Below are 69,618 nucleotides of genomic sequence, written 5' to 3' on the forward strand. Positions count from 1 at the left end.
AGGCCAGGCTTTGGGGAGGCTGGGTTTGGTGTCTGGGAGCAGAGACGATTCCAGTGGGAACACCAGGATGGTGCCAGAAATCCCAGGACAGAGCTGGGGAGGGCTCAGGGAATGGGACGGGGGGGACCTGCCACCCCCGAGGCCACCAACCCCCCAAACCAACAGAGGGGGGGCAAGGGGAACATTAAACCTTCTGGGGACAGGACCCCCGTGGGATGTGAGGGGTGATGGGGACAAGGGCAGATGAGGACCCCCCTCCCAGCTCGGGGTGGGGACACAGACAGAGCCTGGGCACACTCAGGGCAGAGATATCACCAAATATATATAATTTATATACAGCTCACCCCACTGGCCCCCCAGAGCCCCCCAGGAGGGGCTGGGCAGGGTCAGCCTCTCGCCCCACACAAGGGACCCCCTCCCACACTGACCCCCCTGTTTGGGCTGCAGAGGGCACCGGGAGGGAGGTGGCCCTGAAAGCAACCTCAGGGGTGGGCACAGCCCCAGGGGGGGTCAATCTGCCCGGGGGGGGCACATCCCTGCCCAGGGATGGGCAGATCCCGGGGGGGTACTGCCTTTGGGGTGGGGGGATCTACCCCGGGGTGGGCACAGACCCCCTCACCCGACGGGAACCCCCCAGGGCACCAGAGCCCCCCACCCTCAGCTGTGGGACGAGCCTGGAAGGGGGCAGAGGGGCAGGATGGCACCTCACCAAGGACCCCCCAGCCCCACCCTCTTCCCCACCCCCCCAGGTCTCCAGGCACCCCCCAGGCCCCCCAGAGCCGCTCCCTGCCCCCGCCCCGTGTCCATGTCCCCGTCACTGCAGCAGCTCCTCCCAGGAGATGGGCCTGGAGAAGACCTCCCTCTCCAGCCACAGGTCGTAGTTGACCTGGAAGTCCTCGGGCAGCTCCACTCGCTGGCCCAGCACGCTCTGCAGGCAGTTGTCCACGGGCACGAACTCGGGGTTGCCGTGGGCGCGGTCGTAGCGCCGCGCGTTGAAGCGCTCGATGCTGGCACGGAGGGCACACTCCTCCGCCTGGAAGTCCCAGGGACGGGCATCCAGGTCTGGCAGGAGAGAGAAAACAGCTCAGGGAGGAGCCCAAAGCCCCTGGGAAAAGGAAGGGGGGTTGCAGGTCCCCACCAGGGCAGACACGGCAGCTCCATCACATCAGCAACAGGAGACGCCGTGGGTTTGGACCCCTCGGGCCAAAAACAGTCCCAAAAAAATGGGATGTCACCTCAGCCCAGCTCCTAAACCCTGATAGGGGGGGCACCTGCTGTTCCAGCCTGATTTAGGGCAAAACCCAAGCTTTTCAGCCAAAGGGAGCCCCAAAACCTGGCACAGCCCTGAGCCCTGCAAAGCCTCCACCTGGAATCCCTCCTGCATCCCAGACCTCTGGACTGGGTTTGGCTCAGCTGGACTGGGCCTGGCTGAGCTGGGAAGGGCTAGGAAGGGCTGGGAAAGAGCTGGGAAGGGCTGGGAAAATGCTGGGAAAGAGCTGGGAAAGGCTGGCAAAGAGCCAGGAATGGCTGGCAAGAGCTGGGAAAGAGCTGGGAAGAACTGGGAAAGGCTGGGAAGAGCAGCTTTGTGGGCACCCGGTCAAGGTCAAGCAGCCAAGGTCGCCCCACCTCATGTGCACAAGCCCCGGGGCAGCCCCTGCAGTGGGAAGGCATCGGGAATGCCGCGGGAATGCCATGGGAATGCTGTGGGAATGCATTGGGAATGCCGTGGGAATGCATTGGGAATGCCGTGGGAACGCCTTGGGAATGCTGTGGGAACACCGTGGGAACGCCATGGGAATGCCGTGGGAATGCATTGGGAATGCCGTGGGAATGCCGTGGGAATGCATTGGGAATGCCGTGGGAATGCATTGGGAATGCATTGGGAATGCCGTGGGAATGCATTGGGAATGCATTGGGAACACCGTGGGAACGCCATGGGAATGCATTGGGAATGCATTGGGAATGCCATGGGAACACCGTGGGAACGCCATGGGAATGCATTGGGAATGCCATGGGAACACCGTGGGAACGCCATGGGAATGCCGTGGGAATGCATTGGGAATGCCGTGGGAATGCATTGGGAATGCCATGGGAACACCGTGGGAACGCCATGGGAATGCCGTGGGAATGCATTGGGAATGCCGTGGGAATGCATTGGGAATGCATTGGGAACACCGTGGGAACGCCGCGGGCGGGCGGGAGGTACCGTTGCCGTAGGCCCAGTCGTCGTTGAGGCGGTGCCGAACCTTCTGGTAGATGGCTGACATGGTTTTCATGTTGCTCTTCCTCCACTGGCGCCCCAGGTACTTGGTCTGCACCTTGAGCAGCTTGAGCACGTAGAGCTGCAGCATGGCCTGCTTCACCTTCAGAGCCCGCTTCAGGATCGGCGCCGACTTGAACACCACCAGCATCTGCGGGGACAGGGACGGGGGGACAGGGACAGGGGGGATAGGGATGGGGGGGACAGGGGGGATAGGGATGGGGGGGACAGGGTGGGACAGGGACGGGGGGGAAAGGGATGGGGGGGGACAGGGGTGAGGTGGGATGGGGTGGAGTGGGATGGGGTGGGACAGGGATGGGTGGGACAGGGGTGGGGTGGGATGGGGTGGGACAGGGATGGGGGGGACAGGGGTGGGGTGGGACAGGGGTGGGGTGGGGTGGGATGGGGATTTGGTGGGGTGGGATGGGGTGGGACAGGGATGGGTGGGACAGGGATGGGGTGGGACAGGGGTGGGGTGGTGGGACAGGGAGGGGTGGGGTGGGATAGGATGAGTGGGACAGGGGTGAGGTGGGACAAGGATGGGGTAGGATGGGTAGGAGAGGAATGGGGTGGGATGGGATGGGGTGGGGCAGGGAAGGATGGGATGGGGTAGGATGGGTGGTACAGGGGTGGGGTGGGATGGGGTGGGTGGTACAGGGGTGGGGCGGGATGGGGTGGGGTGGGATGGGACAGGGATGGGGTGGAACAGGGATGGGGTAGGATGGGTGGGACAGGGATGGGGTGGGGTGGGATGGGACAGGGATGGGGTGGAACAGGGATGGGGGAAGATGGGATGGCATGAGATGGGGTCCTGTGTCAACCCCCTCCCCCAGCTCCCTCTCCCCCCTTTCCATCCCCCCTCACTCGCTTCTCCCTCCCCACCAAGGGCTGGGTTGCCACAAGGTGTTCCCACAGCTCAGGCCCTCAGTGAGATGCCCAGTCCAGCCAGGCTGAGCTCCAGAACATTGCCAGCCCTCACCATGGTGCGGGAATGCTTCCACTTGGTCAGTTTGTTCAGGATGCGCAGGAGGTTGATGCAGGAGAAGAGGTTCCTCCAGCAGAACTGGTTGTTGTCTCCGGCCTCCTGCGGGGAGGACGGGCAGGGTCAGGCAAGGGAAGGGAGCAAGGATGGGGAGAGGCTGGGCTGGGCTTGTCCAAAGAGTATGCAGGCATGGAATCACCCAGTCATGGAATTGGTAAGGTTGGAAAAGCCCTCCCAGACCACCAAGTCCAACCATCCCCCAGCACTGCCAAGGCCACCACTGACCATGTCCCCAAGTGCCACATCCACAGGTTTTTTGGACACCTCCAGGAACGGGGACTCCACCACCTCCCTGGGCAGCCCCTTCCAAGGCCTGATCACCCTTGTTCCCTGGGAGCAGAGCCTGACCACCCCCTCCCTGGCTCTCCCCTCCTGTCAGGGAGTTGCAGAGCCAGAAGGTCCCCCCTGAGTCTCCTTTTCTCCAGGATGAGCCCCCCCCAGCTCCCTCAGTTCTCCTGCTGCTCCAGACCCTTCCCCAGCTCTGTTCCATTCCCTGGACATGCTCCAGCCCCTCAATATCCTTCTTGTCCTGAGGGGCCCAGAAGTGACCCCAGCAGAGATCTGCTGTACTCCCCAGAAGCCCCAGGAGCATGGAGAGGGTGCCAGGGCTGGGTGGGGGAGCCCCCATTTCCCCCAGGGACACCCCAGGACTGGCACAGCTGGACTCACCAGGCTCTCGGCCGTCAGCTCCGGCAGCTCGTGCACCACACAGTAGGGATAGTCCAGCACAGAGATGCTGCAGGAAGGAGAGGGGGGTCGTGCTGATCCCCCACAGCCCCCACTGATCCCTCCCACACCCCCCTGGCCTCAGGGGCAATGCAGACCCCACCTCCCACCCACTGGAGACTGTCCGTGGTGGGCACTTCCCACCGTGCCTGTGCCCAGGGAGGGGCTACAGAGGGGAGAGGAAGCAGGGCCCCCTCCCCACAGCCCACAGGGATGCAGGGGAGCAGCTCCCCCCCCACCTGTTCTTGGCAGTGATGTAGGACATGATGTTCTGGTTGAAGAACTTAAGGATGAGCGGGATGCAGTTGGCAAAGACCAGGTGCTGGGCCATGTACTCGAACTGGGGAGGGGAAAAGCAGGTGAATGGGGACCAGGGGGGTCCTGCCCGTGCCCAAATCTCCCCGGGGGGTGGGAGGACCCCAGACCACCTCACCTGGTAGATGTGGTTGAGCTTGAAGTGCTTGAGCAGGAGCAGCAGCACGGCAGAGATGGCCTTGACGATGATCTCCTTGTGCCGGTTGACGTCCACGCCCAGCTTCATGCTCTGCAGCACCGTGGTCCTGGGGACACAGGGGGGGCACTGCCAGGAACTGCTTCTTGGGAGGGGGGGAGGGGCTGGGAAGGAATTCCCAGAGAAGCTGTGGCTGCCCCGTCCCTGGAAGTGTCCAAGGCCAGGCTGGATGGGGCTTGGAGCAGCCTGGGATAGTGGAAGGTGGCCCTGTCTGTGGGGTGGAATGGGCTTTAAGGTCCCTTCCCACCCAAACCATTCCATGATTCCATGCTCCTGCAGCAGGGCAGGGTCACATCACCCAGGGAGTCCCAAACCAAACTCTTCCTGGTTCCTCCTGTCCCCCCCTCCCTTCCCTTCCCTTCCCACCCCATCCCAGCCCTCTGCTCCGGGGCACTCACGGCATCTCCTCCGGCAGCACGTCTGCCAGGATGTTGATGGAGTCTGTCTTGGCTTTGGAGGTGGGGGCTGCAGCCAGGAGGATCTTCAGGAGAGCAATCTGGGGAGCAGGGAGAGATGGAGAGGGGATGGGAGCAGGGGGATATAAACCTGGGAGGCACCACTGGAAAGGGATGGGGCTCTGATCCCAGAGGATCCCAGTACTCCCAGCTCACCATGTACTGGGGCAGGCTGGGCAGCAGGCCCTGGTACAGGATCTCAGCAGGGACTTGCTCCACTTCCTCTTCCCCCTGGGGCCAGAAGAGACCAGAAAACCTCCACCAGTGCCCTGGCCCTGGGATATGATCCCAAGGGCTGGAGACCCTCAGCCCAGAGAAACCACTCCCTGGCAGAGCAAACATCCCATCCCATCCCACCCCATCCCACACTCACTCCAGACAGTGGGGAGCGCAGGAATTCGTCTTCCATGTGCACCTGGACCTCAGCAATGGACGTGTACTTGTGCTGCAGGGGGACAGGGGGGTCAGCACGGCCCCCCCAGCTCCCACCATCCCATAATACCCCTCCTGGATCCCTGTCCCAAGGGTGGCCCATGATCATGGGCAGGGTGGGAGCTGCTGGACTCAGCTATGGACAATCCCAGGAGCAAAGGAAGACAAGAAGGGATAAAGCCCCTAAGAAAGGGATAAAGCCCCCAAGGAAGGGATGAAGCCCCTTAAGGAAGGGATAAAGCCCCTTAAGGAAGGGATAAAGCCCCTTAAGGAAGGGATAAAGCCCCTTAAGGAAGGGATGAAGCCCCCTAAGGAAGGGATGAAGTCCCTAAGGAAGGGATGAAGTCCCCTAAGGAAGGGATGAAGCCCCCTAAGGAAGGGATGAAGCCCCCTAAGGAAGGGATGAAGCCCCTGAGGAAGGGATGAAGCCCCTGAGGAAGGGATGAAGCCCCTATGGAAGTGAAGAAGCCCCCTAAGGAAGGGATGAAGCCCTGCTGGAAGGGAAGAAGAAAGGGATGCAGCCCCCTAAGGAAGGGGCTTGGACAGCCTGAGAGAGCAGGGATGGGATGAGAACTTCAGGCTGCTCCCACTACAGGGCTGAGGAAGGGGGAGATGGCTCAGGAAAACCCTCTCCTGAGCTGTGCTGGGAGCAGGGGCTGGGGAAGGGAATTCCTGGATGGACTCACCAGCTTCAGGGTGCGGATGCTCTCGTGGATGGGCCGGGGCAGACCCACCACCGTGTTGGTGTCACTGTGGGAGGGACAGAGTCAGGCTGGGGGCAGAGCTGGGCACCCAGGGGAGGGGAAGGGACCCCCAGGGGCAGGGACCTCCAGGGGCAGGGACCCCCAGGGGTGGGACAGGGACCCCCAAGGGGTGGGACAGGGACCCCCAAGGGGTGGGACAGGGACCCCTCAAGAGTGGGACAGGGTCCTCCCAGGAGTGGGGAAGGGACCCCCAGGAGCGGAACAGGGACCCCCCAGGGGTGGGACAGGGACCACGAGCCAGTGACCCCAGGACTTTTCTGCTGCTGCATGGAGGCAAGAACAGCCCCAGAACTGACCTCTCCCCCAGCCCCCCCAAACTGGCCTCTCCCCAAGCCCCTCAAACTGCCCCCCCCGGCTGGCCCTGGCCCCACCTGCCCAAGGTGTATCCGATGAATTTGCTCCTGCTGGACTCCAGGAACATCTCAATGTCCTTCTCCCTGCAGCCAAGGGGGATGGGAAGAGTCACATCTTCCCGTCCCCCTTGGAATGTCACAGCTCCAGCCCCAGGGAAAAGCCTGACAAAGGGATGATGCCCAGCCCACCCCCCAAAAAACAGCCACCCAAGTGACCACCCCACCCCCAACCCCTTCCTCCATCCCTGCTGAGATTCCCAACATTCAGCCTCTTTTCCCCACCCCGTTCCAGCCCTGCCCGGCTCCCCCCGGACTCACCGGACCTTGGGGGCCCAGGGCAGCCCCTTGGGGCAGGTGATGCGCTCGCTGGGGGGGTGCTGGGTGGGGGGGGGCATCACTTCATCCCGCTCCAGGGGGAAGGTCTCCCCCTCCAGGCTGTTGTCGTCGTCGTTCTCCTCCTCCTCCTCCCGGGAGTCGTCGGCTTTGTAGGGATCGCGCTCGTTGAAGGCGTCCAGGTTGTCCTGCTTGATGAGGGCCTGCGGGGGGGGCAGAGCATCCAGGGAATGTGCCTGCTCCAAGGGCAGTGCCCAGCCCCTGGAAGAGACCTCGGTCATGTCACCATCCCCTCGATGATGTCACCATCCCCTCAGTGATGTCACCATCCCCTCAGTGATGTCACCATGCCCTCGATGATGTCACCATCCCCTCGATGATGTCACCATCCCCTCGATGATGTCACCATGCCCTCAGTGATGTCACCATGCGCTTGATGATGTCACTATCCCCTCAATGTCACTGTACCCTCACTGATGTCACCATCCCCTCGATGTCAGCATGCCCTTATTGATGTCACCATCCCCTTGATGATGTCACCATGCCCTCAGTGATGTCACCATTCCCTTCATGATGTCACCATGCCCTCAGTGATGCCACCATCCCCTCAGTGATGTCACCATGCACTCACTAATGTTACCAACCCCCCGATAATGTCACCATCCCCTTGATGATGTCACCATGCCCTCAATGATGTCACCATGCCCTCAGTGATGTCACCATGCACTAATGTCACCATCCCCTTGATGATGTCACCATGCCCTCAACAATGTCACCATGCCCTCAATGATGTCACCATGCCCTCAATGATGTCACCATGCCCTCGGTGATGTCACCATGCCCTCGGTGATGTCACCATTACCTTGATGATGTCATCAAGCCTCCCTGATGTCACCACACCCTGACTGATGTTACCATACCCCCATTGCTGTCACTGTTCCCTCATTGATGTAACCATGCCCTCACTGATGTCACTGTCCCCTCGTTGCTGTCACCTTACCCTCGTTGGTGTCACCATGCCCTTGATGTCACCATCACCTCATTGCTGTCACTGTCCCCTCATTGATGTCACCATGCCCTCCCTGCTGTCACCACGCCCATGCTGCTGTCCCTGTCCCCCATTGCTGTCACCCCCCTGCTGTCCCTGTCCCCCGTTGCTGTCACCCCCCTGCTGTCCCTGTCCCCCATTGCTGTCACCCCCCGCTGTCCCTGTCCCCCATTGCTGTCACCCCCTGCTGTCCCTGTTCCCCGTTGCTGTCACCCCCTGCTGCTGTCCCTGTCACCCCCCACTGTCCCTGTCCCCACCTTGTGCTCCCTGCGGCCGCGTTTCTGCTGCTGCTCGATGAGGTCGGAGGCGGACGCCGGGGGCGATGCCGCCCTCATGTTCCGGATCACCTGGATACTGTCCTCCGGGAGCGGGGGCAGCCCCAGGATCTCCCTCTTCTCCGCCTTCAAGCTCTGCAGCTCCTCAAAGCCCCCCAGGGTGCACTGCAAGGGACACCGGGAGCTGAGCGTGGGAGCTCCCAGGGCAGCTCCGCCTGCCCTTCCCAAAACTGCTCTCCACAATCACAATCATGGAATCCTGGAGGTTGGAAAAGCCCTCCAAGGTCACCAAGTCCAACCTGTGACCATAACCCCCTTGTCCTCCAGCCCAGAGCACTGAGGGCCACAGCCAGCCCCTCCCTGGACACCTCCAGGGGTGGGGACTCCATCACCTCCCTGAGTAGCCCCTCCCTGGGCAGCCCCTTCCAAGGTCTGACCACCCTTTCCAGGAAGAAATTCCTCCTCCTGTCCAACCTGACCCTCCCCTGGCACAGCTGGAGGCCGTTCCCTCTCCTCCTGTCCCTTGTTCCCTGGGAGCAGAGCCTGACACCCCCCCTGGTTCCCCCCTCCTGTCAGGGAGTTGCAGAGCCAGAAGGTCCCCCCTGAGCCTCCTTTTCTCCAGGCTGAGCCCCCCCAGCTCCCTGAGTTCTCCTGCTGTTCCTGGTGCTCCAGCCCCTTCCCAGCTCCCTCAGTTCTCCTGCTCCAGACCCTTCCCCAGCTCTGTTCCCTTCCCTGGACACGCTCCAGCCCCTCCATGTCCTTCTTGTCCTGGGGGGCCTAAATCCTTCTCCAGGGTGTAAAACAGGAGCTGCCTGTCCCTGTGCCCCCCTTGTCCTTGTGACAGGCAGGAGGAACAGGAGGGTGTCCAGGAATCCACAACTGGAGTGTCCAGAGCTTTCCCTTTCTGGATCCCATCAGGGATCTCACTTTGGGTCCAGCTCCAGATACCAACATCCAATACTTCCCTTTGGGGGAAAGCCTGGGATTGGGTTTAATAACGTGCAAACTGAACACCAGAAGAGGATGGAGCAATTACAGCCAGATCCAAGGGCAGAATTCCCTCCTGTGCCAAGCATCAAAGCACACATCCCATATCCCATGGCCTCTCCTCACCAGCACAGTCTTCCACAGCAGGAGCAGCACCTTCTTCATGGGGAAATGCGGAGCGTGGCCGCTGCAGAACTTGGTCACCATCCCAAAGAGCATCACGGAGAAGGGCTCGTTGTTGTACAGGGGGGCTCCTGCAACCACACAGCGGGATTATCCAGGAATTCCTCCTCCCTGTTCTCATCCCCAACAGCTCAGAGACCCCCATCCCACCCCAGACAGCTCCCTCTCCTCTGCAAGGCCTCAGGCCCTCCATCATTTCTCACCTCTGTGTTCAGAGGAAACAACGGCCCCAATGCCCCACGTTTTTCCTGGGAAGAGAGCACCCAGCAGCAGGAAAGGCTGGATGGTTCCTCCTGCTCACCCTTCCAAGCTGAGCAGAAACCAACCCAGTGCTGCCAGTCCCTGTTAACCAAGGCCTGGAGGCAAATCCCACCCCGCTGCCCTCCCCACGCCGAGCTCGGAATCCTCACCCAGCTCCGCTCGGAATGTTTGTCTCATGCTCTTCCACTCGGGCTTGTCCCCCTCGGCCTCCTGGCGCACGGTCTCCACGATCAGGTACATGATGTTCAGCAGCACCCTGGAAAAAACAGCTTGGGATGAGCTGGGATGAGTTTGGGAAGCACTGCTGGCACCCAGCATCCCGGGATGGAGATGCAGGAGGTGGGCTGGAGTTGCCTTGGTAACGTTTGTGCTTCTGCAGGTACATTTCTGGTCTCTAAACCAGGGAAAACAGCCCTGGATTGGCAGGATGAGGTGAATTGTGAACATTTTCAGGGAGTTTTGGTCTCTAAACCAGGAAAAATAGCCCTGGATTTGCAGGAGGATGAGGTGGATGGTGGATGTTTGCAAGGATTTTGCTTTTCCTGGAATATGTTGGAATTGAACTGATTTTTTCCAGTGTTTTCAGCCCACACCAGATCCAGATTCCATGCCAGTGCTCAGGGAAAAGGTCTCTCCAACTCCAAGCCGGAAAAAATCTCCTTTCCCAAATTTTCCTGCTCTCACATCCCCAACCTGCCCCATTCCTGCTGTGCTGAGCACGAGGGACACCCGTGGATGCTCACGGAGCTCTGGCCCCCCCAGGGCCTGTCCCAGCTCCCCAAAACTCCTGGAAAAGCCTGGCCCCCCCTCCAGCCCCACCACTGCCACTCCATACCTCAGGTCTGTGCTGTCAGCCAGGGAGATGGCCGGTTTCCTCACGGCACTGGAACACGCCGCGCTGTTGCTGCGGAGGGAAAACAGCCCAGTGGGAATTCGGGGCAGTCTGGGGGAATCTGGGAGAATCCAGGCTCTGCCACAGGCTTCCCATGTGCCAGGGGCAACTCTGGGAGAGACGCTGCTGCCAGGAATTCCCTGCTCACAGGAGGAACTTTGGCACTTAACCAATTATTGTTATTATAGAAACACAACATAAATTATATTTATGTAATATATATTACTGTTACATTAAAAATATTATATAAATATAAGATAAAAAATTATATAGTTTTATATATAATATAAAAATATATATTTATATATATAAAGATATCCATATACTTTATAGATAAAATATATATTTAATATATATTTATATAAATACAAATATATAATATTATATATAATGTAAATATTTATATTATTATATGAATATTTACATTATATAAATAATATATAATTATATTATATAAATAATATATAATTATATTATATAAATAATATATAATTATATTATATAAATAATATATAACTATATTGTATGAATAATATATAATAATATTACATATCATAATAGATATAATTTATATCATATAAATAATATACATTATATATCATAACAGATATAATTTATATTATATAAATATATCATATACTATATATTATTATAATTTATAATTTTATATATATAAATATATAACATATATTTATATCTATTTATAAATGTTTATATATATAAATATTTATTTATATATTTCTATATATTTATATTGGTTTTATATATAAACATTTGTAAATATTTATACACAAATGTAAATACATAAAAATACAAATATATTATATATTATTATTATTATGTATATTATATATATGATATAAATATAATATAAATATTTCTATAATAATATAAATCCAATAAAATATCGGATTTCTCAGGTCTAATCCCACATTGCACCCCCCCAAAGGCTGGGAATGGCTCTGGTGGATGCAGGAACCAGAGGAGGGCCCTGCCCGGTGGCTCAGAGCCACGGCCAGGGAGCTCTCCCGCGGCACTCACTCGATCTCCATGTTGAGCAGCTCCACCAGGGCGTTGAAGGTGCCCACCTCCAGCAGCAGGAAGATGTTGTACCTCATCCAGGCCTGCACCTCGGCCTCCGAGCTGCACTCCCCGAAGGTCCCTGCAGGAGAACCCGCTGAGCACACGGGGGGAAAGGGGGATGGAGGAGAGGGGGGATGGAGGAGAGGGGGGATGGAAGAAAGGGGGAATGGAGGAGAGGGGGATGGAGGAGAGGGGGATGGAGGAGAGGGGGGATGGAAGAAAGGGGGAATGGAGGAGAGGGGGATGGAGGAGAGGGGGGATGGAGGAGAGGGGGGATGGAAGAAAGGGGGGATGGAGGAGAGGGGGGATGGAGGAGAGGGGGGATGGAGGAGAGGGGGGATGGAGGAGAGGGGGGATGGAGGAGAGGGGGGATGGAGGAGAGGGGGGATGGAGGAGAGGGGGATGGAGGAGAGGGGGGATGGAGGAGAGGGGGGATGGAGGAGAGGGGGATGGAGGAGAGGGGGGATGGAGGAGAGGGGGGATGGAGGAGAGGGGGATGGAGGAGAGGGGGGATGGAGGAGAGGGGGATGGAGGAGAGGGGGGATGGAGGAGAGGGGGATGGAGGAGAGGGGGGATGGAGGAGAGGGGGGATGGAGGAGAGGGGGATGGAGGAGAGGGGGGATGGAGGAAACGTGGGATGGAGGAGAGGGGGGATGGAGGAGAGGGGGATGGAGGAGAGGGGGGATGGAGGAGAGGGGGGATGGAGGAAACGTGGGATGGAGGAGAGGGGGGATGGAGGAGAGGGGGATGGAGGAGAGGGGGGATGGAGGAAAGGGGGGATGGAGGAGAGGGGGATGGAGGAGAGGGGGGATGGAGGAGAGGGGGGATGGAGGAAACGTGGGATGGAGGAGAGGGGGGATGGAGGAGAGGGGGATGGAGGAGAGGGGGGATGGAGGAAACGTGGGATGGAGGAAAGGGGGGATGGAGGAGAGGGGGGAAGCACAGGATGGAAGTGCCCCACGGGAACACAGCCCCCAGGGAACCGGGGCAGATCTGGGACAAACTGCTCCAGAGGGGCTGGGCCCAAGAGGATCAGCTCCTTCCGGGTATCCCAGGGGAATGACACCCATGGGGAATGGAAATTACTAAAATATGGGATATTAGAATGATTATTAACTGTTACACTAAATTAATATTGTATATTAATTGTACTACATATGATATGTTATATAATATATAAGATGTATATATATATAATATATAATATATAATATTACATATTATAACATATAGTATATTACATAAAACATATATAAATATATTAATTTTACAAATTATATATCATATATTATATATTTTATAACATGTTACATATTATATATAGATTATATAAATATATATTGTAAGAATATGTATAATATATTATATTTATCCATATACAATGTATATAACATATAATACATACAACATATAATTGTATATTTGTGCAATAATTATACAAATACATATTTGTACATATCTAGTATAGCATATATAATACTATATATAGTAATAACATATATATAATATATAAGAACACACAATATATACTACATATAAAATAAAGTACACATAATTAGTGTAATTTACATAAATATATACATCTATATGTTCTATAATTTTTATACATACATATTACATAACACATATAGTAATAATATATAATATATATCATATGCTATATATGTAATATACACTATTTAATTTATTAAATAATAAATAATATAATTTATATTATATATATGTTATATATTATATTATTATATGTAATATATGTTATATGAATATATAGCTTATATAAATTACATATATGTGCATGCATATACACTATATATCTATATAGTATACAATAGTATAACTAGTATACATATTATAAATTATATAATTACATAATTACAGACTGTATAATTTATATATAGTAATAATATCTATTATATATTATATGTCATATACAACATATATAATCTATTAAATAATATATAATATAATCTATATTATATATAATATATTATATGTATTACATATAATATAATATATATTATATATAATTGTATAATATATATCATATATTATATTTTATATATTATATATATTATATATAATATATAATACTATATATGTATTACATAATATAAAATATATATTATAATAATATATTATACATTATATATAATATATACTATATAATATATATATTATATATAGTATATATAATAATTATATATAATTATATAATACAATCTATAATATGTTATATATTATATATAACATATATGAATATATAGCTTATATGAATTACATATATGTATAAATAATATATATAATTCATTATATAATTGTATAACATTGTATAATTTATATATAGCAACAATATCTATTATATACTATATAATATACAACATATATAACTTATTAAATGACACATAATATGATCTATATTACATCTCTATATTATAGGTAATATATGTTATATAAAATATTACATCTCTATGTTATATGTAATATATGTTATATAAAATATTACATCTCTATATTACATATAATATATTATATGTTATATAAAATGTTACACCTCTATGTTATATGTAATATATTATATGTTATATAAACACATAGCTCACGTAACCAAATTACTCCTATATTTTATCTATTTAGTACATTTTTACCCGAACTCCACGGACCAATCCCACAAATACACGTCCTGAACCCATCCCTCACACCTCCCCCCGGACTCCCCCACGTCCAGCCCCCAGCCCGTGTCACCTTGTGCCACGTAGAGGATGGCCCGTGCCACGCGCAGGCGCCGCTCCCGCGCCGTCACCTCCAGCCCGTCCAGCAGCCGCATGGCGTGGGTGCGGTGCTGCGCCCGCTCCAGCTCCGGCCAGCGCCGCTCCGGCACTGCGGGACACGGGGCACGGCTCAGGGGGCACGGCCCGGGGGACACGGCTCAGGGGACACGGCTCAGGGGACACGGCTCAGGGGACACGGTTCGGGGGACACGGCTCAGGGGACACGGCTCAGGGGACACGGCTCAGGGGACACGGTTCGGGGGACACGGCTCGGGGGACACGGCTCAGGGGACACGGCTCAGGGGACACGGCTCAGGGGGCACGGCCCGGGAGACACGGCTCAGGGGACACGGCCTTGGGGACACGGTTCAGGGGACACGGCTCAGGGGACACGGCTCAGGGGACACGGCCTTGGGGACACGGCTCAGGGGACACGGCTCAGGGGACACGGCTCAGGGGACACGGCTCAGGGGGCATGGCCCGGGGGACACGGCTCGGGGGACACGGCCCGGGGGACACGGCCCGGGAGACACGGCTCAGGGGGACACGGCTCGGGGGACACGGCTCAGGGGACACGGCCTTGGGGACACGGCTCAGGGGGCACGGCCCGGGGGACACGGCCCGGGGGACACGGCTCAGGGGACACGGCTCAGGGGACACGGCCCGGGAGACACGGCTCAGGGGACACGGCTCAGGGGGACACGGCTCAGGGGACACGGCTCAGGGGACACGGCTCGGGGGACACGGCTCAGGGGACATGGCCTTGGGGACACGGCTCAGGGGACACGGCCTTGGGGACACGGCCTTGGGGACATGGCTCAGGGGACACGGCTCGGGGGACACGGCTCGGGGGACATGGCTCAGGGGACATGGCCTGGGGGACACAGCCCGGGGGACACGGCCTGGGAGATGTGGCCCAGGGGACACGGCTCAGGGGACACGGCTCGGGGGACACAGTTCAGGGGACACGGCCCAGGGGACACGGCTCGGGGGACACGGCTCAGGGGACACGGCTCAGGGGACACGGCCCAGGGGACACGGCTCGGGGGACACGGCTCAGGGGACACGGCTCAGGGGACACGGCTCGGGGGACATGGTTCAGGGGGCACGGCTCAGGGGACACGGCTCAGGGGACACGGCTCGGGGGACACGGCCTTGGGGACACGGCTCGGGGGACACGGCTCAGGGGACATGGCCTGGGGGACACGGCCTGGGGGACACAGCCTGGGAGACGTGGCCCAGGGGACACGGTTCAGGGGACACGGTTCAGGGGACACGGCCCGGGAGACACGGCCCAGGGGTCCGGCATCATGGGGAACACAACATCCCAAAAACACAGCCGGGAAACCAAGCAGGGAATGGGATCCAGCACCACGGGAAACACAACATCCCCAAACCACAGCCGGCAAACCGAGCAGGGGATGGGATCCAGCACCACGGGAAACACAACAGTGGGATGAGAGGATGCGACACACCCATGGGATCCAGCACCACGGGAAACACAACATCCCAAAAACAGAGCCGGCAAACCGAGCAGGGAATGGGATCCAGCACCATGGGGAACACAACAGTGGGATGAAAGGATGGGACACACCCATGGGATCCAGCACCACGGGAAAGCACAACAGTGGGATCAGAGGATGGGACACACCCATGGACAATTCCAAGGGATCCAGCACCATGGAAAAACCCCAGCAGCTGGATGAGGGAATGGCATATACTCATGGATACACCCAAGGGATCCAGCACCATGGGAAAGCACAACAGTGGGATCAGAGGATGGGACACACCCATGGACACGCCCAAGGGATACAGCACCATGGGAAAACCGCAACAGCTGGATGAGGGAATGGCATATACTCATGGATACACCCAAGGGATACAGCACCATAGGAAAGCACAACAGTGGGATGAGGGAACGGGACATGCTCCAGGGATCCAGCACCACAGGGAACACGGTGCTGCTGGGAGCAATGGGCACCCAGGGATGTGATGGACACAGGGATTCTTCCGCCTCCCAGACGAGTCACGGACTCAGGGAATATCCTCAGGGATCATCAGTCCAATTGCCCAGGATGCCCCAACAATCCCACAGATGTCCCTGAGAGTGTTGTCCAAACCCTCCTTGAGCTCTGGCAGCCTTGGGGCTGTGCCCACTGCCCTGGGGAGCCTGGGCAGTGCCCAGCCACCCTCTGGGGGAAGAACCTTTCCCTGAGATCCAACCTGACCCTGCCCTGGCACAGCTCCAGCCATTCCCTGGCTGCTGTCCCTGCTCACCCAGAGCAGAATCGGAGCTGCCCATCCCAGGAAGCTGCAGATCCCAACGAGCTCTGCCCTCAGGCTCCTCTTCTCCAGGAAGAGAGATCCCTGTCCCTCCCCAGGGGGTGACAGATCCATGGAAAAGCTCTTACTGTGGATCCTGAAGTCCTCCTCGAAGCACTTTCGGTTGAGCAGGAATTCTGGCCCCTCTGTGTAGCTGTAAAGCTCTGCCAAGAGAGGGAGAGCTCCAAAAACCTGCAGAGCTGCAACTTGGGAACTGCACTTTTAGCCCAAAAACTCAAAATTCCCCAAAAAACCCCACCCAGCGTAAGGCTGACAACATTCATTAAATGGATCCCTTCCCTTTAAATATCCATCAGGTTTTTAAGGATAATGATGGAGCTGAGAGAGCTCCTTTAATTGTCCCAGCAGAGGAAGACACTGGTTAATTGATGCCTCCCAAGAATTCCTCACCTGACAGCTCTGCTGCCCATTTATCCGTGTCTGCATATTCAAACTCCAGGTCTGGAGACTCCGAATAGCCCTGAAAAAAAACGGAAAAATCCGTTCAATTCCAGCACATCCCAGGAAAACCCCAAATCCCTGCAAACAGCCACAATTCACCTCGTCCTCCTGCAAAGCCAGGGCTGTTTTTCCCGGTTTAGGGACCAGGAATGTCCCTGCGGCAGCACGAACGTTACCGAGGCAACTCCAACCCACCTCCTGCGGCTCCATCCAGGACGTGCCGCAGGGACTGCCCGGCTGGAGCCACTGCAGCACCCCCGGAACACCCTCAAACACCCCCAAAACACTGGGGGAGCCCCCACAGCACGGAGCCCCCACAGCACAGCAAACACGGCAGGAGATGGGGAGGAAATTCTGTGGGATTAGGGGGCTCTCAGAGCTCCCACATTTCACACAGAATTGGAAAAAATTTGGGCTATCCCCGCCCCCCCCCCCCGTGCCATCGCGGGGAGGAGGTGTCAGCAGGATTAGTGAGGATGGAACTGTTCCAAACACTTCGGAGAGGCGGGAAAACCACCCGGGAGAAGCTTTAGAGCACAAAATATCGGCTCCCTTTAGGGAGAGACCCACGGAATTTCAGGGATTCCATCCCTGAGTGGGGTAGAAGTCTCCTGAATTTCGGGGCACCCAGACCCACAGCAAAACCCTCCCAAATTTCGGGGCACCCACTCCTGAGGGAGGGGCAGATCCACAGCAAAACCTCCTGAATTTTGGGGCATCCACCCCTGAGGGGGAAACAGATCCACAGCAGGATTTTGGGGCACCCACTCTGAGCGAGGGGCAGACCCAGAGCAGATCCCTCCCAAATCCGGGGGGCACCCAGACCCACCCCAGGCCCCTCCCAAATCCTGGGACCCTGAGAGAGGGGCTGGCTCTGCACTGGGAGCTCCCCCCAGTCCATTCCAGGGCTGCCATCCCCCAGCCATGGGAGCAGGTGGCTCCGGGGCCATCACAGGAATGAAATACTCGCGAAAAGCCCCCTCGGCTCCACACCCCCCCTGCCCCCCGGCTCAGGGGGGACACCCCGGGACCCCGCCGTGCCCTTGGGGGATCGGGGCCCTCTTCCCGGATCCACCCCTGCTCCGAGCGTGGAAACGGGACGCCACACCCCTCCGGGCCGGGAACACCGGGAGAGCCCCGACTGGGGTCCTGGGGCCGAGCCAGCACCGGGCTCCACCCCGGTCACACCGGCCCGGGGCTGGGGGAGGGAGGGATGGACGGAATGGACGGGAACCGGCACCGGGCGAGCCCCGGCACCGACCCCGGGCTCCGGCTCCGCTGCCACCGCGGCTCGGGGGGAACCGGGACCGCCCCTGGGAATCGGTACCGGAGCTGGTTCCGGGACAACGGCCGGTCCGGGGCTGACCCGGAGGAAGGCGGGGCTGGAAACACCGCCCGGGCACGGGCACCGGCACCCACAGACAGCCGGCACCGCCCGGCACCGGCACCCCGGGCACGGACACACCGGCACCGCGGGCACCGACACCCCCTCAGCCACCGGCACGGCCGGGCAGGCCCCGCCGAGCCCCGGCGCGGCCCGCCCCGCCCGGGCAGTGCCTCCCCGCTGACCTCGGAGTCCTTCCTGGGCGGCCGGGCCATGTCCCGGCCCCTGGCGGGCGCGGCCGCCCCGCCGCGGCCCCTGTTGTTGTTGTTGCCCGGTGCCGCTGCCGGGCCCGGCCCGGGGCCGCCGCCCGCCTCCATGGCGGCCGCTCCGCCGCCAGCTCTCGCGAGGACTCACCCCCTCCTCTCGCGGGAGCGGCAGCGACAGCCGGGGCAGCGCCGCCGCCATGTTGGGAGTGGCGCCGCGGGGCGCTCGGTGTGTCCGGTGGGTGCGATGGGGCTCCGCCGCCGCTCTCGCCGCCCCGCCGAGGCCGCCGCGTCACAGCCTGGCCCTGCCCGCCCCTGCTGGCCGCGGGCGGCGCGGCGACCGGGGCAAACGGGGCTCCGCCCCCGCGCCACCATACTGGGTGTGGCGCGGCACTGGGCGCCGCCATGTTGGGAGTGGCACTTCCGCCCCACGTGCCCCCGGGCACTGGAGGCCGCTATGTTGGGAGGGGCGGGGGGGGCGGGGGGGGGGGCAGATCCCAAATTTACGGGCCTGGAACGAGGGAATTCTCAAATCAAGGAGCTTGGGGGGCTCAGACCCCAAAGAGGGGGAGCCTGGCAGTGCTAAGAGGGGACCCAGATGGTGTCTAAAGCCCAAGTGAAAGTGCCCAGAGGGGGTGAGACCCCAAAATTCCACGGTTCTAAGGACGCTCAGGGAATTCTGTTGGGACCCAAAATCCATCTGGAGGTGGCCAAAGGCAGGTTTCATTCCCTACTCAGACACAGCTCAGGGTCCCCCCCACGACACCAAATAAACCTTCCGGAACCACGAGTGCTCGGCTTTTCCTAATAGTTTAATTAGATTTAATGATTTATTGCTCATCTGCGAGGATTAATATTGCATTCATTAAAAATCATTCATATACAAAATAAACTTCTCCCTGCTGCTGCCCCCAGGCCCCCCCTGCCATGGCTTGTCCAGACACGGAGCCCTTGCGCCCCAAAAGGGTGGGAAAAGGGGGGGCCAGGATTCCCAAATGGGGGAGAATCCTGGCTCCTGGGAAAGGGGGGATGCTCCTGCTCCCAGTCCATCATCACAGACGCCCGTCCCAGCTCGCTGAGCCCTCCCAGTGAGGTCTGGGGGGTGGTGGAGGGGAATGTGAGCCCCAAAATCTACAGGGAAGGCGAGGGCGGGTGATCCCCAAAATCTGTGGAGCGACCCAGCAACATTCCAGGAGGAAAGCAGGCAGGGCGGGAAGGGGATGAGAGGGGGGTGATCCACCAGCACCTCTCCCACCCCTCTCCTGTCCCCCGCAGCCCCACAAATTCCCAGGGGGATCCCGGGGACGGGGGGAAGGAGCAGCTCCAATCCCGGGTTCCGCAGCATCTCCATGATCCCTGTACCGGGAGATGCCGGAGTTGGGGCTGTTCCCACCCTCCCCAGAGCTGGGGAGAGGACAGAGGCGGTTTGGGGAAGAGAACAAGAGCCAAGAGAAACCTCCCGGGCTTGGAAGGAGCATCTCCCACCCCAGGAAAAGCTGCGGGAATGGGGAAGGGAAATGTCAGCGGGGGTGGGGTAAGGAAGGGGCTGGAAAACACACGGGAAAGAGGCTGGAAAACAGCTAGGGGAGAGCTGGAAGGGCCAGGGAGCAGAGGGCCCAGGGTGTGGGGAAGGCTCATCTCTGCATCCAGCTGGAAAAAAATTAGGGAAATACCCCCCAAAAAACCCCCAGGGCCCCTGAACACCCCCCCCCCGGTGCTTCCCATTGGGAGACAGGAAAGCAGCCACATCCTGGGAAACATCCCTTAGACGTCCCCTTGGAACATCCCCACTCTTGAAAACAGCTCTGGAAGGACTGAGAAGGAAAAGAGGAAGAAGAAAAACCAACTAAACAAATTAAAAAATGGTTTAAAACTCAATTAAGGTGCAGTTTGGCTAAAAAAAAAAACAAACAAAAAAAAAAAACCTGGGAGAGATGAGGATAATGCTGGGAAAAGCGACCCCCATCCGGATTCAAGATTAGCACCCTGAAAAAACTCCCCCCCGGGCCCAGGTGGCCACTAAAGCCGGGTCAGTGGCCACCAAAGCCGGGCCACGTCGGCACAGGGGCCTGGGGACCCCCCACCCCATTCCAGGCGTCCTGCAGGCTCCGCTCTGCTCCCGGGAAGCGCCCGGAGCAGGGATCTAGCAGCTAAAACTGGGCTCTTTAAGGCAATTTAGAAGTTGCAGAAATTCCACACAAAGAAAGAAAAGAGAAGAGAAGGAAAACGGAGCATCTCCGGATCCGCAGGGAGACCAGGCTGGGAAAAAACACCAAAGGAAAGCAAAACAAACCCATTGCTGCGGGAATGAAGTGCCCTGGGAACAGCAGGAAAGGGAAAACCTCTCCCAAAGCCAGGGCTGGGAATCACAGGCTTCAGCACATGGAAGCAAGAAGCAAATGCCAGGTTTGTCTGGTCAGGTCAGACTGAGATGTGATGGTGGGAAAAGGGGGAGGAAAAGAAATCCTGGCCTTGAAACCACAGAGAAATGTAAAAACAGGAAAAATGGCCTTGGGGGGGGGTTGGGAAGGAACAGTAAAAAAAAAGGTAAACCAAAATAAAAATGATTTTTAAAAATAATCTCTCGAATGTTGCCTTGTGTGGTCTGGTCCTTCTGGGAATGGTCCATCAGTATCTAGGAGAGAAGGGGCACCAGTGAGGGCTGGAACACAGATCCTGGGAGCTGAGGCTGTGCCAGCACCAGGAGATCCCAAATCACGGAATTCCAGACTGGTTTGGGTGGGGAGGGACCTTAAAGCTCATCCCATCCCACCCCTGCCACAGGCAGGGACATCTTCCACTATCCCAGGTTGCTCCAGCCTGGCCTTGGACACTTCCAGGCATGGGGTAGCCACAGCCTCTCTGGGAATTCCATCCCAGCCCCATACCACCCTTACAGGGAAGAATTCCTCCCCAATATCCAGTGGGAAGCCATTCCCTGTGTCCTGTCCCTCCATCCCTTGTCCCAGGTCCCTCTCCAGCTCTCCTGGAGCCCCTTTATGCACTGGAAGGGGCTCTGAGGTCTCCCTGGAGCCTTCCCTTCTCCAGGCTGAGCATTCCCAGCTCTCCCAGCCTCCAAATCAAAGGTTCTCCAGCCCTCGGAGCATCTCCGTGGGCTCTCTGGATTCACTCCAGCAGCTCCAGATCCTTCTGCTGCTGGAGGCACATTCCAAAGCCCTGTCCCTGTGGATCTGGAGGTGCTCCCAGCCCTCACCTGTAGTAGTTGGGTTTGAAGGGCCCGTTCTTGTTGAGCCCCAGGTACTTGGCCTGGTCGTCCGTGAGCTCCGTCAGGTGGGCGTCGAACGAGGGCAGGTGCAGGCTGGCCACGTACTCATCTGGGAATGGGGCAGGGAAAACGGGATCAGGGGGACTCACACCCCCCCACACACACCCCAGGGAGCTGAGGGGGGGAGTCACCATCACCACCATCACCATCATCACCATCACCCCCCCCGGAGTCACCACAGCCCAACGCCTGGAGCAGAGCTGAGCCCAAGCCTGGGCTGGATGTGCCCCGAAAGGCACCAGGATGGCACGGAAAACCCTGGAGAAACCCTGGGGAAGGGAACATAAGGAGAAGGGATGCCTCCCACGCTGCGGGACACCAAGGGAAATAAATCAAACCACCCCCACTCAAGTTGCTGCCTCTGCTGGTTTCCCTGAACTCCTTCTCCCTCTGGAAGCGTTTCCCAGCCCTGGGGTGAGTTTTTTCTTGACATCTCACACAGCTGGCGCACAGAATTCCCAAGGAGTTCTTCACTCACCCATCTTCTTGGGCAGCAGGTAAACGTCCTGCTTGTAGCGGCCCTCGGGAGCATTGTAGAGCTCAATCAGAGCCAGAGCCTGTGGAGAGCACAGGCATAAAATTTGGGAATGCTCAGGGATAGCCCAGGAACACCCAGGGATGGCCACCAGCCACGGCAGCACAGGAACAGTGACAAGGATTTGGGAGCCACAACCATTTCCAAGGTGCCCTGAGGGAAAGGCTCCCAGCTCAGGGCATGTCCAGAATCCCTCTGGGAAGGGGGTCAGGGTCAGGGATGAGGGGATGACGAGCTGTTTGTAGCAGCTGGGAAAAACCCCATGGAAAAAATGAGGATGGAGGACAATGGAGCAGCTCTGCCTCTCTTAAACCTCTGAGAGCTGCTGTGCCACAAGGGAAGGGGGGGATTGCCAGTCCCTGCATGTTCCCAGCCCACCAGTGTCCAAGTTCCCAACCCCATCAATCTCCTCCTTGTTCCCAGTCCTACCAATCCCCTCCCTGTTCCCAACCCCACCAGTCTCCCCATGATCCCTGTCCTACCAGTCTCCTCCAGTCCCAGCAGTTCCCTCCATGTTCCCAGTCCCACCAGCCCTAAACCTGTTCTAGGGGGCTTAAACCTCAGCTGGGGGAGTTTAAACCTCTGCTGGGGAGCTTAAATCTGTGCTGTGGGGACTGGAATCTGTGCTGGGGGGCTTAACCTGTGCTTTAGGGGCTGAAACCTGAGTTAAGGGGGCTGAAACCTGTGCCGGGGGACCTAAACTTGTGCTCGAGGGGCTCAAGCCCATCTCCCAGCCCAGCAGGAGATCTGTGTCATTCGAAATCTGCGCCATTTCAAAGCTCTCCCAAAGCTTCCTGCACCCAAAACACCAAGTTCCCACCACCATTAATCCACCTCAGGGAAGAGGTGGTTCCTGTGGTATTCCAAAGCCCCACCCCAGGGTGTTTCCAAAGCATCTTCACCCGCGAGGTCCCTCCTGGGTACAGACCTGAGTGGTGGCTGTGATGGAGAGGACAAAGGTGGGAACTGTGGAGCAGCTCAGGTTGAGCAGCCGGCCCTGGGGGAGAGCAGGAGTCATCCCAAATCCAAACCCAGTCGACATTCCAGGTGGGATTCACCTCCACCCCCTCCCGAGAGCCACCTTTGTGCCCAGAGCAGCCCAATTCTGCCCCAGCTCCCACCCCAACCCTGAGCTTCAAGGCTGGGGAGTGTTGTGGTCCCTGGAAAAGCCAGTCCCTCCCTCCTGCCAGAGCAGCTCCAGTGGGAAGAGGAGCCAGATTCCTGCCTGGGAATCCCTGGCACAGCTGGAGCAGGTGGGTTTGTCTGAGGGGTGGCTCCCAGCTCGTTCTGACAGACCCAGCTGTGGGTGTGTGTGGGACAGGACACACACCCCCGCCTCAAGAAAAGGACGGAAAAAATAATAAATAAAAAATAATAAATACAATAATAAACCCTTTTCTGAGCCCTGAAGCTCCTCCCAGCACTTTTGCACCTGGATAAGCCCATGATTTCCCACCAGGAACTGTGGCCCAGCTCCCCACACACCTCAGCCAGCAGCACCACCCGCTTCCCGTCGGGCCAGATGACGTGATCCACCTGGGAACGCACCCGCTCCCAGGTCAGCTCAGGGGTCCTCAGGCTGGTCTGCAAGAGGAGGAGGGAGAGCTGGAGCCACGGGAGGAGGAGCAGGGCGGGACAGCCCGTGGGGCTGAACTCACCACGTCGATCTCGGTGTTGGAGTGGCCCATGTTGCAGACGATGCAGCTGTTCTTCATCCGGTCCAGGTGCTCCCGCGTCACCACGTTCTTGTTCCCTGCAGGAACAGCAAAAACAACCCCCCTGGGTTCTCATTCCCTGAACTCCAGCTGGAGAAGCTCAGCTTGGGGCAACATCTGATGAACTTCCCAGCAGGACGAGGCTCCTCCTGGTCGGGACAGCAGAGAAACATGTGGGACAAGTGCTGTCATGGGATGTCCTGAGCTGGAAGGGACCCACAAGGATCAGCAACCTCTGGCCCTGCCCAGGACACCCCAAAATCCCACCCTGTCCCTGAGAGCGTTGTCCAAACCCTCCTGGAGCTCTGGCAGCCTTGGGGCTGTGCCCACTGCCCTGGGGAGCCTGGGCAGTGCCCAACCACCCTCTGAGGGAAGAACCTTTTGCTGAGATCCAACCTGAGCCTGCCCTGACACAGCTCCAGCCATTCCCTGGGTGCTGTCCCTGCTCACACTGAGCAGAGATTGGAGCTGCAGACCCCAAATCTTTGATCTTTTGTCCTGTGAATTAACCAGGAGACCTCCAAATCCCCTCAGGACACTGGGAATGTCCCTCTGACCTGGGACAGGGGACTGTGGCCAAATATCAGAGGGGGGAGGAGGAGGAAAAGCTCTTTCCAAAGTCCAGCTATTGCTCCTGGAAAATAAGGAGCACACAGCAGCAAAGTGTCCTTGGGAGTTGCCTTGGGAGTGACTGCTCCAGCCTCCTCCAGCCCTACCTGTGCAGGTGATGACCACATCCACCTGACGGATCACTTCACTCAGCTTCACCACCCGAAATCCATCCATGCTGGAACAAACAGGGAGAGAGGGATCACAACGAGCAGGAGAAGCCTGTTCCCTCCCCACCCCAGGCCAGGAGGGAACCCAGTAGCTCCAAACTGCTCCTGCCCAGCCAGGGAATCCTCCACCCTCCCAGGGCAGTAGATGTGTGAGGAAGGGCTGTGCAATGGATGTCCAAACTCCTCCACACATCTCACACCCCTCAACAGCTTCTACCAAAACAACCAACTATGGAAACATTTCCCACTCTTGATTCCAGTGTTTTATACTTTGGAAATACCTTTTATTTCCAAAGGAGCAGCCTCCCCAGGCCAGCCAGGGAACACCTTCTGTGTGGGACCCGCGCCCTGAAATCCACCCCGTCACACCCCAACAAAGGGTTTATTCCCCAAAATGACCCCCAGGTCATCCTGGCTCTGTTCCAGCCTCTGGGAAGGGTCTGGAAGAGGCTGGAGAGCAGATGGAGAGACGCTGCCAGGCAGCAGGGAACACCTTACCAGGCCTGGAGGGCGCAGATGGGGTCGATCTCGGTGACGTACACGATGGCCCCCAGGGCCTTGAGGGCAGCACAGCAGCCCTTCCCCACCTGCAGAGAGCAGCATGAGGGGGGCACGGCCACAGCAGGGCCACAGCTCCTTCCTGACCCATCCCAGGCTGGCACATCCTCATCCCAAACATCTGCCCGGTGCCAGGGGCAGCTCAGGATGTACCTGGAGAGTGGCACAGCTGACACAAGCCCAGCTCCCCCCTTCAAGGCTCCCAGCTTCCCACTGCCAGAGGGCAGGGTTAGATGGGATATTGGCAGGGAATTCCTCCCTGGGAGGGGCTGGGATGGATTTTCCAGAGGATGCCCCATCCCTGGAAGTGTCCAAGGCCAGGTTGGACGGGGCTTGGAGCAACCTGGGATAGTGGAAGGTGTCCCTGCCCAGGGCAGGGGATAGAAGTGGATGAGCTTTAAGGTCCCTTCCCACCCAAACAATCCTGAGATTCCATGATTCTGGAGCCCCTCTGCTCTGGACTCAGGCTGGGAAAGCTGGGAATGTTCCCCTGGAGAAGAGAAGGCTCCAAGGAGACCTTGGAGCCCCTTCCAGGGCCTAAAGGGGCTCCAGGAGAGCTGGAGAGGGACTTGAGACAAGGGATGGAGGGACAGGACACAGGGAACAGCTTTCCACTGCCAGAGGGAGGGTTAGATGGGATATTGGGAAGGAATCCTTCCCTGTGAGGGTGGTGCGAGGCTGGGATGGAATTCCCAGAGAAGCTGTGGCTGCCCCATGCCTGGAAGTGTCCAAGGCCAGGTTGGACAGGGCTTGGAGCAATCTGGGATAGTGGAAGCTGTCCCTGCCTGTGGCAGGGACGAGGTGAGCTTTAAGGTCCCTTCTAACCCAAACCATTCCAGGATTCCATGGTTCTATGACTCCCTTGCTTTGAAGAAGTCCACTAAAACTCAGGACAGGCCCTGGAGACAATGACTCCCAGCACAACTCCCAGAGGCTGGCCCAGAGCCCTGGATGAGAGCCTTGGTGGGGCAGAGCTGGGCTCCACTGGTGCCTGAATAAATCAGGGAGCGAATTCCTGCTGGGAAGAGCCTCTGCAGCTCCTGCCATGCCCTGCTCAGTGTGGGAGGACAAACACCCACACAGACATGCACAGATGGAGGGAAGGTGGCAGCTCCCTGCAGTTCCAGGGCAGAATCAGTGACAAGCCTGTGAGATGATCCCCCTCTGCCAGAACATTACTCCCAGGAAGCTGCAGCCTGTCCCTGCTTGGTGAGAGCCAGGCTGGAGCTGAACTGGGGCCAGGGACAGCAGATGGAGCCCCGTGGGGAGCTGTGGCTCAGGCCAGTGTTCCCAGCAGTGTCAGCTGTGCAGCCCAGCTAATCTGCAGCAAACTGGGAAACCTGAGCCCTGATCTCTGTGAGATTTCCCTGGTAATCACTCCCCAGGTCGGATCCGCTCCTTCTGGCAGGGACAAGGGCTCCTGGCAGAGGGAAGTGGTGGGTGCTGGGCTCAGGGGAGGCCAGCACAGCTCACGGAACTCACCTCCCCATAACCACAAACCACCACCTGCTTCCCTCCAAACATCACATCCGTGGTCCTCTTCAGGCTGGGGGACAGAGAGAGACCCGTGTTGGGATGAGCCACCCCCAGAACCAGGCCCTGCAGGGCAAAGCGGAGCCTGAGCCCCGCTCAGGAGGAGCCAGAGCCAAACCCAGCCGTGGGAAGTGCCAGGAGGGGCAGCCAGACTCACCCATCCAGGATGGATTCCCGGCAGCAGTACAGGTTGTCGAACTTCTGCTTGGTGACGGAGTCGTTCACGTTCATGGCTGGGACACACAACTTCCCAGCCTTGGAGAGCTGGTACAGCCTGGCAGAGGGCACAGGCAGGTCAGGGCAGGCAGCAGTAATCCCTGAGGGATGTCCCTAAGGATCAGCATTCCCAAATTCCCCACCTGTGCACACCAGTCACGCTCTCCTCCACGATCCCTCGGATCTTCTTGAACACGCTGGGATATTTCTTATAAACCCAGTGGGTCAGGTCACCACCATCGTCCAGGATCTGGGAAAAACACAGAGCAGTCAGGCCTCCCATCGGGAAAAGCACTGGCTGGGGACAGGATGGGGGAAAAGAGGTGGAGAACATCTTGAGGCACTGCCGGAGGGCCAGGACTCCTGCCTGCAACTCGGGGTCTCCTCCCAACACGGAGGGTTCCTTACCCCTGTGAGGAGCTGCGGGATCCCAACGGGATTTCCTGCCTCTCCTACTGCTCTGCAGCCTGGACATGTGAGCACAGGCAGCACTAACTAACCCGGCTGAGCTCAGCAGGCACAACATCCATCCTGGAAGCAAACGGGAGAGGAGAGGCTGCGGGAGCTGCCACGGACACGGACATGGCCTGGGGACCACGGCCCACGACCGGGGGGACACCAGCCCAGCAAGGGAGACATCCCAACTCTGGGAGAGAGGGTGGGATCTGAGCAGCTGGGAGAGCTCCCACAGCGGGAAAGAGGTCCCGTGTGTCTTGGCTCACAGCAGCTCCATCAGGAGCTGTTCCCATGTCATTGGGATGTGCCAATGTCTCTGCAGCTCCATCAGGAGCCGATCCTGTGCCTTTGAGACGTGCCAGCCCAGGACATTGTTCCTGCAGCTCCACCAGGAGCTGTTCTCACACCGCTGGGATGTGCCAATGTCTCTGCAGCTCCACCAGGAGCTGTTCCCAGACCAGGACATTGTCCCTGCAGCTCCACCAGGAGCTGTTCCCAAGCCTGAACGTTGCCTTGGCAGCTCCTAACGCTCCCATGGCCGCTCCCAACCCATCTCCAGCTGTGGTTCTCCAGGCCCCTGACTGGAAGCCCCCCGGGATGGCAGGCCAGCCCCAGGAGAGCGGGAATGGTGAGGAGCAGGAGCAGGAGCAGGAGCAGGAGCAGGAGCAGGAGGAGCCCTCACCATGTTGGGCTGCCAGCCGTCCACGTTGACACAGCGGTCGATGCACCACCAGAAATCATCCTCCGACTCCCCTTTCCAGGCAAACACGGCCACCCCTGGAAGAACAGGAGCATCCCTGGCACCTCCTGGGCCTGGCAGAGCCCTGTCCTGCTCCGCCAGCTCCGGGAAAACACGGACACGGGGGCAAGGGCCGTGCCAGGATCACAGCACAGCCAAGGACAGGGTTACACCTGCCCCTCCCTCCCGAAAAGATACTCCCTGAAAATAGTAATTCCCTAAAAGATAAATATGAAATGAGAAAAAAATAATTATAAAATAAATGAGATAAAAATAAATAAAGAATAAATAATAAATAAGATAAAAAATAAATGAGAATAAATGCATAAAATGAAAAAATACTGTTAAAAAATAATTATTAGGATAAACATAAATTGAGTAAAAATAAATAAATAAAATAGTATTAAAATTAACAAATAAAAATTAAAATAAATTATAGATAATAATTAAATAAAAATAAAATAAGATAAAATAAATTTTCATTACAATAACAATAAATAAAATACTATTAGAATAATAATAAATAAAATACTATTAAAATAGATAAATATAAAAAATATTAGTAAAATAAAATAACTATTAAAATAATAAATAAATTATTATTAAAAATTAAAATAAAATAAATTATAAATAAATAATTATAAGTAAATAGCTAAAATAAGATAAAAATAAAAAAATTAATTTAAACAAATAAATAAAATACACACAATTAAGACAAATAATAAAAATAAAATATTTTATAAAAAATTAAAAATAAAATTAAAAAATAAAATAAGCTAGGCATAAATAAAAATAAAAAACCCCAAATAAATTAGATAAATAAATATAAAATTAAAAACCATAAATAGGAAATTCCCTAAAAATGATCCCCTAAAGCAGCTCCCATCACTCACCAGCCTCTGCCAGGGCAGCAGCCACCTCGTTCTGCGTGGAGTAAATGTTACAGGCGGCCCAGCGGCACTGGGCACCCAGGGCACAGAGCGTCTCTATCAGCACCTGGAGAGGGAAACAGGGATACAGGGATCAGGGATACAAGGATCAGGGACACCCAGGGGCACAGAGCGTCTCTATCAGCACCTGGAGAGGGAAACAGGGATACAGGGATCAGGGATACAGGGATACAGGGATCAGGGATACAGGGATCAGGGATACAGGGATACAGGGATCAGGGACACCCAGGGCACCCAGGGCACAGAGCATCTCAAGGGCACCCAGGGCACAGAGCGTCTCAATGAGGACCTGGAAACAGGGATACAGGGATCAGGGATACAGGGTTACAAGGATCAGGGACACCCAGGGCACAGAGCATCTCTATCAGCACCTGGAACAGGGATACAGGGATCAGGGATACCTCAGGGATCAGGGATACAGGGATCAGGGATACAGGGATAAGGGATACAGGGACACAGGGATACCCCAGGGATACAGGGATCAGGGATACAGGGATACAGGGATTGGTGCACCCAGGGCACAGAGTGTCTCGATGAGCACCTGGGAACAGGGATACAGGGATCAGGGATACAGGGATACAAGGATCAGGGGCACTCAGGGCACAGAGCATCTCTATCATCACCTGGAACAGGGATCAGGGATACAGGGAACAGGGATACAGGGACACCCAGGGCACAGAGTGTCTCGATGAGCACCTGGGAACAGGGATACAGGGATCAGGGATACAGGGATACAGGGATCAGGGGCACCCAGGGCACAGAGTGTCTCGATCAGCACCTGGAAACACGGATCAGGTATACAGGGATCAGGGATACAGTGATCAGGGATCACGGATACAGGGATCAGGGATACAGGGATACACGGACACCCAGGGCACAGAGCATCTTGATCAGCACAGGGGCAGGGATCAGGGATATCCCAGGGATCATGGATATCCAGGGATCATGGATACCACAGGGATCAGGGATATCCAGGGATCAGGGATACCCCAGGGATAGAGGATATCCAGGGATCAGGGATACCCCAGGGATCAGGGATACCCTGGGATCAGGGATACCCCAGGATCATGGAAGGCCTGGGACAGCAGTGACAGGCACAGGAACCGATCCCAGATCAGCTCCTGGGGAAAGGCTGCAGCAGAACCTTCCCAAAATGTTCCTGGAGTTCTGAAAGTGCTTCATCCCTTTCCCAAGGCTGGGATTTTGTTCCCCAGGGAACAGCCAGGGTCTCCGGGACTCACCGCGGTCTGGGCCGTGATGTGGGTGCAGCCCACGATCTTGGCTCCAGCCAAAGGCTTCTCCCCCTGGGCTCTTTTCCTGAGTGAAATCAGAGCAGACATGTCTGCAAAAGGAAGAGAGGGGTTAATGCCAGCTCTGTCCGGAGCTGCCGGAGCTCCTCTCCCACTTTTGGGCTCTCCCAGGATCCCTCCAGCCCCACCATCTGTGCTGGAGCTGTTCCACGGCCCAGGAGCAAATCCCCATGCCTGGGCTGTGCCAAACAGGACCAACCACGGGGTCATTTGTCACTTGGCCATGCCAGGAGAGAGGGGTGGGCCCGGCTCTGCCCCGGGAGGCACTGGGGACAGCCACAGCCCTCGGAGCACCTAAAGGTGACCCTGGAGCTGCCACACCTCAGGAGCTGCTCCAAACGGGCCTGGATTACCTCCCCCTTCTAACGGGAAAGCAGTGTCATCCAATCACCCCACTGGAAATGGGAACTCGGCTTCCCACGAGCCTCATGGGAAGGGCTTGGGACTCCCAGTTTCCATAAATGTTCCGAGATCCTTGTCCACCCAAAGTCACCAACATTCAGCCCCGCAAGGGCTCGAAAATGGCTGCGACAGGGCACCAGCGTCTGCTGGCACATCCAGCTCTTCCCTGACTGATCTGAGGGGGGAAACAGGCTCTCCAAGGCTGGAGCAGGAGTGGGAATCCCCAGGGCTCAGCTACTGGTCTGCAGAGGGCACAGGGCTGCCCCAGATCCCATAATCCCAACATTCCAGCCGTACCTTGCTCCGCAATCTCGATCTCCCGGCGCCCGAACTCGGCCTGTTTGATGTTCTTCACGCAGAAGTTGCTGCTGCCCTTGGAGTTGGTTTGTTGTTTCTCCCGGGGGGACACCTCGTCATCGGAGCTGTCTGTGTACGATGCAGCTACCCCAGAGAGGAGAGACCTCAGAGCTCAGCCCGTCCCACCCCTGCCACGGGCAGGGACAACTCCCACTCGCCCAGGCCACTCTAAGCCCCGTCCAACCTGGCCTTGGACACTTCCAGGCGTGGGGCAGCCACAGCTTCTCTGGGAATTCCATCCCAGCCCCACACCACCCTCACAGGGAAGGATTTCTCCCCAGTATCCCATCTAACCCTAGCAGTGGGAAGCCATTCCCCCCTGTCCTGTCCGTCCACCTCTTGTCCTCTCCAGCTCTCCTGGAGCCCCTTCAGGCACTGGAAGGGGCTTGAAGATCTCCCTGGAGTTTTCTCTCCTCCAAGCTGAACACCCCCGGCTCTCCCAGCCTGTCCACCCTCACCGCTTCCCCCTTTGGGTGTGGGATGGATCCCAGTGTGCCCTCCCTGGCTGTGGACAGACCCTGGTGGGAGCTGGGCGGTCAGGGAGGGGCTCTCTGAGGTGTTTTGTGTCCAGCAGCACCTCCAGCTCCGATCAGGACTGAGCAGTCGGGGCAGGGCTCGCTGTGGGGTGCTGGCCTGGAGAGCTGCACTCCAGTTTTCCAGTGAGGAGAGGGATGGAGTTCCACATGCTGCTGCAAGAGCCCTGAGCTCCCTGTGCTGGTGGGGGGAGTGTGGGATGAAGGATCTGCCCCTGATCAGGACAGCTGGGAATGCCAAAGAAACCCTCTGGCTAAAAGGAAGGGGGGAATATCTTCTGAATCCAGGTCTTATGAACACAGGGACCTCCCATCCCTCAGGTTTCTGCTCTGTTTCCCTTCCCAGCTTTCACTCATGGCTCAAACTACTAATCTCCTAAGGAAGGCCAGCATCCTGAAGGAACTTTGCACTCCTGTTCTCTACAACAGCAGAGTTATCAAAAAGCAATCAATGCCTGAGCCTTGGGAACCGTCCCCTCCGTGTCCAAGTGCAAAGAGTGGCACCAATCCCACCACGGGGTGTGAGCAGCACATTCCCAGCGGCACCAGGGCCGGATTTGGGATATGGGACATACAGGGGCAAGGACCTGGCACCTACCAGAGCTGTAGCTGTCTGTGGAAGACTGGGAGATGGAGCGGGACAGGGAGCGCCGGCCCGTCTTGGTCGGGAATTTGGTGAACTCCTGCATATCATCTGCAAACTGGATTTGCTGGGAGCAAAGGGAAGAAGTGCTGGATCAGGGGGTGACCCTCAGGGCATGACACCTTCCGTGGCTGCCCATGGATCCCTTCAGTCCACCTGGGCTGCCCCAGCCACAAAAATTAATGTCACCAAACACAACAAGGCTGCAGATCCCAAAATCCAACCCCTGGATTTGGACCCTCTGCCTGATCCAACTCGAAGGTTAAAGCAGGTCTTACACAACACCTGAAGGTAAAAAGAGCATCCAGGAACCTCCCCTTTAACCCATTCCCAGATCCAGGAGGCTCCTTCAAGGGTCACACTTGTCCAACCCAAATCCATGCCCCGATTCCACCAGATTTCTGCCCAAAAAATTCAGCAGCAAGAAAGCTGGGATGGTCCCAGCAGATCCCTGGCGCTTCCAGGCTCCTTCCCAGGAGCAGAGCATCCCCCAGGTTAAAAACACGGCACATCCTTCCAAAACTGACACTGAAACCTCGGCAGGAGAGAACATTTCAACAAAGAGAAGTTGACATTGCATTGGCTTCCACCCTCCTCGGCAGGAAATGTTTCCATTGGAAGAGGATCCCCCAAAAGAGCCACCCCTCCTTCCTTTCCAGGCCAGAGGCAACTCTGGGCTCCAGCACTTCCACTGGATCAGCAAATTTAACTCATTAAAAGAGAGGGAAATAACCCAAAACTGCCGCGCTCGCCCGGTGTGAGGTGCCAAAGGACTCATTGCTGCTCCTGCCAGGGAAAGACAACGGAAGTGAAAGGGAATTAGGGAAAGCACCAGGGAATCCAGCCTGGAGCCCCCTCCTTGGAATGCTGCAATGCAGGAGAGACCCCAACAGAGAATCCCGGCGTGGCCTCTTCCCTCGGATCCTGTCTCTCCAGGATTTAATTTTGCCACTTCCCAGGGATGAGACATCGTGGCAGGAGCGGGATTCACAAAGCACCCCCAGGAGACCTCGAGGGGATCCTGGATAAACCAAGAGGATGGGAAGAGACAGCCCACAAGGGCCTCCAGGAGGGGTTTCCCAGGCCACAGCCATCCCCAAAACTCCCTGAAAGCTTTGATGTGGGAAACAGCCTTGGAGAGGAGAGGAATGAAAGGATTTAGTTGGGATGATCCATTCCAGAAAGGAGGAATCTGAGCAGGGGAGGTGCAGCACCAGCATGGCTTTTTGGGGTGGAAAATGGAGCCATGGATCCTGCAGAATTCCAGAGGATGGGCCAAAAGCAGTGTGGGATTCCCTGGGGAGGGGACACGGGGGAATGGAATCCAAAGGAGGACAAGTGGGATGATGTGGGACTCCAGGAACGGCCCAGCACGGATCAGATCCACCACCAGACAAGCATCCCAGGCATTCCGGGGGGTGCTCCTGCTGAAAGGTTTCCAGCCAGCTCCTCTATCCTGGACACGGATCTGCTTCCCAGACCGGACTTCCCAGCAGATTCCAGTTGGATTCTGACACTAATTGTTTGAACTTGTATCAGTGGAAGGAATGGGAATGCTAAACGGAGTTTGGAGGTTTCATTTCCCAGCTGTTTGAGGTAGTTTGGTGCAGAGGGAGGATCCAGAAGGAATCACAACCCCCATTCCCATGGGAGAGCAATGGGAGGATCTAAAGGGCACTCCAACTCCCATTCCCACAGGAAAGCAGAGAGAGAATCCAGAGGGTCTCACAACTCCCATTCCCATGTAGAGTAGAAGGAGGATCCAGAGGACACCACAACCCCCATTCCCATGGGAGAGCTGGTGGGATAAGAGGGGCAGAAGCACTTCCAGACAGGTACCAGCAGTGTCTCCACATTTCCCAACAAGGAATTATATTGCTTGGATCAATCCTTCCTGGACACTCTGGGAAAGGGTTGTGCCACCTCTGTGCCAGCATATTCCTGGTGGGCATTTCCAGGAAGGGAAAAATATCAGCAATTCCAGGACAAGATTCCCATCCCTTCACACCAAGCTCTTCCTCTGGCAGCTCATCAAACCAGAGGGAATAAAACCTCCGCCCATAAACCAGGTGTGCCACTGGAACAGTCTCAAGTGTCAGCTGGGGAATTCCCTCCAGCTCTGGGAAAGGTTTCTTAGGAAGAGATGAATCCAGGAGGGGAAAATGAGACAAGGCACAGACAGCCCAGGGTGCTCCAGCCCAGGGTGCAGGTCTGTCTGTCCTGGATGTGGGAACTGTGGGATAGGGCACTTCCTGGCAGGGAAATATGCTGCTTGGATGGTCTCATGGAGCAAAGTTTGGGATGCGTTGGGAAGGAGAGGATGGGGCTGGAGGGCTGTTGTGCTCCCTGATCCCACAACATCCCACATGACGATCCTCCCTCACCCCCTCAGAGCACCGGCCGTGGGTGCTGAGCCAGCTCCAAGGCACAGCCCCACTCCACAGGAGAAACAGCCCTTGGGGGAACACGGGAATGGCGGGATCGAATCCAAGGGGAAAGCAAAACACCCGAGTGCTGAATCACCCCCAGTAATCCCGACTGGGGCTTTACCAGGCTCAGCCCAACTCCCCAGCTTAGCAAGATCTGCCCTGGCTAAAATTATCCTCCAACACCACAGGCAGCTCCCAAGTCCAAGCAGCCACGGGCACATCCAAGCCCCGGGAGACGGGGACGTTCCCGCAGGTCCAGCAGGGCCGGCAGGGAGCAGAGGGAGGTCGGGAAAGGCTCCAGAGCAGAGCAGAGTGCGTGACCGGAGCCCTCCACGTGCTGCAGCTGCATTAAGGAGGCAGAGCAAATCTCCTAATCCCTGGGCTGTCACTGGGATCCCAACGGGCGGCATTCCCGGCTGGAGGCTGCGGCTCCGCGCGCTCTGGGAATCACATCCCGAACCTCATCCTGCTGGAAGCAGCTTCTCCAAGCGGGTGGAGCACGAGGGTTTGAGAGCAAGGAAAATATTTTTTTGTCCCAGGAATTTGTGGCCAAGGAGGGAAAACAAGGCAGGACCCACTTCCCTGCACAGGAATGGAGCCAAGGGGTTTCCAGGGTCGCTATCCCAGAAAAGGAGGAGATGGGGATAAGGGGCTGGGGGGAGCCAAACGGGCTTGGAACAGCAGGGATTTGGGGAGGTGTCCTGTAGGAAAACACCAGGATCCACCGTCTCCTGCCAAGTTCTCACAGGGCACTGCTGCTCCCAGTCACACCTCCAAGCTAGGAGGATACTCTGATCCCTTGGGAAAGCTGGAGCCACCGTGTCATTCCCACACGGATCCGGCACTTCCCAGCAACAGATGCTCGTTTTCAGCTCAATCCACCCCTTCCAGAGCTGGAGCTGAGGGAGCATCGGCCCTGCTGGTACAGCCCCACATCCCAAAAAGGGCCCAGATGAGGCACCAGGGACCCCTGGATGCTCCCAGCACCAATCCCCTTGTCCGGCTGCACTGTCCGGAGCATCTCAAACCTCCGGGAAGCTGAACAAGGAGCTGCAAGAGGCTTCTCCCAGGGTTCTAAGGATGAATTCCGTGGGAACAGAGCCCCAGAGCAGCAGAAGAGTGTCCCCAGCACACCTGGCCTTGGCTGGTTAATGATTACGGCACAGGGAGGGCCAAGAGATTCCAGGGGGGGACTGGCACCCTCAGCTGGGTGTGCCATTCTCCATGGCACTTTCCCAAGCCCGGACACCAAGATCCCAAAAGCCCAGGATCCCAAGAACTTTCCCAGCAAGTCAGCCCAGACAGCAGCTTTTGGAGCTGACGGAGTAAGGAAAAGTTCCACCCTCTGGCTCTGAGCTCCAGAGGGATTTGTGAACGAAGCTGGATTTACAGACGGTCTCGGTGTGTCCCTCTCACACGGGAACAGCCCCACTTTCATTTTAAAACTCATTTTAACAATCCTTCCATTCCCAGAGCAGCTCCAGAGAGGCTGTTGAGCTCCTCTGCTGTGCTCCACGTCCCTGATTCCATCCCAGGCAGCCCCAGGGGACAGCAGGTTGTGGAAGGAGGGTTTGGAAAGCATCCACCAGCTCCCAGCTGACCCAGCTCAGCCAGGCACAGGCTCCAGAGAGAAAGGACACGTGCCAGGAGCAGCTCCAGGCCCTATCCCACCAGCCCCAGGTTTGCCTCAGCAACCCCCATTTTTAATTATTGTCACTTTTTCCTGGGGACGACGTGAGCGTTGGCACATCCGGAGCGGGGGGAAAGTGCCCTCCCGGGCCCTGCTGTCCTGGATAACGGGAAGGGGGGACAGGAGCAGGCTCCACACGTTACCCAAGATCAGCAGGACCCCCCTAAACACCTCCACACTCCAGAGTTTCACATCCAGGGACGTGAGGACACGGCACAGCCACCCAGGGACAAACAGGAAACCGGGAGCAGCCCCGGACCCACCTGGAAAGGCAGGGAGACTCCAACCCACTGCTGCCCTCCTGGAAGGATCCAGAGTCCCAGGACTTCTCCTTCAGCTCAGGACTATTCAGAGCAGCCAGTTCCCCTTATTTAACCTGTCCTCCCAAACACCCCCCTGGCAGACCTGGGGGGCACTGCCGGGTGCCCGATGCTCCCTGACGTGACCTGTCTTTTAAGTCCATAATTTCTTTGTCATTCCTGGGAATTCAGCCAGATTAGGAATGTTCTACAGCTCCAATGAGCATCCTCCTCCTCCTCCCCAGCCCCACTCCCACATGAGGTGGGAGCAGCACTCAGATCAGGGCTGGGTTTTGCACTCCTGGGCACCTCCAGGTTTCAGATTCCAAGGATTTCTGATCTGCAGAAGGACCTTTTCCTCCTGGGAATGCTGTGGTTTTCCCAAGAAGGAGCTGGGTCTCTAAAGGACAAGTTGTTTTAATCCACTTATTTGCAGAAAGGAGGCACCCCAGGGGCTCTTCAGTCCCCTCAGCAGAGGGAAAAAAAAACCCAGATAATCAGGATTTTCCTCCTTTCCGGGTCAAACAGAGGAGTGGAGCTGGTTCCCTTGTGTCACCTCCCCCAGGAGGGCACAGACCCCTCCAGGATGCTTCTTCCACAGTCACCCACAATTCCCAACCAGAAGAGCCATTCCTGAGGACATGCTGCCCCATTTCCCCCCTTGGATGAGAGGCTGAGGCCATCCCAGCTCCCAGGGTGTGTTCCCTGTGCTGGCCCCAGGGTTGGCACTGCTCCCATCGAGGCCATGCCAGGGCACTGGGTTTGTTTAGAGGATTTGGCTGCCCTGTCCCCTCAGGACCCCTCTGTCCCATTTCCAGGCTGGAAGAGCCAGCCCCTGTGCCCACAGGATGGGGCTGGGAACAGGGGACACACGGAAGGACACAGCTCCTGCTCCATGCCCCCACAGGACATAGATTTTTGAGGTGGGAAGCAGCAAGGAAGACAGAGATGCTTTTAGGGTTCCTCTCCTGAGGGCTCACCCAGCCTGGAGAGGTATTCCTGGATCACAGCACCCCTTAAGGATGGAAGGGAAGGGTAAGCCAGGTACTCAGAGTGGAGGGATGGAGGATCAGGATCAATAAGGCTCCAGCTCATCCCCACCCCAAACCACTGCCAAGGGGAGGGGTTTGAGGGGGATTTGGCCACGGGACTCAAACCATCCCCTCTTCCCACTTCCAAGTGAGCCAGAACACACCTGGCATGACAAAGGGCTGCAAGAATTCACAGGGGGCTGCAGCCCAGCCATGGAAGAACCACCACATTCCCAGTTCACAGCAGCAAAGGATTCCCAGGCAGAGCCCACACCTCCAGCCCCAGCATTCCACAGGGATGCAGGGGGAGCAGGATGGGCGCTCAGCAGGCGTCTCCTGGTCCTCCGCAGCCTGGGCACTGGGGATCTGGGCAGAGCTGGAAGTGGCACAACCCCCAGGAACAGGACCTGCTTCTGCTCCAGGCATGGCCTTGGCAAGAGGAGAACTTTCTCCTGGTGGTTCTCCCAGCTGGCAGAGGAAACCTCAAGTGCTTTGTTTGGACAACACAGGGAAGGGGCTGCTCTGGGAAGGGAAGCACGACCAGTGTGGAATTCAGTGCTCCTGGGTCTGCACCTCTCCCTCCAGAGGGTTCCTAGGGCAGGTTGTTCTCCCTGCCTGGCACACTCCCTGAGCAGGAATCACAGCCAAAGCTCCACCTGGAAACCTCTCCACTGCTCCCAACAAGGAAATAAAAGGACACTGAGGTCCTGGCAAGGCAAACTGGCCAAGCCCTGATCCCAGCCTTCATCCTCCAGGGCCAGGGAAGGGCTGGTCAGGGAAAAAAAAAACAAAACAAACCAAGTTTCCGTGAGTCCAAGAGGAGAATTAAAGACTTCCACACAAACCCCAAAACTCAGCAGAGAAGAAGAAACACCTGGAAAGAAATGGATCCATCCCAAGGGTTAACAGGCTGGAAATCACACCAAGACTTCAGTCATGGTGGGAATCCCTGTAAATGCCAGGAAAAGGAAAAATAAACAGAAGAGGGATTCAATAAAAGAGATGAGATCTTGAGTGTTAAACAGTAACTGGGAATAACTCCAGGGAACAACTCCTGCCCTGTGAACACCTGGAGGTCAAAGGTGGGATCCGGCAGGAGCAGAGGGAAAGATTCCCACCAGCAGATAAGGGATCCAGTCCTTGGACTGCAGGAATGGAGGCAAAGGCTTGGGCCGGCTCTAATGGAGAGGGATAAACCCTGGGACACAGGGAGAGCTCCTGGGACACAGAGGTAGAGCTCCTGAAATAAATAGGGAGATCTGGACACACAGGGAGAGCTCCTGGGACACACAGGGAGAGCTCCTTCCTGGTAGGAACAGCAGAAGTCCAGTCCCTGAGATCCTCCCCAGTTAACCCCATGAACTCCAGGGATGCCCAAACAGCCACTGGTTTAACGACCTCCCAGATTTCTCCCCTCTGGATTCATCCCCAGGGCCCAGCGAGGGTCTGGGCAGTGGGATAACTGGTGTTAACTGGAGTTACCACGCTGGGAGTGCTGCATGGACAGGACACAGGGAATGGCTTCCCACTGCCAGGGAGCAGGGTTAGATGGGATATTGGGAAGAAATTCCTCCCTTTGAGGGTGGGGAGGCCCTGGAATGGATTTCCCAGAGAATGTCCCATCCCTGGAAGTGCCCAAGGCCAGGTTGGACAGGGCTTGGAGCAAGCTGGCATAGTGGAAGGTGTCCCAGCCCATGGCAGGGGTGGAACTGGATGGGATTTAAGGTCCCTTTCAACCCAAACCATTCCATTATTCCATGACTGTGGGTTAAATCACTTCCAGCAGCTTGTGGGGCAATCCAAGGACTGGCAGCTGTGGAGCTGGAATCCCATGGAAATGTGTTTGTGTGTCAGAGCTGAGAGGGAATCAGCTCTAATTAGCATCGAGTTTTAAACTAATTAGAAAACTCCTAGCACAGCTGTGGGAGACCACAGGAACAGCCACAGAGGGCTCCTGCAGCAGCTCCACGTGGTCTGAAGGGAGGCTTGGCCACGGAAAAACCCAAATTGCAAACCCCAACCCCCTCCTCCACAATCCTAAAGCAGCCCCTGTGCTTTGGGGGAGGAATTGTTCTCCCTGCGTCCCACCTGCCTCCTTCCCTCCCCGCAAACTGCCTTTCAAATCCCAGCATTCCAAGACATCTTTGGGTCTTTCCGGAGACCAAAACAGCAAATCCCACCCGGGACAGGGTCCAGCTACTCTCAGCTTCCCTCAGCAGATGCTCCATTAAAGGGGAAAACACCCAGTGGGATCAGCATGGAAACAGGAATAGCCTGTTTTGGAAAAGTGGGAATCCATCCTGCTCCTGCCCTGATCCCCAAAGGCCCCTCACAGTGGTGTTTTCACCAGAGCTGCCCATTCCTCTTTATCAACACACTGTTTTCAGCCCTGGAAACGACTTGGATTTTGATGCATCTGGTTGGAGGCAAAGCAGGAGAAACCTCAGGCTGTTCCCTCCTCAGGAGTGCGAGGAATCACCACCAGGATGGACAAACATCACCCTCCTGGACCCTGGGAGCAAAGCCAACCCCTTCCTGCAGACAGGGCTGATTCCATGGAGCCCCTTCCTTTGAAATGAGGCAAGAGGGATACAGAATTCTCTCCCTGGGGATGGTGAGCTCGGAGAATACTTGGAGAAGGGGCTGGTTAATGCAGCAGGAGCTGTGCTGCCTGTCAGAGCTGACGGCTCCAAGGTCAACAAGGAGCAGCCAGATGTTCCCTCTCCAAACCATGCCCAGGTTGGATGCAAAACTCTCCCCACAGAGCAGGAATGTGTGAAATCCAGGACTCCCTGCTGGGAGGGGAAAGGAGGAGGGACAGAAGACAGCAGACCCAGGTTGAACCTCAGCCCGGGCCAGCTGGAAGGAGGAAACCAAAACACGAATTTCGGGAAGGCAGAGCCCCAGGACCCTCCTTTTCCAGGCTGGGAGGAGCCATTCCCTCCACCCACACCTTGGAGATAAACCAGGCTCCCAGAGCCCCCACCCAAATGCCAGTTTCCAAATCCAGGCTCCCAGAGCCCCCACCCAAATGCCAGTTTCCAAATCCAGGCTCCCAGAGCCCCCACCCAAATGCCAGGCCCTGAATCCAGGCTCCCAGAGCCCCTACCCAAATGCCAGTTCCCAAATCCAGGCTCCCAGAGCCCCTACCCAAATGCCAGCCCCTGAATCCAGGCAGGAATGGGTGCTTCCAGCCAGCCCTGGGGTGTGGGGGCAGCCAAGGGGAAGCTGCTCCCACCTCCAAGGGCTCCCCCCGGGACAATGGAGGCTGCTGGAGGAGCTGGAACATCATGTCCTCGGCCACCTCCGTGCCTTGGCTGTCACCAACCTGGAGCAAACAGATTCTGCAGCAGCAATGAGCTCGTTACCAAGGCCACCGTATTGATCCCGGAGTGACACGAACAGTCACAGCCCAGGCAGCCCAACTCCACAGGGGCAGCTTCCCAAAGGCAGGAACGGCTTCCTCAGCCTGCTTTCCCAGGGGCACAGAGCCCAAAAAACACCCCAACTTCTGCCCTGGGAGGGTGGGGAGGCCTTGCCAGGGGTTGCCAAGAGAAGCTGTGGCTGCCCCATCCCTGGAAGTGTCCAAGGCCAGGTTGGATGGGGCTTGGGATAGTGGAAGGTGTCCCTGCCCATGGCAGGGGGTGGGATTGGATGAGCTTTCAGGTCCCTTCAACCCAAAGCATTCCCAAACCACGGCAGCTTTCTCCTTGGAAGCTCCAGAGCACCCATTCCCAAGGTCTACCCATGCCAGGGAAGCCTATGGAGATGATGTGGGCAGAGGGGGACAGTGCAGCGCAGATTCCAGCACTGCCAAGCCCTGGAACTATCAAGTGCCCTGAGAAGAGGCTCCACAGACCCTGCTGAGATGTCACCATGATGCTCCTCCTTGGTGGCACTCCCTGACCCTCCTCCCAGCCCCTCTTTGATCCAACCCATGGCTCCACTGAGGGAGAAGTTTCGGCACAGGTTCCTCCACATGACAGGTCCCTGAGGCCACCAGCAGGTCGTGGGACATTCACCTGGAATGTCACCACCACGTGCTGGGTGAAGGTGAGCCAGAGGCTCCAGATAAGCAGCTCTGATCAAAGGGCTCAGCAGGAAACACAAGGAGCCCTTTGCAAAGGCGACCAAACCACAGCGAATCCCTGCGTGTGAGTGCTGAAATCCCAGCCCTTCCCTGCTCCAGCAGCTGGGATGAGGCACCCACCGACCCCTCAGAGGAGCAACATGGACACAGTCCTCACCTGCAAAGGAGTAACTCCAAACTGACCTTGAGAACCTGTTTTCCAGAGCAAAAACCCAGTTTCAACCTCTAAAAAGGAGCACAGCAACTCACTCCAAAATTTGCACGGACTGGAAACTCTTCAGGTCCCAAAGAAATTGTTGTGGAGGGCTGGTCCCCAGCACAGACAGACCTTTCCCAAAATGCCAGGGTAAGGAAAACACCAGGCTCCTGCCAGCAGCGTGATTCCCACGCTCCAGACCTCGCTGTTCCCGTGGGAAGGGATGGGTGGTCTCCACACCCACACCATCCAAAGGTGACAAGGCTGGGGAGAACAAATATCCAGCTGCTGTCCCTTCTCCAAAGGGCAGACGTGCAGTGGGAACCCAGCCTCCCTCAGGGATTCAGGAAGCCACAGGCCCTGGAACATTTCGAAGATGGTTTGTGCCCATCAGACCCCCAAAATCTCCTTGTGTCCTGCTCACAGCTCAGTGAAGCACCTTCTGGCATTGCAGCAGTGCTGGTCACTGGGACAAGCCTCCCCTCTGGACAGCCAGGAGACCCCCCAAAACACCAAAGCCATGTCCCACAGCCCTGGGGGGAACTGGCTGCTCCCAGCCCCAGGGAATCCCCTCCACCCCAAACACCCCCGTGCTCTGCTCTGGGTCAGGGCACAACCCTGGCACCTTCTAACACAGCAACAGGTTCATTCTTTAGGGTTTTCCTGCACCCCAGGGAAGGCCAGACCCATCCCAGGTTATCCAGACGAAGGACGATGAGCTGTCCAACTCATCCCAACCCCAGCAACTCATCCTGAGAAGGAAAAGCTGCAGTGACGGAGCAGAAGAGCCAAAGAAGTGAGGATTTGGGCAGGGATCAAGGAGAGCTGGGTGTGTGGAGCCTGTGGAGCAGCCAGGATAGGAGGTGGTGGCCACGACCCCAGACAGGCTCACAAAGGCACAAAGGATTTATGGACACCCAGACTAAGGAATGGAATTAAAGGGAGCGGAAAAACGAGTGGCTCTGGGAGCTCTGTCAGGACAAACAAGGACAGTCCCGTCCCCCTGACAGGCCCAGGGGAAGGTGGTTTATTGTTCCCCAGCCTGGCAGAGCTGCAGGACCTGAGACGAGTCGGGACAGAGCAAAATGGGGCAGAAACAGGTTTTTGGAAGGGGCTGGGACGCAGTGAAGTCAGCGGGTCTGGGAATGAGGCTCCAGAGAGGACACCCAGCCCTGTCCAGGGGCTCCATCCCCTCTGCCCAGCCTTTCCCTGCTCCATCCCAGCCACCTCCACGCAGGCAGTGCCCGCTGGCACCGCAGAGCCGCAGCACCGAGCATTAGCATTCCCTGCCACAGCTCCGGGTGGGATCCCTCTGGAGCTGGAGCAGCGCCAGCACCCGCAGGGACACCACACCCCCAAATCCCCCGGGCACAGAGACCACCCACTCACCTGCCCAGAGCCACACCAGAGCCTGTTCCACAGCCAAGGAATGCTGCAGGATTCCCCAGGGTGGGGGAGCCCGGGGGTGATCCCACCGCGATGAGGACACAGCAGGGGGAGGTGACAGGGACAGCACCAAGTGCCCCCTGCCCTGCCACAACCATGTCCTTCCCAGCCCAGGGCACCCACAGCTCGCCTTGGCCAGGCATTTAAGGCTCCACTGGCATGGATTGGGAAAGCAAGTGCTGCCAAGGGCACCTGCAGTCTCCAGGGAGGCAGAGGAGCAGATGCCCAGCCGCAGCAGGGATGGCACAGGGGGATGGGGAGGAGCAGGGCCTGCCCTTGAGCTCCCCGAGCCCCATCCAGCCCCCAGCCTCAGCATTCCCAGCCTTCCCCAGCAGCACCAAGGCTGGACAAGGTGGGAAGCTCAGCATTGCTCCCCTCTGCCTGCAGACCACCAAAGAACCACCTGACAGCCCAGTTCCCAGGAACTGCAGGGAAAAGGGAGCTCTGGCAGAGCCAGGCAATCCCAGCTTTTTGGGGAAATCCACCCCGTCCCTCCTTTCCCCTGCACTGCGCTGGCTCCTGCTTCAACCTGGAGATGATCACAGTTAATCTCTTACCTCCTGTCCTTTCACTTTTTCACCTCAAACGAGTCCCTGATAAGGGGGAATGTCAGCGATCCCTGGGGCTGGATCCCAGCTCCGGGTGCCCCAACAAGGAGACACTGACTTCTCCACAGCACCCACTGCTTCCAGCTGCATCCAAGATGCCTCCCCAGCTCTCAGTGCCCAAACTGGCACTTCCCCTGAGCTCCAGCACAAGTTAAAGCTCCTCTAAAAAGCCATTCAGGGGAGAGAGGGAGCCTGCCCCGAGCTTGGCCACATTCCCACCCTCCCCGTGTCCAAACGCCTCCCGCAGAGCACCCTGGCAAAGCTCAGGGAGCCCAAACACCCGGGTGGGAGCTGCTCCAGCAGCACAGAGTGATCTCCATGCTGGGAATCATCTCTCCCCACCATCTCCACCAGCCTCTGACCACGCCGGGAGCTCCGGGGCAGCACAAAAGTCACTTTTGGTGGAATCAGAAAGGAGCTTTAATGGTTTAATTGTGCTGCTGTTCCAGGAGCAGAGCTGGGGGCACTCAGCTTATCTCAGGAGGGCAATTCTCCTGCCCCGGCCTTTCATCCTCCTGCCAACGCCTCTGCTGTTCCCCAGCTCTGCTCTTTGCAGGAATTAGCCAGGCAAGGAAAACAGTGGCCCCGAGCGATTTGTGGCCAAGCTCAGCCCTCTCTGCCTGCTGATGTTATCGGCTCAAATGTCGGGTGTCGCTCTGGGCACCTCCAACATCCTCACCCGGCCAGGAAAAGCTCCTCACCCTGAACAACCAGCTGCCAGTCTGGGGGGATACAACACCTCCCACCCCTGAGACACACAGACTTTGCCTCTGAGGATGCTGGATCGATTCCTTTTCACCTCTTTTGGCCCCACGGATACTCTGGGATGAGCAGTTTGCTGTCCCCTCACTCTGACAAAGATGATGGTTATGAAAAAGGTAAAAACAATCTCTGAGCTGGAAGAGACAGATCCCAGCTCCACATTCCTCCGCTCCTTCCTCCGGGCTATGTCCACAGCCCAGACAAACAGGAGTCTCCAACTCCCCGGGTGAGGAGGTGCCTCCAACCCAGTTGACCTTCCCCAAGGGTCAGAGCTCCCTGATCCCACCTGGAGCAGGCAGGAGAGATCGCCCCAGAGAACGAGGATGTTCCCATTCCCTGCCACTGCCCTGCCTTCTCTTCCATCACTCACAGGCTGTTGCAGCCCCGAGGGGAACACGATGTTCCGCACGGAGGGGACCCGTGGATCCCAACATGGATCCCAACATGGAGCTGCCCCCCAGAACACCAGGAATTCAGCACCGAGCCCGGAGCACAGGGCTGAGAGTGCTCACCCTCCTTAGAGGGAGTTACCCGGGTTAGTGGGTGTCCTGCCCACCCTCAGTGCCACCCATGCATGGCATGGGAGCAGCACTGGGACTGGGGAGGTTTGGGGAGGAACAGGCTGAAGATCCCAGAGCTCCAGCTTCAAGGATGGAAGGGTTCAGAGGTGACTCGGGAGAGCCCAGCACCAGCAGCCTCTTCCCAAGCCCAAATGTGCTCTCACCTACACCCCCAACACACCTCCTGTCCCCAAATAAGTCCAAGCCCCCGAATTCCCCGGGCTGCCCTTCCCAGTGACCCACAGCCAGATTCCAGGCTGCTGCTGGGTCGTCCCATTTAATGGCTCCCCTGCTCTGTCCCTGTCACCCCACAGGGACCCTCGACTCTTCCCGTGGTCACCCTGTCCCCACACACCCCCGTGGCACAGCCGAGCCTCCCTCATGCCCCCCAGAGCCAGACCCGGTCCGGCTGCAGCCCCCACAAACCATCCCTCCCCTCACCCCCAGCACAGACCCCTCTATCCCCAGTATCCAACCCCACCCCTCACACCCCAAGCTGGGCCAGCAGCCCTGCTGGGCACCTCTGCCCCCTGCCCCAGCTCATTCCTGCTGCCCCCAGACCGGGCCAGCCCCCCTCACTGGTACCAATTCCCCCTCACTGGTACCAATTCCCCCTCACTGGTACCAATTCCCCCTCACTGGTACCAGTGCCCCCCTCACTGGTACCAATTCCCCCTCACTGGTACCAGTGCCCCCCTCACTGGTACCAATTCCCCTCTCACCGGTACCAGTCCCCATCCTCTGCACTGAACGGGCACGGCCTGCCCTTCCCAGCTATCCCCAGACTGGACCAGTTCTGGCTTTCCCAGCACAGCCCCCCACCCTCGGGGCTGCTCCTCCACAGCCGGGTCAGGATCCCCCCGCGCCGACCAGGGCCTGCTCCCCCCTCCCCTCCCACCACCGGGGGATGCTCCCCCCGCACCAGGGGCTTCCCCCCCATCACCGGGGGTCTGCTCTCCCCAAAACGGGGCCTGTTCCCACCCCATAACCGGGGGCTGCTCCCCCCCGCCCGGGGTCTCCCCCTTTCCCCTGTCCGTCCCCCCCCCGCCCCCGCTACCTTCTTGGGCGCCTTGGTGACGGTGGCCATAAAGGAATACTTCTCGGCGTCCTCCACCTCCTTGGCCTGCTTCTCCTCGCCGCCGGCGGGCTCCGGCACCGACATGGTGCTGCGGCGGGGCCGTGGGAGCGCGGGGGCGGGCTGCGGGCGGTGTGTGCCGGCGAGTCCCTCGGGTCCCTCGCGGTCCCTCAGGTCCCCTCAGGTCCCTCGTGTCCCCTCAGGCCTCTCACGGCCCCTCGGGTCCCCTCAGGCCCCTCACGTCCCCTCACTGTCCCTCGGGTCCCCCCAGGCTCCTCACTGTCCCTCGGGTCCCTCACTGTCGCTCCGCTCCGGGGGCTGCGGCGGGACTGCGGCCGCCGCGCCGGGGGCGGAGCCTCCTGACGTCACCGCGCGCTGACGTCACCGCGCACCCGCCGGGCAGGTGAGGCCGCGCGACGCCAGAGGGAGGAGCGGGCGGGGGGCGTGGCGCCCCCTGGCGGACCGGGGACGAGAGGGCGTGGAGGGGACGGGGCTGTGGTCAAGATTGGGGGCGTGGTCAGAGGTGGGGGCGTGGTCAGAGGTGGGGCGTGGTCAGAGGTCGGAGCGTGGTCAGAAGTGGGGCGTGGTCAGAGCTGAGGGCGTGGTCAAATGATGGGCGTGGTCAGGAAAACAATCGCGGGCCGAATCCCAATTAAATAAAATTCTTATATGAATTAAATTTATATATATTATACAATTAAACTTTATATATACATTTATATATGTAACATATATTTATAAAATATATATTATATTATTGTATTTTTATATATTTGTTATATTATATATAATATAATTATATATATATTAATATATTATATAATATATTATACATTATATAACACATATATATGCAATACAAATTATATATTATATATAAAATCATATATATATTAGATATAATAGTATATAATATATATTACATATTGGTATATATATGCTGTATAGAGTATATAATAGAAGTAACGTAATTATGTGCTATATATAATGTATAATATAGTTATGTATAATATAATTATATACATAGCATACATATCTTATTAAATTATATAAATTAAATAAAATGATAATATAAATTTTAAAGAAATTATATATTAAGTATCATTTATTAATATATAATGATTAATATATGAATTAAATGATGCTTTAAATAAAATATTACATGAATTAAATTAAATATAAATATATAAATTAAATATATAGGTATATGTGGATTCATAAAATAAATAAATTTTATTAATTAAAGATGAATTGCATATAATTGAGAAAATGATATAATAATTGTATATATAATAATATATAGTAATTGCATAAATTAAAATAAATAATTACACATGTTTATAAGTTGTATATCAAATATAAAAATTATATAAATTAATTATATAATTTTATATAAATTAGATCTAAATATATATGCTAGTAATATTAATTAATTTTATTATTTAATTTTATTGCATAATATTTATTAAATATTTTATTTAAATAATATTTTATTGAAATGATATTTTATTAAATAATATTATTTAATTTTATTGATTTAATAGATTAATTACATAAACGTTATGTCATTACACGTACATTGTACACACGTTATATATGTTTAGATACAAATATTTTCATTAAATCAATCAGATGAATTGCTTTAATTCGATTATTAGTTAAATCCCGGGTCGGGGGTGCTGAGCCCCCTCTGCAGGTGCTTGGTCGGGCAGGGCCACCTTCCTCCCTCCTCCTCCTCCTCCCCGGGGGTCTCCCTGTGGGGGGGTCTCCGCTGGCCCCTTTATTTCGGGGAGGGGGACTCCCTCAGCCCGTCCCCGGGGGCACCGAGGGGCCCCATCCTGCCCGCGGGCAGTGCTCCCCGGCTCTGCGGGGTCCCCAAAGGGGCTCTGCGGGGTCCCCAAAGGGGCTCTGGGGACCGGCTCGTGCCCCTGTCCCAGGACAGGCCCCCCCTGCCCCGGGGCACCCTGACCCCGACCCCACAGACAACAGGGGGGGTCCGAGCCCCGCTCTCCCAAGGGCATTCCCTGAAAGTACAGGCTGGGCAAACATCAGCGCTTGGGTTAAAACCCCAGGGGGAAGTACAGATAAGGGCTTTTAACCAAAATCGCTCTGTCTGGCCACAAAACGGTCTCTGGCCACCAAAATCCTGCAGCAGCTCCTCGGCCAAACCCCTGTCCCGGCCCCGCCGTGCCCCCGGAGCCGCGGCCTCGGGGCCTTTCCGGCCCTTCTGCCCCGTCAGCAGCTCTGCGGTGCCCGTGGCCACGCCGGGGAGGGTTCCCAGGGTGGGCAGAGCCCGCTCCGGGCATTGGTGGGGTCTCAAGGCACCTGGGGGGCTCTTGGGGTGGTCTCAGGGTCCTTGGGGGGTTGGGGGCAGTGGATGAGCCTGGGAGGTCCCGGCCCTGCCAATGCCACAACCACCAAGGATGTTGGGGACCCCCGGGACCCCCGGAGTGGGTGGTGGGGTGGGGTGACCCCAGTCTGTCCCACCTTGTCCCATCCTGTGCCAGCCCTTGCTCCAGGTCCCAGGAGCCACTTGCTGATGCCTTTCCCTCCCAACACCCACCTTTTCCCCCAAATCCTGTTTTCTCACCCCATCAAAGCAGCTTTTTAAGGCACAAACACCCATTTGGGACCCCCGGGGTGCCACCCCCCCCCTCCCCGTGTCATTCAACACTGGGGCGGGGGGGTTCTTTTCCACCCTCCCCTACAAGCGTGGAGGGACAGGGATACAACTCCATGTCCCCCCCAGCTGCGGAATCCCCAACGTGGGGGGTTAGAGAAGGTCTTGCCCTCCCAAATTGCAGGGGCCTGGGGTTGGGGAGCTGCTCAGGGCACAGAATCTCCTCTCTGCTCCCACTCGGGTCGGTGGTAGGGTGGGGGAAAGGCCACCAGCTGGGGACATGAGAAGCAGAAGGACCCTCCCGGCCTGAACCTCGGGATGAGGAGAAAGGCTTTCACTTTTTTCCTGCGTTTTCCACATGCTTCTACAGGTTTGGGCTGCTCGGAGCAGCCAGAAAACTCTGGGGCTGAGGGATTTTGGGGTGTAAATCCTGAGCTCTCCCAAAGCTTTAAGCTGCCATCATTCAGCTCCAGAGGGAACACCCTCTCCTGGGCAGCCAACATCCACCTGGAGCTGCCTGGAGCATCCAGAAGCAGGGAAGGGGCTCTTTGCCCCCAGCACCCCCAAATCTGGGCACTCTGCCCATCCCTAAGAGCAGCCTCCAACCTCAAATACCCCCCAAATCCGACCATAAGGATTGTGGCCCAGATCCAGCAGGATATTTATAGGATATTTATAGGTCCCACTTCCCTGGGAAGGGGATGTGGACCTGGGAAACCCCCGGCTGCTGCTGAGGGGAGGAAGAGCTGGGCTGACTCAGCTCCTCTCGAGGAATCCTGTGGGCAAACGATGCCCACAAACGCTCCTGGATCCCATCCTGCCCTTCCCAACCACCGGGATGAGCAGTGGGAGGGTCACCCTGCACCCCCAGCAGCTGGGAGGGGCTCAGGATGGTGTGGAAGCCCCCCAGTATCCCCCTGGAAATGCTGGATCCCTGCAGGGGGAGTGGGACATGGGGCTCCCCCGCTCCTGGAAAGAGGGAAATGGAGCCAAGGGGGCTGAGGGAGAGGAAGGAAATGCCTCTTCCAGCGCTGTCTCTCCAAGCAAAGTGGCTCCAGGAAGCTTTGCCTCAAGTGTGTTTGCTTTAAGCAGCTGCTTCACGCAGATTTTGGGGGGGCCTCAGCGGCAGATCCGGTGCCTGGAGCTCCCAGTGCCGGGGGCAGAAAGGATGGATCCATCCCATCCCTCTGCTCTCATTCCAGTGGCCATGAACTCCCACGTGCATCCACAGGGAATCGGGGCAGGGTGACACAACCCAGGACTTTGCCCCTCAGGGACCCCAGGGCTGGCACGGGGGGGGGGTGTCACAGGCTCCACCCCCCCCTCACTTACACCAAGCTACACCTCTCTGTTTATTAATAATATTAAATATACAAGTTGTTTTCCATTATTTTCTTTAAATAGATTTTTAAATGCCTTTGTATAAAATATTTCAACATTTCATTGTATAAAAAAAAAAAAACAAACAACAAAAAAAACCACAAACCAACAAAAAACCCAAACAAACAAAAAAAAAGGCAAATTCAATCCAACAGGGGTAAAGGCAAGTTTTCCCCCCCCAGGATCAGCTCCTCCATGGTGTAAACTTACACCACAGCAGGAGTTTGGCCCCAGCCTTCCTGCTGCATTAGGGCTTTCCTCCTGCTTTACACCAGTCCCTCACACAGGATCCCCCTCTCTCTGACAGTCATAAATACACATATATATAAAAACCCCAAATTAATAGCGATGCTTTCCTTAAAAGCAGTGTGGTTTGTCCATATTTTCATCCTTCCTAGAAAAATAACACTTCAAAGCCCCAGAGCAGCTCAGGCCATGCTTCACCCAGGGCCAGACGGAGCCATGGATTTTAGGGGGTCTCCAGAGCTGGTGCATCTTCCCAAATCCAGCTGAGCCTAAAAGCCCCCAGAGGCGAGGCTGGGGCTGCTCCATCTCCCAGGTCCACGTGGATCCCATCCTCCCAGCCCCATTCCCTTCTCCAAAGCGCAGGAACGGGATCCCAGCGAGTCCAGCTCGTGGCAAGGACCCTGTGAGGGGCAAAGGGGCCCCTCCAAAATACTTGTGCAGGATAAAGACTCTCATCAGCTCTATTAAAAACAGCCCCTAAGGAGGGCGAGGCCGAGGCAGCTCGGACACGGAGCGGCAGGAGGATGGGAATGGGGACGGTGTCAAGGGTCACCCCCCTAACCTGTCCCACACGGGCACGGGGGGGCTTTAATATTCACAGTGTGAGGGTTTGAGTTGCAAATCAGGGCTGGGGGCGCCCCCCACAGCATCCAGGATGCTCCAGCTGAAGCCTCGGGAAAGGTAGGGTGGAGGGAGGCAACGGGTGCTGCTCCAAAACCAGAAGAGCCAGAGGATTTCAGGAGCTGGACTCTCCATCTTCAGCCATGTCCGAGCAGGATCCACCATTCCAAATCCAGCAATCTCAGCATCTCGCTCAGCACCACGGTGTCACCTCAGCCACTGCCACCATCCCGTGACAGTCCAACGCCTCCGACCTCGCTTCCGGTGCTGGGGGTCCCACTGGGGGCCACAGCCCCCCATCCCTTTGTCCCTGCCAGGGAGGGGTTGCAGTCTCTGGCCGAGGGCAGAGGGAGCGTCGAGATCCTTCCACCCGGATCCGTCCCCCACCAGCTTCACATCCCGCCTTGGGGCCCTGGGAAGAAAGCAGGAAAGGAAAACGTGATGGGGAGCTGAGGATCTGCCAGGGAGGGGGAGAAATGCATGGAAACCACAGGAAAAATACTCGGAGTACTAAGAAAGCGCCGGTAATGGATTAACGAGCTGAGAAACCGCACGCTGGCAGCGCTGGGGCCCAGACCTGCTCTCTCCAGCGCCTTCCCACCCAGAATTTTCCTGCCGTGGTCCAAGGGGACAGTCCAGGGAGTCAACATTGGCTTGGACAGGAGCCCTGTGAGGTCCCATCCAACCCCTGCTCACCTCAGAGGTCCTGAGTCTCCAGCTCTGGACATTCCCTCACTCCCTGCAGTGCCCTGGGAGGGAAAGGTGGGGAGTTTAGGGCAGGGTCGCCGGGTGGGGGTTCCCAAAGCCCCCCAGGCAGGATGAGATCACACCCACCTCCTCTCTGGCTCCTGGGTCGCAGTCTCCGTCTTCCAGTGGCTGCTCCAGGACCTGTGTGGAGAGAGGGAAACAGGAATGAGCACAGGGGAAGGGGCAGGGGCAGATCTCCCCAGTAACACCCTCCCACTCCACTCAGCTCCTCCACTGACCCCCATCTCAAAATGATTGGGAAGACGAGGCTCAACCCACCCTGGCCACGCGGGGAAACTGAGGCGGGAGAGGCTGTCGGTGCGGGGAGGGGGGTTCTTACCCTGCACTTTATACTTGTAGAAGAGCAGCCACCCCCACTGCCAGCAGCCCGGCCACCACGCCGGGCACCACGACGAACACCAGGGGCTCCTGGAGGCCCTCCGGCCGGGCGGCTCCTTCCTGCGCTGCTCTGTGCCCCGGAACAAACCCCGAGTCAAAGCTGGGCCGGCCCTCCCGCGCCGTCCTCGGGGCCCCTCATCCTGCTGAGCCCCCAGCACCGCGCCCTCGGCCCGCTCCCGGGGCCCCCCCGCAGCCCGGGGCCATCTCTGGAGAAGCGGAGATGCGTGACGGGCTCGGCCGGCGGGGCCGGGCGGATCCGGGCTCTGCCGCGGGGCCGGGCTGCGCTGCAGGGGTGGTCCTGAGCACGCCGGGCGGTCCGGGGATGCGCGGGGGGCTCCCCGCGGCTGGGCTGGCTGCCCCCAGCTCTCCATCCCCGGGGCTCTCGTCCTCCTCCGCCGCAAGGCTCAGCATCCCGGCTGCGTCCGGCGGGGCTTCGGCGCTGTCGGCGGGATCCTGCGGGATCTGCGGCATCCCGGCGGGTGGCAACGACGCCGTGTCACATATGGCGGCACCCGGGAGCTCCTCGGTGCCCGAGCCCCCGCCATGGACACGGGGGCCTGGGATGGGGCCTCTAAGTCAGCGAGGGTGACGGAGGGGGCTGGGGGGGAGCTGGCTGCCACGGGGGGTCCCGTCCCTGCCCGAACGGGTTGGCAGCGGAGAGGGAGGGCTGGGTGGCAGGAGGGAGGGCAGGGGACAGGCAATTGCAGTCAGGATCTGTCCCCACACCTGAAAGAAGCAGAGAGAAGAAACGGCCGTGGGGTCACCAGCCTCCAAGAGGGGGGCACAGCCAGCAGATCCGAGGGCGGGGGGAGCACCCCCTGGCCCTTCCCGGGGCAGCGGCTCAAACAGCCCCCAAAAACGGGACGAGGCAGGGGACAGGCAGGAGCAGGCAGGAGCAGGCAGGGCTTGGGGAGGTGACAAGCAGCAGGTGGATGAAGCAAACCCGTGTCACCGGGTCCCCTGAGCGCGATGGCAGTGGGTTATCCAGGACTTGCAGGAGCCAGACAGCCACGTTTAACATCCCCCAGGGCACAGGGGCACGGCACAGCTCCCCCAGGGTGACAGGAGACAGCTCCTCCGGGGCCATGCAAACCACAGCACGGGGGCAACATCACTCTCCCTGGTGGCTTGCCAGGGCACACTGAGGCAGCTGGAGTGACACAGCCCAGGTCATGCAGACATCGGTGGCACAGCAGTCCAGCACCTCCATTTCTCCTCTGGGGCTTTGAGTCGGAGCCGAGCCTGATGCCTCCAGCCAGCCCTTGGAGATGCCTCCCTGGCCCCCTCAGCACCTCTCCCTGGCCTTGCTTCCAGCACATCCCACCTCAAAGGGCAGCCAGACCCTTTTCCCCTGACACTGATGCAGAGTTCGCTGACACAGCACCACAACCACCCCCCGTGACAAGGACCGAGGTGCCCACGTGTGCCCACAGACAGGGACACGTGGCTCTCAAGCTGCTCCATGCAGGTCAGCCCAAGCCCCCCAGCCTGGCACCGGGTTCAACTGGGCAGAGCAAAGCCTTGGCATCTCACCTGGTGGGGATTCAGCCCCCCTGGGCCCGGGCAGGCCCTGTGGTAGACGTGGCTGCAATCCTTCTCGAAGGTCTCCTGGTTCTGCAGTAGCTGGTTGATGTCCTGGAAGAAATCCTTCACCAGCACCAGCATCTCATAGGGGGAGGTGGTGAACTCCTTGAAGCACATCTGGGACAGCTGGAGGAAGTGCCAGGCTCAGACGTCAGCCCTGTGACACACCAGGGTCCCCATCACGGCGCTCCCAGGGCAAGGTTTGGTGGCTCCTCGTGTCCATGGACACCCCAGCTCTGCTCCACATCGTGGGTTCTGCCCGTGCACCCACCCAGGATGGCCTGGACACCCCATTTCACCCAGGATGAGGACCCAGAGCCAAGGACACTGTACCATCCTCTCCTCATCATCCTCCTCCCTGATGCAGGGGTCGACGTTCTCGTCGATGCTGTGGTACATCCTGCGCACCGTCTGCATCTTCCTGGCATTGGAAGAGTTCTCCTTGAACTCGTTTCGCTCCAAAATCTTGCCCAGCAAGGAAAGGCAGCTTTCACATAGCAGATGGAGTCATTTCTGAGGACACAGATCCCCCCAAAAAAGGGCGAGGAGAGTGAGTGGTTACTGGGTGGGCACTTGCCTGAGGGAAACCTTGCTCGATCCCACAGGATGCCCAAACGGGACATGGAAGCCACCTGGGCCGAGCAGGATTGGTCCTTCCTGGGCTGCCTTCCCACAAAGGGAGACAGGAAGAGGGGAGATTGGGATCTGGGAACCCCCCACCGTGCACCAGTCTGGTGCATGTCCTTGTCCTCTTCTGTCCCCCAGCAAGGAGCCACTCACCAACTGCATCTTGTCGATGAACTGAAGGAGACCCATGCCCGGGTGCTGCATCTGGGGTCAGCCCGGAAGGACAGAGCAGGGCAGGGGTCACCCACATTCACAGGGGACAGGGCAGGGGCTCTGAGGGGCTGGAGCTGAGCAGCCCAGGAGTGCCATGCCCCTGGGAACCCAAGGGGCGCCCAAGTCCCCTGAATTCCCCAGCCCAGCCTTCATCCCACACCATCCTCCTCCTCAAACAGCCACACCCCCGAGGCCAATGCTCGGCAGGGGTGAGCCCAGGATTCTGTTCCCACAGGATGTTGCACTCCCCTGAGTGCCTCTCACTGTCTGCTCCCACCCCCACCTGCCTTCCTCCTCCTGCCTCCTCTTCTGCCAGCGCCACGGCAAAGCCCAGCCCCGCTGCTGAGTTCTCCCCGCTCCCCTCCGCCAAACCCAGGCTGCAAAGGAGCAGCCGGCGCGCAGAGGTGGCCCTGACACCGAGGTCACGCATCCCCCGGCATCACAAAGTGCCGGGGTCGCCCCCGCGGAGCCGCCGCCCCCCGTGACAGAGACCCGTTCCCCAATCGGAGTAAAACCCACCTCGAGCAAACCCCCTCCCTCGGGCCGGCATCCCAGGCTGGGGGAGGCGAGGGCTGCCAGAATTGCCCGGCCGGCGATTCTCCTCCCAGCCTGGGAGGCCGTGCCGGGAAACAATTGCTCCATTATCCTGCAGGCGCTGGAGCTCCTCATCTGCGAGGACAGGGGCTGCAATCCCCAGCAGGAAAAGCGCCGGCTTCCATTCAAACCTGCTCCATCCCATGGCCACGCACTCGCTTGGAACCCCAGGGGTGCAGAGCAAAGGCTCCAGGGCTGGGGGACTCCCCTTTTCCCCCACAACCAGCACCCAGTTTGAAACCCCCGGGGGTGCAGAGCAAAGGCTCCAGGCTGGGGTGGATCCCTTCTTCCACCCAAACCAGCACCAGTTTTAAAGCCCAGGGTGCAAGCAAAGGCTCCAGGGCTGGGGGTGCAGAGGGGCTCAGGCAGCGGAAGCTGAGCAGCTTCTGGTTTAAAGTGGTGGTTGAAGAGGAAGAGGTGAAGGAGCCCGGACACAGCGGTTACACGGAGCTCGGAGCAAAAGCAGCCGCAGATCCGGAGGCAGCGCTCCCGCCTCTCTCCCGCCTCTCTCCCGCACTCCCGGTGGAATTTAATCTGCGACAACCCTGCAAATCCCTGGTGCCCCCGATTCCCGCTTCTGCCCTGAACATCCGCGTGATTCCCGCTCGGAGGTGAGCCAAGGGCCACGGAGAGGGAGACACGGCCCCGGCAGCGGCTCCAGGGGTGCGGGGGGGTGCCAGCCCCGGAGCTGCCCGCGGGACGCTGGCAACCCACCGCCCCAGCCCTGCCGGTTCCATCGCCCACCCGGCCTGGCCAGCGGCCTCCCTCGCTGCCTGCCACCCACCCACAGCCCCACTGCCAGCCCAGCTTCCAGGCAAGCAGCTGGACTCAGGAATGCAGCCGGATTCCTCCGCTTAACCCCTGCAGAACCGCCCGGAAAACACCCCAGCCCGCAGCGCCGGCCTCTCCACCGCTCCCTGAGTGCCCCTGCGCCCCCACCCGGCCCCGCGCCTGTCCCCTCCCCGGCCACACTCCTGCTTCCCTCTTCTCCATCCCTCCTGCTGGCACTTTTCCACAGCCACCCTTAATAAAGGCACAACAACTGTCACCCCTCGGTGCCCACTTGTCGCGGTGCCCACGGATGCTCAGCTCCGGGTACCATCTCTTCGCTGAGGGAGCTGAAAACCACCTGATTTCCTTATTTCAGCCCTAAATAACGGTTGACCGTGCCCGCCAGCCCCGAGCGATCCCCCATCCCCCGGCACAGCCCCGGGAGGGCACTCACCAGCTCCTGCAGCTCGGCCAGGTGCCTCTCGGTGATGATCTGCTGGCAGTAGCTGTTCTGCTCTGTCTCATGGATGCTGCAGACCAGGCAGGAGGAGGAGAGACGACAGGAGGGTTGCAGCGGAGCAGGGACACCTGAGCACGGCACAGGAGACGCTTGGAGCCGGGATAACCCCACACCGAGCCCCCTGCCCTTCCCCCACCACCCCCCACCTCTGTGTGGTGGACAAGGCTTGGCCATGGCTCCAGCAAGATAATCCCACTGTGGTCCTCCAACCCCGCGCCCGTCCCCATCCTATTTTTCGGAAGCACCAGGTCAGCAGGGAATTTCCAGGGCCCGGTGACACAAGCCTGGATTGTGGCTCTTGGTCACCTCCACGTTCCCAATCCAGCCCCCTCTCCCCTCTCCCACACCATTTCTCCGTCTCTCCTGCCAAATCTTCCTCCTCCGCCCCGGCTCTCCGGAGCCGTCTGACACACTGACCCACCCAGCCCAAACTCCCTCTTCCCACCCTCCGGACCCCCCCAGCTGCACCCGTCCGGGCTCTTTCCATGCAGCAAGCGCTGGCCTCGTCCCAATTCCCCTCCCAGTCCCCCTGCAAAGGAACGGGGAGGCCCGGACCTGTGGCGGGACCCCGGTGGGCAACGGGGGCTTGTCCCAGAGCCAAGACTCCCGGGCGGGGATGGAGGGGACCCCCCTGATGGGGGGTGGCACCCCTCTGCCGGGGCACGGCAGGGACAGGGTGCCTGGGTGATGGGTTGGGGGGGAATTTCCTTGGAGGGTGTCCAGGAATCCTCCCCTCTTGTGAAACTCCAGATGCCTCCCCGGCCACCGCCGAGATGCGGCCACGGCTGAACGGAGCCTCACCCCCGCCAGGGACGGGCTGGAGCTGGGAACGGAAGCCGGGAAGGGGCTGGAGCCGGGACCTCTCCCCGCCGGGAACGGGGACCGGGATGGGGCTGGAACCCGGAAACCGGGGCGGGAACGGGGCTTCACCGCGCGAGTCCGGGGCTAGAACCGAGGACCGGGACGGGGCCGGAGCCTCATCCCGCGGGTCCGGGAATGGAGCCGGGGCTGAAGCATCACTCCGCCGGGGCCGGGGACCGGTCGGGACTGGAGCCGGGGCCTCCGTGCGCCGGGAATGGGAATCGGGACGGGGTTGGAGCGGGAATGGGGCTGGAGCCGGAGTTGCACCCACGCGGATCCGGGGTGGAACCGCGAACCGAGTAGGGGCTGGAGCATCCCCCCACCGGCAGCCGGGACCCCCCGAGGAGGGGACCGGCCTGGGGGCACGGGGGAGAACCGGGGACCCGCACAGGTGGCAGCGGGCGCGGGGGTCGGGGAGGGGCCGCCGTACCTTGGCCCGAGGCGGGGCATGGGGGGGCTGCCGTGGGGCCGGGGCCAGGCGGAGAGGGCGAGGAGGGGCGGCGGCAGCGGCGGGGCCGAGCGGGGCCCGGGCTGAGCCGCCGCCGCGGCCGCGCTCCCCTTTATAGCGCCGCCGGCAGCATGTGGTTTATGAGAAAGGGGCTGGCGGGCGGCCCAGGGCCCCCGCGCCGGGACCGCGACGGGCCGGGCCGGCAACGAGCGGCACCGGGCGGGCACGGCGCGGCACCCGCGGGCCGGGGGGGCCACCGCGGCCCGCTCGGAAACCGCTAGGGGCCCCTCGGAACGCTCGGGCGCCCCTCGGAACGCTCGGCATCGCTCGGGCCTCCGCTCGATACGTTCGGTTCGGCACCGCTCGGATCTGATCTGGAACAGGCTCGGCTGCCGCGGATCGGGGCGGATCGGAAACCGCTCGGTCTGTTCGGGCGGCATCACGAACCGCTTCGGCTAGGGGCACCCACCACGTGTGTGCTCACCCAGGCCCATGCCATGAACACGCGTGTGTGCTCACCCCGGGCACACACACACAGGTGTGCACACACGGACATCCCTCGTGTGCGTGGACACCCCTCGGAACACGTCCGTGTGCACACACACGTGCCCAGCACGGTCCCTGAACACACGTGTAGGTGTGTGGGCACAGGCACACATTTATGCACATATGTGCACACGTTTATGCACATACATGCACACACGTACACACACAGCAGGGGCAGACCCCCTCCCAAGGGCATGAACACCCCTGGGAACATTTCTATGTACTCAACACACAGCCCTGGGCTTTTCACATGTGTGTATGTGCATGATCATCCCATAGCACACGCATACACACATATGTGTGCACCCATGTGCACACGCCAGGGACGGACACTCCACATGTGCACAGACATCCCTCAGAACATGTACATGTGCACGCACGCACACACGGACACAGAGGGCCCTGGGCCTTGCACACACATGTGTGTCCGTGCTCCCTGGGCACACACACACACACACACATTGTGTCCCTGTCACCCTTTGACACCACATCCACACACATACCCAGACCTACACATGATGCCCAGACACATGTGCAGACCCACATGTGTGCACACCCCCCCACGCACACACATGTATGAACTGCTACACCCACACGCTTGCACACACGTGTAACACACAGCTGTGCACACACTCACAGGGCCACACGTTCATATCTGTGCCCAAACCACACACCCTCGACATGTGTGTGCCCCAGACCCACACACAGAGACACGTGTGGCCCAGACCCACCACAGACACACGTGTGTGCCCCAGACCCACACACAGAACATGTGCACAGCCAGCGATGCCCAGTGGGAGCAGCCGGGGGATGGAGCCGTCAGGGACCAGGGAACGGCAGGAGGGGCCGGATGGTTCCTGCAGGGCTGATTCCCGCCCCACCGGTGCTTTTCCTACATGGAGGTGTGTGAGCAGAGCTGGGGGGGAAGTGCAGGAGCGGATCCGGGGTGCAGGGATGGATCCATCGTGGGTGTGCATGGACAGATCCATGGGCACGGATGGATCCTCAGGACAGATCTGGGTACGTGATGGATCCATACATGTGGATGGATCCACGTGCATGGATGGATCCACATGGGCATGGACAGATCTGTGTACGTGATGGATCCATATGTGCGGATGGATCCATGTGCATGGATGGATCCACATGTGCATGAATGGATCCATGTGCATGAATGGATCCATGTACATGGATGGATCCATGTGCATGGATGGATCCACATGTGCATGGATGGATCCATGTGCATGGATGGATCCACATGTGCATGGATGGATCCATGTGCATGGATGGATCCATGTGTGCATGGATGGATCCATGTGCACGAGCAGCACGTTTGTATGGATGTACATGGACAGATACGTGTGCACGGATGGATCCATGTGTTTATGGATGGATCCACACATGCATGGACAGATCAGTGTGCACAGATGAATCCACATGTGCATGGATGGATCCATGTGGGGGATCCACATGTGCACGAGCAGCACATTTGCATGGATGTGCACGGACACCTGTGTGCAACGTGTGCATGGACACACATGTGTGCGTGGATGGATCCATTTGCATGGATGTGCATGGACACCTGTGTGCACATATGTATGGATAGATCCACACAGACAGGGACAGTTCCATGTGCATGGATGGATCCACATGGGCCTGGACAGATCAGTGGGCATGGATGGATCCACATGTTCAGGTGGTCCATGTGTTGTGCAGAACCATTTTCCTGGGTGTGTAGCAGGGATCCATGAGTGCATGGATGGATCCATGTGCAGGGAAGCACACACAGATCCCTGTGGGCTGGATCCATGTGCAGGGGAGCACAACAGATCCCTGTGGGCTGGATCCATGTGCAGGGGAGCACACACAGATCCCTGTGGGATGGATCCATGTGCAGGGGAGCACACACAGATCCCTGTGGGATGGATCCATGTGCAGGGAAGCACACACAGATCCCTGTGGGATGGATCCATGTGCAGGGAGCACACACAGATCCCTGTGGGATGGATCCATGTGCAGGGAAGCACACACAGATCCCTGTGGGATGGATCCATGTGCAGGGAAGCACACACAGATCCCTGTGGGATGGATCCATGTGCAGGGAAGCACACACAGATCCCCCTGGGGCCAGATCCAGGGCAGTGCAGCAGCAGCCCCATTCCCAACTCTGGGATTTTCCCCTTGGCTTCCTGTTTGTTTTGCAGGCACTGGAAGCAATCAGTGAGCACGAGGTGATCCAGTGCTGTGCCAAGGGCTCCTCACCCGCCCAGCGAAACGAAAGCCAAGCTCTCCACAAACACAGCGGGGTCTGGCTGTGACAGGGGAGGTGACAGCGGGGCCACTTGTGGGTGACAGCCACCACATCCGAGCTCTGAACCAGCAGGATCCTCTCCCTGTGCCGGAAACGCTGCTGGGGCTGCAGGAGCTGCTGCTGAGGGGTTTCCTCGGAGCTCAGAGGATCCCAAGCAAGTGGAGCACTGGGATCAGGGACCTGGCAGAGGAGCAATGAGCAGCTGGGGAAGAGCTGGATCTGTCTGGAGTTGAGGACAGCAGTGACAGCCCGGGATGGCAAAACATGCATGGGCACGTGGAGGCCACATGTTGTGTCACACGTGTGTTATCACCCAGGTCTGATCAGCCACGAGTGTCCCTGAGCAACATCTTGGGGGGGGGAGGATGGGGGTTAGAAACCAGCCAACTTCACAAAATAACCCCTTTCTCCCCGAAACACCAAGAGGTTGGTCTTCGTTCTTCCCCACGAGCTGCCCTGGGAGCCTCAGCAGCCCCAGGGTGGGAGGACACCGAGGTGGGACCGGGGACACGGTGGATGACGCAGCACCGGGGGTGACTCACGGGGACCCCGTGCCAGCACGTGGGGCCCTTTCACCAGCTGAGGCCACTCTGCTGCTCTCCCCAGCTCACTCACCCCCCTCCCTCAAAGTGGCCGGAAAAGTGTCACATCCCAGTCATGGACGAGCAGTGGGGCAGTGGGACGGAGGGACAGCAGGGCAGAGGGACGCAGGACAGAGGGACGGGTTAATATTAATCCACCTCCTGCGTGACGAAGGGCGAGACCAGCCGCCTCTTTTTTTTTGGCAGGGAAGTGGTTTTTTGCCCCTCCTCCCCTCCCAAACCTGCTGAAATCCCTGAGTCATGGGGTAGAAATGGAGCCATTGGGAGGTGACAGCAGTGGCAGCAACACCCGTGCCCTCAACAAGGCTGGAAAAAAACAGGGGAGGAAAAACTCGGGCTGGTTGTTCCCCTCCCAGTTGCAAGCTGGGACCAGTGGCAGTGCACCACTCAGTGACACCACACCAGTGTGGGGGCTGCTCTGCCACCAGAGGGGAAAAGTGGGGTGAGGCTCTGGGGGTCCTGGGCATCCTGAAGGTCCCCAAGTCTGCTGGCACCCGGCACAAGGGATGCAGGATGGAGGAGGGGGATACAGGTGTGCAGGAGCAGGGATATAGGATGTTCCTGGCTCCGAAGGACCTGGAGCAGACAACGGCACCACCCCTGTGCAGCCACATCTCCACCGTGTCTGAGTTTAGAGCATCCCTGCACCTCAGTCCTGCTGCTTCTGTGATTCCATCTCTTCCCCCATGGGAGCAGGAGCACATCCCAAACCAGCATCTCATTTTGGGAGGCCTTTCGCCCACCAGCGAGCCCCAAATCAGGGATAAAACCTGCAGCATATCCGATCCCCCCGGCTGCGTCCAAAGCCGAGCCTGGATCTGGCACCGCGTCTGTGGAGAAAGTTATTTCCAGCAGGAAAGTGTTGCGAGATCCTAATCTGTTCCTTCCCGGCGGTGATTCACGGGGCTGGGATGCTGATGGACGAGTCTCCCGGGCGCTCAGCGGAGCCAGGATCGCCCCCCCGACACGATCCGCGCTGGAGTGGTGTGTGGCCAGGCTGGAAATCCCCATGGAAAGGTCCCCAGCCGGTTCCTTCGGGAGCGGAGGAATGCGGGTGGCAGGCGCTCTCCTCATCCCGCTGCCGTGGGATCGGGATGTCACCGTGCGGTTGGAGCCTTCATCCCACGGCAAACCCCCGCTCCTCCCTTCCTCCCTCCCGTGCTGCCTGCTCCGCACCGGCACCCCCTGGAATATCCCATCCAGCCTGGACCAACCCCATCCTCGGGTTCCTCGGGCTGCAGCCCCCTCTCAACGAGCTCAGTCCCCTCCTCACGGGCTCAGTCCCTTCCCACGGGCTCAGCCCCCTCCCCACGGGCTCAGCGCCCACGGGAGTGGAGCTCTGGCCGGATCCAGGGAACAGGGCCGGGCTGGGACAGAGGGAACTGCAGGGTCAGGCTGTGGCGGCGCCTGCCGAGGTCCCTTTTTAGAGCTGCCCCGGCTGTCCCTGGCCACGAGGGGTCCCGGGGTCCTGCCCCCACCCCCGGGGAGACCCTGGGGGGACACTAGGCGAGGGTAAAGCCCAGCCCTGGGGGGGAGGGGTCGCCCATGCCAGGGGTGGGTGCCAGGAGGGGAGGGGGGCGAGGATGGTTGTGGCCCCATGGGTCACCAGAGTGTCCCAGCCCTCGTGGCCGGGGCTGAGTCATGTCAGGCTCCAGTTCGATCCTCCCTCCACTGGGGAATGTGGCCGGAGTCGCAGCCGGAGCCAAAATCCTTCCCGGGCAGCTGCCACCGGCACCAGCCGAGTGGGGGCATGGGCAGGGCAAGAGGTGCACCAGCAGCGGTTTTGGGGTGGCAGCAGGACCTAGGGGGCTCCCCAGCACCCCAGGGTACCCTAAATGAGGGCACTGGGTGGGCCAAAGCCCTCCGTGTGTCCCACCCCCTGCTTGGCATCACCCGGTGCACCCAGATGCAGCCCTGGCACCCTCTGGCTCAGCCTGGCTGGAGCCAAGCGGGTCTTGACCCTTGGGGGGGTCTGGGGGCTGTGCTGGGAGCAGCTGGGCACACGGGGGGGGGGCAGGATCTGTGCCAGGGCCAGGGGGAGGATGGAAAAGGCCTTGGGAATGCTCCAGGGAAGCCAGGCCTCGGCACCACAAGGGGACTGATGGCACCCACCCGGGGGTGCCCGGCTGCCACCGGGGCCAGGAACATCCAGACACTGCAAACCTGGCCAGGATGCCCTTGGACAGTGGGATGGACGGAGCTGGCACCATCCCTGAGCTCGGCACGTGGCCAGGGGCTCAACCTCACCTTCACCCCCCAAACTGGGAATGTGCACCCCCCCCAACTGGAATGTGCACCTCCAAACTGGAAATGTGCACCCCCCCCAAACTGGGAATATGGACCCCTCAAAGAGGGAATGTGAACCCCCAAACTGGGAATGTGCCCCCCAACTGGGAATATGGACCCCTCAAACTGGGAATGTGCACCTCCAAACTGGGAATGTGAACCCCCAAACTGGGAATGTGAACCCCTCAAAGTGGGAGTGTGCACCCCCCCAAATGGGAATTGTGCAACCCCAAACTAGGAATATGCACCCACCAGCTGGGAATGTGCATCCTCAAGCTGGGAATGAGCCCCTCCCCAAAATGGGAATGTGCACCTCCAAACTGGGAATGTGCACCCCCAAACTGGGAATGTGCATCCCCCAAACTGGGAATGTGCACCCCCCCAATTGGGAATGTGCACCCCCCCCCCAATTGGGAATGTGCACCCTCCCCAAAGTGGCAATGTGCACCCCCAAACTGGGAATGTGAACCCCCAAACTGGGAATGTGCACCTCCCCAAACTGGGAATATGGATCCCTCAAAGTGGGAATGTGAGCCCCCAAACTGGGAATGTGCCCCCCAAAGGGGCTGGGGGAGGTGACACCCCCGTGGCCCCCCTGTGCTGGGAGAGTTTGGAGCCGCCGATCCCGGGCCGCGGAGCCGCTGCCGGAGCCCGGGAGGCGGAACAGAGGAGCCGTTTGTGCTCCCGCCGGGAGCGGTTGTTTCCGCAGCCCGAGCCGTGACATCAGCCCTGGCCCGCGCAGCGCGGACACCCCGGGGGGCCCCGGGGTCCCCGGGCAGGAGGGGGGGCCGGACGGGGGGCTGAGTCACGGCCCCGTCCCGGGAGGGATGCTGAGCTCCTCTCCCTGCTCCCGTCCATCCTTGGGATCGGGGAGAGCCCCAGTCCCGAGGGACGGCCCTGCCAGGCGAAGGGGGACGCGGGCTGGTCCCCGCCCTCGCCTTCCTCCCTGGGGGCTGAGGGCGGACAGACAGACGGACGGGGGGTCGGACAGACCCCCCGCAGTGGGTACCCCCAGCTCTTCATTCCCTGCTCCCCCGGGGGCCAGCGGGGAGTGGGGGGGACACGCGGGGCCGGGGAAGGAGCCCTCTCCTCCCAGAAGGAAGCGGCTCCTGCCAGGAATTCGAGGCATTACTCAGCTCCCGGCCGTGGATCAGCTGTTTGGCCGCTCCGAGCCTGTTTTCATTAGCGAGAGGAGATTTTTAGCACCGCGGAGCCGCCTCCTCCTCCTGCCCCCGGCTCTGGGAGGGACTTGGAGAGCTGGAACCTTACCTGGAAATTGGGATTCCTCAGAGAGCCCCAGCCCTGCCAGAAGTGGTTTATCCCTAACAAGCCTTGACTCCACACCTGGATCCGGCCCTTTTCCATGGCAGGAATGACCTCCGGGCAGTTTCTTGGAGGAATGGTGGTTCTGAGGGAACTGGTGGTGGCTCGACACCTGGATCCATCCCTGTCCCGTGACAGTGATGAACTTCAGGCAGTTTTTGGAGGCATGGTGGTGCTGTGGGAGCTCCCAGTGGCTCCACACCTGGATCCATCCCTTTTCCAACACAGGGATGAAGTTCAGGCAGTTTCTGGGAGGGACGGTGGGGCTGGAGAAACTGGGGGTGGCTCCACACCTGGATCCAGCCCTTTCCCGTGGCAGGGATGAACTTCAGGCTTTTTTTCGAGAGGTGGCGATGCTGAGGGAGCTGTTGGGGGCTCCAGACCTGAATCCATCCCTCCCCAACACAGGGATGCAGCTCAGGTGGCTGTTTGGGGGATGGTGATGCCACAGGACACATGTGCTGCCCCCCTGGTTGTACTGGCAGCCCTGGCTGGGCCTGGGGGTTCATTTCGGGCTGAAAACAGGAGATTTGGAACTGTCACAAAGGCTCATGGAGGGAGGGGGGAGACCAGGGGGTGCAGAGGAGTTTGGGAGTGTCCCAAAGCACCCCCACCCTTACATTTCTCCATCCCAACTCTGCCTTTGGGAAGGGCCTGGAATCCACTCCCATTTATTGAAAGCATCTCTGGGGCTCTGGAAAACAAAATAAATGTGACACAAACACTGAGTCCAACCCCCCTTCCAGGCAGCCCCAGCTCTGGTACCAGGGGAAGGGCCAGGGATGGAGCAGGGCCAGGAGCGTGCCGGCATCTCCGGCAGAAATCCGCCGCATCCCATTCCCGCTGCTCCCACGCTCCCAAGGCTAAATCCGGCCTTTCCCATCTCCCTCGCAGCTGGACGAGATGCTCCTGCCTCCATCCCAGTGGGACCTTCCCCCTCCTCTTCCCCTCCACCCCTCGTGATTCCTTCTCATCCGAGAGCGATGGGACAAACCCCCCCCCGCTGTTTGTCTGGGGGGGGACACTCCAATTTCGGTGCATTTGCTGCTTTTCCCAGGAAAGCTGATGGTCCTTCCAGCAGGTGGGATGTGACCCTGCTCATCCAGGGAGCAAACACCCCGTCCTACAGGGGGGACCATTGCCGGGGGGGTGAGGATGGATGGGAAGTTTTGCTCATGCAGAGCTGGTCAGTAATGGGGTCCCGTGGGGGTTTGGGGTCTGTGGCGCTCAGGGCAGGAGATGTTTTGGGATAAGTGGGATCACCACGCCAAGAGCATTGGATCATCCCCGGGACAGCACAAACAACCTCCAGCCACCACCAGAAAAACACAGGCTGATGCATCTTGGCATGAGCTGCTGCACCTCCGCCCAGAGTCCCGCCCGGAGCCCCCGGGAGCGCCGGGAAGTGGCTCCTCAGCCCCCCTGGAATCCTGCAGGGAGGGTGGGAATGGCGCCTGGAGAGGCTGGAGAGCACAAAAAACCCGATAAGAGCCTGCCAGGGGACTTGTGACCCCAGAGAGGGGGGGATGCTCAGGGGACCCTTGCCTGGACCCCCAGTGTGGGTCATTTTCCATGTGCTTGCAGAGGGAGGAGGCAGGATTGCGAATGGGATGCAGGACTGGGGTTGGGATGCAGGATTGGGGTCGGGGACACAGGACTGGGGTTGGGATGCAGGACTGGGGATGGGATGAAGGATTGGGGTTGAGATGCAGGATTAGGGTTGGGATGCAGGATTAGGGTTGGGATGCAGGATTGGGATTGGGATGCAGGATTGGGGATGGGATGCAGGACTGGGGTTGGGATGCAGGATTGGGATTGGGATGCAGGATTGGGGATGGGATGCAGGACTGGGGTTGGGATGCAGGATTAGGGTTGAGATGCAGGATTAGGGTTGGGATGCAGGATTAGGGTTGGGATGCAGGATTGGGATTGGGATGCAGGATGAGGGTTGGGATGCAGGATTGGGATTGGGATGCAGGACTGGGGTTGGGATGCAGGATTAGGGTTGGGATGCAGGATTAGGGTTGGGATGCAGGATTGGGATTGGGATGCAGGATGAGGGTTGGGATGCAGGATTGGGATTGGGATGCAGGATTGGGGATGGGATGCAGGACTGGGGTTGGGATGCAGGATTAGGGTTGGAATGCAGGACTGGGGATGGGATGCAGGATTGGGGTTGGGAGACAGGATTGGGATTGGGAGGCAGGACTGGAGATGGGAGGCAGGATTGGGTTGGGATGCAGGATTGGGGTTGGGATGCTGAGTGTCTCCAAGTCATGGAGAGACTCAGCAGCTCCCAGCATGATTCCTCACACCCAGAGGAATGTAAGGATCCAAGGATTTGGAAAGATTCAGATTTAGGAGCCGAGATGAGCCAGGCCAGTGCCAGCCCAGCCTGGAGAGAGTAGCTGGGGCTGATCCAGCTCCAAAGCCCCGGGGAAGGGCAATGCCACGGGCCAGTCTGCTGCTGCCACCCCCCAGTGCTCCTAATTAAGGATAATCCCTTGGAATTTTGTCCAGTGGCCGCTGCTGTCGCATCTGCGGGTCGTGCTGCATTTCCAAGGAACCACAAGAGTTTTCCATCCTCTCTGGATTAGTGTGTGGTTCCCGCCCCAGCAGACCCAGGCTCAGCCAGGACACGATGTCCCCAGGGGTCCCCTGGGCTGTTGAAATTCCTGATGCCCCCCTGGCCCGGCCGTGCCCCCCTGGGGACAGCCCAGCCCCTGGAGGTGGCACAGGAGCAAGCGATCCTGCTTCCCAGAAAACAGCCCCGGATGGGACTCGGGATCCAAGGGGAGCTGCCCTGTGTCCTTCCAAGCCAAGCTGAGGCTGCACCAAATCCCAGGGCTGGTGGCCCCACTCCGTGGCCCTGTGACTGTCCCCAGGGACTGGGGGGCCCCCTGGGTGTCCCCTGGAACGCTGTGGAAAAGCAGGACACGAGCTGGGATCAACATCCTGTGGAGCACCTGGTCACTCGGTGGGTGGGATAAATCCCCCTGGAGCTCCTGCCTCTGACACCCAACGGGTCCTTCGTGCTGTGCTCATGTCCCCAGGCCCCATCTCGGATCCAGAGTGGCTCGGCCACATCTGGGGCTGATTTTCCGAGCAAAGCCACATCGGCCTCTGGGATGGGGAAACCGCCCGGGAAACCCGCGGAGCGAGGGCAGGATCCCGAGGCTGTCTTCGGAGGTGGTGGCTTGACCAGGAGGAAAGTGGGGCTTGGGGGATGGGAAGGGTCCCCCAGAGCTCCCCCACCACCGGCCAGAGCCGGCCGTGGCCCGGCAGGATTACCCAGAGCCAGGCATGTCCTGCGGCGCTCCATGACCTCACCCCCACGTGCTCCGAGGGGGAAGGAAAGAGGAAATTTCTCTCTTTTATTTTTAAGAATGACCTTTGCCTGAGCTCTCCCGGGGGAGCAGGGGTGAGACCACTCACCCTTTCCACGGCAGCACCACCCCAGGGGGACGGAGGAGCCTCCGCCCACGCACGGCCCGGGATGAGGACGGATATGATGGAGCCGTGTCCACCCCCGAGACCCCCCCTCTGCCTTGTCCCACCCTTGTCCACCCATGGGACCATCCATCACTGTGACCCCCTGGGCACTGCCCACCCCACCCTGCACGTCCTGGGTGCCCGAGGGGAGCTCGGCTGGGAAACAAGGGAAGGGTAAGTTGTGCTGAGGGTCATAAACACATCAAAACCGTTTGTGGTTTCCTCGGGGTGACATCCTCCTTCCTTCTGCCAGCCCTGTGACATCCTCCATCTCCGTCTCCCAGCCCTGGTGATCCTGCATCTCCCAGCCCTGGTGACATCCTGCATCCCTCCCGCCTGGTGACATCCTGCATCTCCCAGCCCTGGTGACATCCTGCATCTCCCAGCCCTGGTGACATCCTCCATCTCCATCTCCCAGCCCTGGTGACATCCTGCTCTCCCAGCCCTGGTGACATCCTGCATCTCCCAGCCCGGTGACATCCTCC

General features: G+C 58.0%; 3 protein-coding genes across 7 annotated transcripts; all 3 read right to left on the bottom strand.

The window, feature by feature from the left end:
- Nucleotides 1–308: 308 nt before the first annotated feature.
- On the bottom strand, nt 309–18,961 carry STRIP1 (striatin interacting protein 1). 3 transcript variants are annotated; one of them, XM_032710831.1, is made up of 21 exons: nt 18,896–18,961; nt 17,107–17,176; nt 16,785–16,859; nt 14,348–14,482; nt 11,564–11,684; nt 10,466–10,534; nt 9,780–9,886; nt 9,313–9,440; nt 8,182–8,364; nt 6,862–7,079; nt 6,562–6,627; nt 6,113–6,176; nt 5,368–5,439; nt 5,151–5,225; nt 4,938–5,035; nt 4,462–4,588; nt 4,268–4,368; nt 3,972–4,038; nt 3,240–3,344; nt 2,207–2,411; nt 309–1,062 (listed from the first exon to the last, which is right to left on the bottom strand). In XM_032710831.1, the coding sequence occupies exons 1-21, from the start codon at nt 18,944–18,946 to the stop codon at nt 815–817; spliced, it is 2,385 nt and encodes a 794-aa protein (XP_032566722.1). In that variant the 5' UTR covers nt 18,947–18,961; the 3' UTR covers nt 309–814. The 3 variants fall into 3 exon arrangements, with proteins under 3 accessions (XP_032566722.1, XP_032566720.1, XP_032566721.1); XM_032710829.1 differs by lacking the exon at nt 18,896–18,961 and adding an exon at nt 18,727–18,858; XM_032710830.1 differs by lacking the exon at nt 18,896–18,961 and adding an exon at nt 17,257–17,476.
- A 577-nt stretch (nt 18,962–19,538) lies between these two features.
- AHCYL1 (adenosylhomocysteinase like 1) lies at nt 19,539–47,311 on the bottom strand. Of its 3 annotated transcripts, none has more exons than XM_032710618.1 (17): nt 46,925–47,311; nt 32,712–32,823; nt 31,521–31,664; nt 30,753–30,853; nt 29,455–29,557; nt 28,505–28,599; nt 27,510–27,616; nt 27,308–27,424; nt 27,100–27,163; nt 25,558–25,646; nt 24,997–25,067; nt 24,224–24,318; nt 24,051–24,149; nt 23,494–23,562; nt 22,509–22,587; nt 21,959–22,079; nt 19,539–21,379 (listed from the first exon to the last, which is right to left on the bottom strand). In XM_032710618.1, exons 1-17 carry the CDS (start codon nt 47,027–47,029, stop codon nt 21,373–21,375), a joined length of 1,578 nt encoding a protein of 525 aa, XP_032566509.1. In that variant the 5' UTR covers nt 47,030–47,311; the 3' UTR covers nt 19,539–21,372. The 3 variants fall into 3 exon arrangements, with proteins under 3 accessions (XP_032566509.1, XP_032566511.1, XP_032566510.1); XM_032710620.1 differs by lacking the exon at nt 46,925–47,311 and adding an exon at nt 44,495–44,724; XM_032710619.1 differs by lacking the exon at nt 19,539–21,379 and having other exon boundaries at nt 21,955–22,079; nt 46,925–47,274.
- A 3,592-nt stretch (nt 47,312–50,903) lies between these two features.
- Nucleotides 50,904–59,013, bottom strand: CSF1 (colony stimulating factor 1). Its single transcript, XM_032710365.1, is given in 18 exon segments — nt 50,904–52,221; nt 52,506–52,558; nt 52,644–52,658; nt 52,660–52,697; nt 52,904–52,930; nt 52,932–53,061; nt 53,063–53,218; nt 53,269–53,500; nt 53,503–53,587; nt 53,590–53,684; nt 54,491–54,665; nt 54,873–55,015; nt 55,018–55,052; nt 55,117–55,205; nt 55,320–55,370; nt 57,199–57,285; nt 57,287–57,332; nt 58,556–59,013. Coding segments are annotated over 17 exon segments (1,914 nt in total). The 3' UTR covers nt 50,904–52,221; nt 52,506.
- Between the last annotated feature and the right edge of the window lie 10,605 nt (nt 59,014–69,618).

Source organism: Chiroxiphia lanceolata, chromosome 25 (assembly GCF_009829145.1).
Source record: "Chiroxiphia lanceolata isolate bChiLan1 chromosome 25, bChiLan1.pri, whole genome shotgun sequence".
NCBI lineage: Eukaryota > Metazoa > Chordata > Aves > Passeriformes > Pipridae > Chiroxiphia > Chiroxiphia lanceolata.

Bases quoted from the DNA above. Each gene is read 5' to 3' on its own strand.
- STRIP1 (XM_032710829.1), bottom strand. From the start codon at position 18,858: ATGGAGGCGGGCGGCGGCCCCGGGCCGGGCCCGGCAGCGGCACCGGGC. The intron at 9,887-10,465 runs GTATGGAGTGGC...TGTTTTTTCCAG, and splicing joins GCTGACAGCACAGACCTGAG to GGTGCTGCTGAACATCATGT. The intron at 5,440-6,112 runs GTGAGTCCATCC...GTCCCCCTGCAG, and splicing joins GCATCCGCACCCTGAAGCTG to CACAAGTACACGTCCATTGC.
- AHCYL1 (XM_032710618.1), bottom strand. From the start codon at position 47,029: ATGTCGGTGCCGGAGCCCGCCGGCGGCGAGGAGAAGCAGGCCAAGGAG. The intron at 27,164-27,307 runs GTGAGTCTGGCT...TCTGTCCCCCAG, and splicing joins CGGGAATCCATCCTGGATGG to CCTGAAGAGGACCACGGATG. The intron at 24,150-24,223 runs GTGAGTTCAGCC...CTCCTCTTGCAG, and splicing joins CCAACACCGAGATCGACGTG to ACCAGCCTGAGGACCCCTGA.